Below are 66,086 nucleotides of genomic sequence, written 5' to 3'. Positions count from 1 at the left end.
CTGTTTTCCAGTTCACTGATGTGTTCCTCTATATCATTTAGTGCATGGTTGATTCCTTCCAGTGTATTTTTCATTTCAGTTATTGTATTCTTCATCTCTGTTTTGTTGTTCTTTATATTTTCTAGTTCTTTGTTAAATACTTCTAATTTCCTGCTCTGTGCATCCATTCTTCTCCTGAGTTCCAGGGTCATCTTTATAATCACTACTCTGAACTCTTTCTTGGGTAGGTAGCCTATCTCCACTTCACTTAGCTCTTCTGGGGTTTTATTTTGTTCCTTCGTCTGGAACACGTTCCTCTGTTGCCTCATTTCACTTAAGTTGCTGTTTGTAATTTTATGTATCTGGTAGGTTGGTTATGTTTCACAACATAAGAAAAGTGGCCTTCTGTAGGAGACGTCCTATGCAGCAGTGCACTCCCCTCTTGTCTCCCAAGCTGTATGCTCTAGGTGTTCCCCCTGTGAGGACTGCGTGGGTCCTTCTGTTTTGGCAAGCTGACTATGTGGGCAGTCTGGTAGGCTTGGTTGGCACCTGGTTTGGTTGGTTGCCAAGCTCTGCCTTGTGTGGAGGCTGCTAGCTCCTGGTTGGTGGGGCCTGGTCAGCAGGCAGCTGACTGCAGAATCCCCAGGGGCTCCGGGCTAGTGCTGGCTCACTGGTGGGCGGAGTCACGGTCCAGAAGAGTTTGGGGTTGTTGCCTGCCCACCGGTGGGTGAACCCAGGTCTTGGGGTTAGTGCCAGCCTACTGGTGGGCAGAGCCAGGTCCTGGGGTCTGGTTGCAGGCCCAGGGGTCCCAGAGCTGGTGTTGGATCTCTGGTTGGTGGGGCTAGTTCTGACACAGTTGGGTACAGGGTCCAGGGTGTCCTGAAGTTTGTGTTGGCCTTCTAGTGGCCAGGGCTGGGGCCCAGCTGGTCCCAGGGTAGGGTCTGGCTGGCTGTGGGCAGGCTGGGTTTGCAGGCTGTGGAGCTGTGGTTTTCTTGCGTCTGGTGTTTGCCCCCTGGTGGATGAGGCTGGTCTGGATGCTAGAGCCGGCTTCCTGAAGGGCAGGGTTGAGGCCCAGGGGATTCTGGGGCTGGTGCCTGCCGATTGGTGGGTGAGCTGGTTCCTGGGCCCTCTGGTGGGTAGGGCCTTGTCCAGGGGTGGCTGTGGGCTCGGGGGTCTCAAGGCAGCCTGTCTGCTGATGGGTGGGCCTGTGTCCCCGCTTAGTTGCTTGAGGCGTCTCAGCAGTGGTGCCTACAAGCTATTGGGCCAGGGCAGGGCTGTGTCCTGGGGCTAATAAGCTAGAGGGAGGGTTCCACAGTGGCCCTTCTCAGCACCAGTGTCCATGTGGTAGAAGGAGCGAGCTTCCAAGAATGGCTGCCGCCAGTGCCTGTGTCCCCAGGATGAGCTGCAGTAGCTTCTTGCCTCTCCAAGATCAGCAGGCCAATCTAACCCCAGCTCCTGTCAATTACTTCCCCTACCCTGGGTCCTGGAGTGTGTAAGATTCTGTGTGTGCTCTTTAAGCATGAAGTCTATTTCCCTCAACCCTCTGGCTCCCCCAAAAGTAAGTCCTTGTGGCCTTCCAAGCCAAATGCTCTGGGGGCTTGTCTTCCCAGTTCAGGACCCCTGGGCTGTGGAGCCTGACATGGGGCTCAAACCCCTCTCTCCTTTGAGAGAACCTCTGCAATGTAATTATTCTCAAGTTTTTGGGTCCTGGGGGTATGGGACTTGACTATATCGCAAGTCCGTCCCTCCTACCTATCTCGTGGTTCCTTCTTTGTCTTCAATTGTGGAAGATCTTTTCTGGAAGGTTCCAGTCCTTTTCACTGATGGTTGTTCTGCCAGTAGTTGTGATTTGGTGTGCTTGTAAGAGGAGGTGAGCTCAGGTGCTTTCTACTCTGCCATCTTGGCCAATCCAGGAATTTTGTAATGCTGAGCCAGCATCTTTCCAGAGCCATTTCCCAGGCAGTTAAATACAGCCACGCACAGTCCTCTGGGCCAGAGCCTGAGCTAATTAGGGAGTCTTAGTTTTAGAGCTGCTTTTCTCCTGTAATATATCATTTTTAATATGTCACAGCTTAGATAACTGTCTTGTCCAAGCATCTGGATCAGTTGTGGCAGAACTGATTGAAATGATGTAGCACATTTGTTGGGGGCAAGAAAGAAAATTTCTCATAGTTTCACACATTGGCAGGTGATTTATTCCATGAAAGACATGTTAAAATTGTCTTTAAAAAGTTTATACAGGGCTTCCCTGGTGGCGCAGTGGTTAAGAATCTGCCTGCCAACACAAGGAACATGGGTTTGATCCCTGGTCCGGGAAGATCCCACGTGCCGTGGAGCAGCTAAGCTCATGCGCCACAACTACTGAGCCTGCGCTCTAGAGCTCGCGAGCCACCACTACTGAGCCCATGAGCCACAACTACTGAAGCCTGCATGCCTAGAGCCCATACTCTGCAACAAGAGAAGCCATCGCAATGAGAAGCCCGTGCACCGCAACAAAGAGTAGCCCCCGCTCACGACAACTAGAGAAAGCTAGCGCAGCAGCAAAGACCCAATGCAGCCAAAAATAAATAAATTAATTTATAATAAAACAGAACAACTCTTAGTCATTCTAATAAAGAGATGGGATTAGGTCCTTCATTTGTTCAAATCTTTTCTTTCAAGCTCTTATCCTGATATTAGACACATTATCCTATTTTTTCATAGAAAAATGTTTTATTCCAAGACGTTTATTTACAGCATCATTAACAAATAAGGTATTGTATAGAAATGAATTTTCCAAGCACCTAATATTCTCCCTTAAACACTAAAACTTTTTATCTTAACCTAAAATGTATCTTATATATTTCTACCTTTTTGAGGGTTAGAAATATAATAGCTAAGGCAGAAAAATATAGATAATTTATAAGGTAGAAGAATAATAGCTCTCATTTCTTGAGGTCCCCATGTGCTAATAACTCCCGTAAGTCTTTGGAGTAAGACCTTGTACAGATGAGGAATCTGAGCACAACTAGCGAAGCATCCAAGGCAGCATACAGGCCCCATTTCCCGTCTCAGCCCCTCACGCTACACATGAGCTGCGTGCAGTGATGCACTTAGAGCCCCTGAGTTGCCTACTGCTATTTAGACTCAAATAGTGTGTTCCTGAGTTTTCATTCTTCTTTTTAAATGGCTTCTCTATCTCTCCTCTGTCAGGCAAATGGCTTTTCTGTCTCTTCTCTGTCAAGCATCACATGTGCCTATTTTTATGCTTCCCCTCTCTTTAGCTGGGCTAGAAAATCAAATGATGGAACTTAAAATAATCACTTTTAAAAAAATAAAAATGAAGGTATTAATACTCTTGCACACTTATTTTACCCACCAGACAATAACATTGCTTCATTTAGCTTTTTCATGGATCACGTGGTGTGATTTTTTTAATGTTCTGGAAAAGTGAACGCCTGATAATTAACCCATGACCTTGTTGACAGTGCTTTAAGACATAAAAGAACAAGAGCTTCAAGACATTTGACTACGCTGTTTTTCACATCAACAACAGTTTAATATCAATGTTTAGTCTTCAGAAAGTGTCAAAAAAAAGGGGGGGGGTAATGTGTAATTGTACTGCCAAGTATTTTTCTGACACGACTCTAGTATCTCATAATAATGCCTAGTTTCCTAAAAAGTCAGCCTTCTTGCCACCTTTAAAGTGACTGTGCTGTCATCTTTAAAGAAAAATAGAGTGTAACGGTCACCAGTTGCTTTAAGTCATGGTCATCCATCAATTAGACCCGTGCTCTGGAGCAAAATGTAACCCTTCCTATGACCAGGACCACGCTCATGGGTGGAGTGTTCAGTAAGGGTTAGGTTCACTGACATTTGGAGATTAGTTAATACTGCTTTGTTTTGGATGTAATTCTATGTGTATTTTAAACAAAACATGCTGGGTAATGTGTAGGAAGATAGATATTCTTTGTGCTGTAGTTTTCTTTCATATAAAATCATAAGCGATTTTACAAGTGTATGTCATTCACTGTCTTGAAATTTGTATTATAAAATTGTATTTAAAGAATAATTCCATCCAACGTGAATTCTAAAGTTCTGCCATTTCTCACCATCAGCCCCTTCTCCCCCTACCTCCCACCCTCGGGATATAATAAACCATCTTCTCCGACAACCACATTTTCCTTTTCTTTGTCACAATAAGAGCTTTTGATCAGCAGAACTAGGCTTTCAATACCGAGTTGACTGGAGACAGAAAAGGAAACTGTGGATCTAGTGTGTGCAACTTCATCATACTTTGTTCCTATAGGATTCCTTTAGACTTTATTTGAAATAATGAAAACTGCTCCTGGCCTCCTTTCTGGGGTTTTAGAGAACTCAGTTTTGGAATTGCTTTTTTGAGTCTTTCAGCCCATTTAAAATAACACATTTCAATTGTGTTCATAGGTAGTGAGTGGTTCAGGGATAAAGGACTGGATTGGGTTAAACCTGGATTTACTCCGAGTGGCTGCCAGCGATTCCCTTAATCTCTTAATTAATGCATCGATTACTCTATTCTCCAGTTTCTATGTTTGTTGGTACTTAAAGTTCTGGGAAGAAAGGTGCTACGAATGAAAAACATAGCCAACACGAATAAGTTGAAAATATGAAAAAACGTGGCATTTAAAAATTAACCTCTATATGAATTATTCTAACCAAAAGTGTTTCTGCCTGAATGTTTGTAAAAGAAAAACATGGCTGCTGTCCCATTGAGCGCCTCAAAAATTTGAGCGAAAATTATATTGGAAAACATTAAGGCCCTGTTTTGAGTGCCGTGAGTCTGAGCTACTCCATTTCTTGACACCTGAATCCTAAGGACCGTCGAAGTGAGCCTTCTTTCTCTGCGGCCAATTTCTTCTCTCAACTCTGGGGCATTTATTCTACTCCGTAGAGGAAAGCCATGTACTGATTTGTGCTGTTTTGTCAATCGCTTGCGTCTTCTTGAATGTAATTGCTACTCTCTGATGAAACGTTCAGATTTCCTTGGAAAAGGATAAATAGCTGTAAACATTTTATTAAGCACGTGTATGTCATTCTTTGGGATGTTTAGCCAAACGGCCAGCTCTTCTCGGTGGGAAAGAGATCCAGTCCTGCACAGCCCAATTCAAGGCTCCCGCTTGAGCCAAGTCCTCAGGTCCCGAACTTCCCGCTGACCCGCTCCTGGGCGAGGCCGCCAAGCCCCCGTCCACCCCCAGACCCTTCTAAGTCGGGCTGCACGGAGACCGGGGCATCGACCCCGAGCTGACCGCCGCTCTCGCGGCCGCCCCCGCAGGGCCAGGGCCCGCCCTCGGCAGCCCAGCTCCAGCTCCAGGTCCTGGCCCCGCACACGCCCCCCCCTCCGCCCCCAAGTCCAGGAGCCGAACGTCCCTCCCCACGCGCGTCCCCGGGCCCCGGACGGGCGCGGCAACGGAGTCGGGGGACGGGAAGGGGATGCGGACGTGCAGTCAGGGACGGGGGAGGGGGCGTGCGGCCTCTGAACAGTGGGGACTGGGCGGGGCGGCCCAGTCCTCGCGAGATTTCGGCCCTGACGAGAGACTGCGGCGGCTCAGCGGCGGGTGTGGGATGCGCTCGGAGAAGGAGGGAGAGGGGGGCCCAGGGGTGGCCGTTACTACGCGGGGTCCGAGCGGGAAGGAGAAGCCGTCGCCCACAGAAAGCCACTTCCGCCAGGAGTCTCAGCGGCGGGAGCCTGAAGCGCCGGTAGCCTCCTCCTCCGGCTGTGGGGGCGGTGCAGTCAAACCTCGCGAGGAAAAGAGGACGGTCCTCAGCAAGGTGGGGGCGGGGCGGTGTGAGGGGCGGGGCCGAAGGAGCCGTAACCCTGCGCTCCGGGGCGGAGCCGCGGGTGCTTCAGCACCGCGGGCAGCGGCCGGGCTGCGCTGCCCCAGCGGCGTCTGGGCTGCTAGGGCGCCCTTGACGCGATCTTTTCTGGCTTTGGAGGAAGAAAAGTCACTTCAGCCTGTGGGTGTTTCCCGTCGAGGCTGGGACGCTGGGCTTACCAGTGCCGGGCAGTAGCCTTCCACGTTGCCGAGGGTCCGGTCCGGTCCAGGGGAGACGGCGCAGCCGGGAGAGCAGAGCCCGTGGCGCTGGAGTGGACGCGGGTGGACCCTGCGGGCGGGAGGCGGGAGGTGTCTACCCCGTGCTTTGCTGCTGTGGCTGTTGCCCTGCATATACCTTACCTGCTGGTAGGGAGCGCGGAGGCGGGCACATACCAACAGTTATCTGGTTTTAATGAAAAGATTTCATGGAAAACGGCTGCTACGCCCAGCCTTTTCTGACCTCACCGATCCCTTTTACTTTATTCAGCCCTCGTTATTCTTTTGACAGCCATGTTCTCCATGCATATGTTCCTTAATCTTTACTAAAATGCGTGTTTCTGCTGGACTCCTGGGTTAGATTTTACTCTGAGCATAAACACAGGTGACCAAGCTTTCAGGCAAGCTTAATACAGTGCTAGTGAAAGGAAACCCAGCCAGCGTTTCTCCCCAGGTGGTCATCCGGCGGCTTCCTCCCAGCCTCACCGAGGACCAGCTGGAAGAGCAGCTTCACCCGCTGCCCGCACATGACTACTTCGGGCTCTTTACTGCTGATCTCAGGTGAGAAGATTTTACCAACGTTCCGAGGCTGAGAGGGAGTTCCCTGGTGGCCTAATGGTTAGGACTCGGAGCCCGGGTTCAACCGCTGGTCGGGGAACTGAGATCCCACCAGCTGTGCGGCATGGCCAAAAAGAAAAAGGCGAGAGGTTTTGTCAGTTGATGGTAAAGTAATATAGATAATAGAAGCCATCTCTGTTTCCATCTTCTTTCCCACATATACGCGAAATCAGTGCAGGCCTTTATTTCTGCAAGTTATTTCTAAGTAGGCAGATAATTAAATTTCCCTAAAACAGATTTGAAGATCTCCATAGCACCACCATAGCCTAAAATGAAAAGCAGTCTAACAACGTATTACTTAATTTTTTTATTTTGGATATCAGTAAACCTTATTTCATATAACCTTTTAAAGTAAATTGTATTAAGATATAAGAAAGAAAAGTGAATAAATAATAGATGTATAACCCTAATGAATTTTTACAAGTGAACACACCCATGTAACTAAGACCAGATAAAGAAGCAGAATATTCCAGACCCCAGAAGCCCCTAGTGTTCCCTTCTATCACTGACATCCCCACCCTCATCCCACCCCCGCTAAGTTATATCTTTTTCAGTTCCCTTTTACAGCTTGGTAGGAAGATGTTTCTGACAATAATTTAGCACTTCAAAATATTCTTTTTATTAAAAAAGAGAGCAGACCTCAAGTTAGCCCAATAGATGACAGTTCAGCTAGAATTTGGTGATTTTCACTGTGTGATTTCTTATTATCTTTATTATTCTTTTTCTCTTTCATATCATGAGTTCTCATTTATGGTAGCCATTATAAACTTTCCTTTTGAATAAATACATTTAAGTAAAAAATGTCAGTTCAGTCAAAGAAAACTATCACAGGTAAATGTAGATTTGGTTAAAAAAAACCCAACATAAACATGATTTTTTGAAATGACTAAAGTTTATGAAAACTAGTACAGTTACAGGATGTCAGGCACTGGACTCAGAGTGACTCAGATTGGAATCCCAGTCCCACCATTTTACTAACTCCTCCCTCTGTGAGCACCTAATTTCTCTGAGCCGCAGTGTTCTCATCTGTGAAACGGGGTTGAAAGTTCCCACCTATGAAGGATATGGGTAGCTGTGAGCTAGAGGGGAAAGGCTTAGTTCTTCTGTAGATCCTATGCCATGTGCTACAATAAATACCCTTTTAAGATACCTAAATGTGTTCTCTAAATCAGTAAAGGAGCTCTTTTACAATACAACATTTCCTTCTCTGAATGAATTGTGATTAGGTTGTATTGCAGTCATGATACATGATTAGGAATGATCTTTGAATAACCTTGCCTTTGATTTTCTACCTCTGAGGACCAGTATTTTAACCCTGGCTCTGTGCAGTAGAAAAACCAATCTAAATTGTCTCTCCCAAATCATTAAAAAGATCTCGGTTAATATTTTGTTTGTTTTTGGTTTATTTGCTAAAGAATATCCAGATTGTTGTAATTAACTGAGAAATGGTTCTTTGGCATAAAGGTTTTATCTGAAGTAGTTTGTTGTATCCAGGAAAAAAAAAAAAAAGACAATATTAAAAGAAGTCTTAAGTTTTTTTACTATTTTCATTGTTATCTCTTCTTTCAGTCTTCATCCTCATCTCTATTCAAGAGCATACATTAATTTTAGAAATCCTGATGACATCCTGCTTTTTAGAGATCGTTTTGATGGATATATCTTCATTGACAGTAAAGGTTGGGTCATTGGCTTTTTAAACTCTTTATTATAATTTCTAAGTACATTAATTAAGTTTTGCTGGATGTTTGTGAATTTTAATTAAGAGTCTTTAGATGCTAATGTAAAATAAATTCATAAATTTTGAGTATGTTATTGTGATTATGGGCTTATGTTAAAAATTAAAATTACTTATAAACCAAAGAATTATAGCAATTTTGTGTAGTAGTGACAACCTATTTAGGTATTATCATCAGAGAGCGAAGTTTTTCACATAAATGAGTTTTCTGGATAAGTGAACTTTACTCTTTTACGTTCCCAAACTAAATTATTTTATTCTGGTACTATGTACTAGGCATCATGGATGCAGCATTGAAAATGAAGCAGACATTGTCCCTGTCTGTCTGAAGCCCTGCTCTCCTCCTGGTTCTTGACTTTATTCTGAGTAGTTGAGAATAAAATAAATACTCAAAAGTGTCTTCCAGATACATGAGAGTTAAAGTATCATAGTCCTCTGGCAAATGTGAAAGCGATCACTCAGCGGGTTTGGTAGCAGGGTAGAAGTGTTCCGTCTCTTGGTGAGGCAGATGCTCTCCGTGAGCGTTTCTGTGTGTCTGTTCCCCGCCACCCCTACATAACAACAGAGCCAGCTTCTAGTGACTTTCATTCTAGATTTTTCTATTTGAAGCAAATCTTACCTGGATATCATGAACACCCTTTGAAACCCTCTCTTTTAGCTGACTGTCTCTTGTAAACAGTCATTTCCTTGAACTCATATACCAGATTGATAATTGAATTAACCTTTTAAAATGAAAAAATGTAAGATGTGACTAGGACACCTACTGAAAGGTATTCCAAAATAAACTCTTTGGTGGGAGAGCGATAAGGTTTATTGAGGTAGAAATTACATATGGTAAAAAAAACCACTTTAAGGTATACAGTTTAATGAATTTTGAATGTATTCAGTCATGTAACCACAACTACAATATGAGGAATTGTGTTATTTAGTAAATAAGTGCTCATCCTTTGTTTAAATCTGGAGTTTGATGTGCTAAGATTACTGTTACTTGAAAGTATAATTAAATTATATTTTAAACAGTAATATTGTCAATGCTATGCTCAGTGCTTAAGTAAGCTAGACTATTGTTTTAAAATGAATACAGTAGAATTTCAGAATGGCTTTTGTAATTTGTTTCCTGTTAAAGGCCTAGAATATCCTGCAGTGGTAGAATTTGCTCCATTCCAGAAGACAGCCAAAAAGAAGCTAAAGAAAAAAGACGCCCAAGCCGGAAGCATTGAAGATGGTGAGTCCTTTTTCAAATGCTGGATTGTGAAACTGCATTAAACACATTGGTCAAATTAAACACATTGGTCAAATATAATTTCTCTCCCTATATGGGGAAGAATATATTTATTTTCTTTCTATCTTAATTTATAGATCCAGAATATAAGAAGTTTTTAGAAACTTACTGTGTGGAGGAGGAGAAAACTAGTGCCAATCCTGAAACTCTTCTGGGAGACATAGAGGCAAAGACAAGAGAACTTATTGGTCTGTTTTGCTCATTTTTTTCCTCTTTACTTTATTGAGATATGTATTTATAGAGTATATATTTGGTTTTCCTTTTTCATGATTATTATAGAAAATTGACACATGTGACAGGCTTGGCAGAAATACAGAGTATTTCCCAGTTTTGACAAAAGGAAAAGGGTGGCAGGATGGTAACTTGGGAAAATATTTCTGAGCATCTGTTGATGGAGGGAGAGCACCTGAGTTTTCAGTTACAGTCATTTTGTTTCAAAGTTATGACGCTTCTGAATGAGCTGTAGAGAAGACATTTGAGTGCTGTGTGCCGGGCTGCATCAGGTAAGCTTATGTCTCAAAGTTGAAGTCAGTCATCTTTGCAAAGAGCAGGAGATGCTTTGCTTAAGTATGAGGTCATCTTGCTGTTGTTCAAAAAACTATCAAGGCCCCTGAGTGAGTGAGGCAGATGAGTGGGTAAGCCCAGCCAGAGCACAGAATCTGGTTTGAATCAGGCCTTCAACCCTCTACCCCTGAGTGGAATATTTTGGAAATGGCTCTCTCCTAGTAGCATTCCCCCAGAACTCAAGAGTAGACTTGAAACTCCTTTCTCTATCAGGCAACCTGCTTGTCTCTCCCAAACATGCTTGGAGTGTCTCCCTTCCTGCCTCTGCTGGGGTGGGGCCTCACCTTGCAGCCCAGCGCTCCTCCCACCTGTTCTGCCCTCCCTTCCCCATGCCTACCTCCTGCTCACCCACTAAGACTTACAGGACAGAATGGTTACACTGTTTATAATGTATCTTCTTATTTGTCTGTCTCCCTCTGCATTAACTCTCCTCTCACTTTGTCTCTCCACCCCCCCAGGAGAAATGTATTTTTGTCTTTGTAGTCTTAGCATGTAACACATTGCTTGAACAAGTTTAGATATTTGGTAAATATGTGTTGAGTAAATTAATAAAAAAGGTTAACATTATTGAAGCATTCTTCATTAGTCTAATAATGAAGTTTTATATTTTATAAGAGGTGATTTAATGTGTGGCTCAAAGGATCTTTATTCACTAAAGAATTTATGGAAATGTGCTTAGCACATGTTGACTGGGTACCGACTCTGAGCCTGGGCACGGGGACAGCACCGGAACAGGATACACAGGCTTCTGCCCTCATGCAGCTGCCCTCCTACTGGGGTGACTGTAGCAAACACATGCAGAAATGCTCAAGCCAGAGCATTTCCACCTGTGATAAGTGCCACAGACGTAATGGAATAGAAGAATGGGATAGAGAGAGAGGCCCCTCTGAGACCGTATTTGAGCCGAGACCAGCTGGGCCAAGAGACGGAAGAAGAGGGAACTCCAAACACAAGGGCTGGAGGCTGGAGGTCTGGGCCTGCAGGAGCGGGGCGCACGCCTGTGTGGTTGGCACATGGTGGGCAAGGAGCAGAGTAGCTGGAGAGGTGGGACCACAGCATGATGGGCTGGATTTTATTTGAGGGACAGCTGGGGACCGAGGGAGTGATGTGGTCTGATTGATTTTTTTCCCCGTCACTCTGGTTGCTCCATAAGATGGAGAAGCTGGGCTCTGGTTAGGAGGCTCTTGCTGTCAGCAGGGAAGGCTGCTTGGACGAGGGCGGCAGAGTCAGCATGTGTTCTGGAGGTTGAACTGACCAGACTGGCTGAGGATTGGGTGGGAGGGTAAGAAAGCAGAAAGGATCAAGGCCTCCAGAAGCCTGACTTGAGCAGGTCAGTGGGTTATGGCACCCGGACTGACATGGGGAAGAAACAGTATTGAGGGCAAATCGCGATTTCACTGTAGAACATGGTAAATTTAAGAAGAGTTACACGAAGCAGCAAATTAGAAATTATTTACAGAACTCACCCTCCTCAACCTGTTTCTTTCCTGCTTCTTCTTAAATGCCCTTGTACAGGGCCGCTGCAGGGAAGTAGCAAGATCTTTCACTTCTGGGCAGTTGTTAGATATCCACTTGCTGATCACACACACATCCCCCCGCCAGAGTCCAGCCACCCTCCTGCAGAGGAGGGACGTGCCTGTGCTCTCCTGTTCCCAGCGCCTCGCCCAGCGCTCGGTGCACAGTCGGTGCTCCGTAATTATTTACTGAATGAACAAATGTGACTTAGAATCCACTAGCCCAGGACGAGGCTATAGAACTTTGTGATTCCTCTTTCTGCCTATTTAAATCTAGTCTTAATCCGGCAATTCATGGCAAACGCCTTTTTCTTTTCTTAGATTTTGACCTTTAGTGGATTCTTGTGGTCAGGGCTGAGCGGTGTGGGTTGAATGCAGATGTTCGTTCACTGTGAAGTTGCAGGTTAGTGCGGGCACATCAGGGTCTTTAGAGCAGACAGGCCTGGGCTCAGGTCCCAGCTCCGAGACTCAGCAACCGTGGGACCGGCTTCCTCGTAGGTGGTTGTCGCCAAGCCTAGGAAGCGAGAACGGTTCTGCTGTTGGTTAAATCAGTGTGGTACTGCGTGGTTGCGCATCTTCTGTTTAGTAAATGATACACTTTTATGGTTTGTAAAGCACTTTCTTATACAGGGTCCCATTTACCCACCACATCAGTCCTTTGGGGGAGCAAGGCAGGTGTTTGTAAGAAAGGAGGGAAGGCAGGTGGGGCCTCAGCATCAGCTCCCCAGCCCCACCCAGGTGGGTCTCAGCTCTGCCCTAGTTGACAAGCCCAGAACCACCACAGTGCAGGGCAGAGTCCTCACTCCTCTCCAGCCCCGCCCTGGCCCCATGGGTACCAACATCTGTGGGTGCTTATGTCCCCTCTATAAAATGGCATTATATTTGCATGCAGCTTACCCACATCCTGCTGTATACTGTAAGTCATGTCCAGATTAGTTGTAATACCTGGTACACTGTGAATGCTATGGAAATAGTTGCCACTGAGTTGCAAAGTCAAAGTTTTGCTTTTTAGAACTTTCTGGAATTTATTTTCCCATATATTTTTGATCCACAGTTGGTTGAATCTGCGGATGTGGAACCAGTGGGTACGGAGGGCCGTCTGTATATAAATATGTTATAAAGTTTGGGAAGTTTAATGTATTGTTTTCATTTTGCTTTTTTGCTTTATACCATTTTTGTGAGTAATGTATGAGACTCGCTTAAGAATCAGGAATTAAATGCCTAGTGTGTATAAGACTGTCAGTACCTCCAAATTACTTGACTTTATAGTGATAGAGTAGGAGCTCCCCCAAATACAGTGTAGGCTCATGTAAGTTTTAAAATGATATAATCTTCCCTTAATTATTTTAAAGATTAAATTGAAAGCAAGTATTTAAAGAAATCTTATTTTAGAGTTAAATACTACATTGCAATTTTTGTATTTTAGCTAGAAGAACCACACCTCTTTTGGAATATATTAAAAATAGAAAATTAGAAAAACAGGTAGGTCTGGCCTTTTACCCAATGAATAGCCTTTTTGTTCCCATCATGTCCGTGCAGACAATTTATACACATACTTTCCACATCTTTAGAGAATTCGAGAAGAAAAGCGAGAAGAACGGAGGAGGAGGGAGTTGGAAAGGAAACACTTACGGGAAGAAGAGATAAGAAGGAGAAGGGAAGAAGAGATAAGAAGGAGATGGGAAGAGGAGAAATGTAAGAGGAAAGCAGCAGAAAAACAGAAGAAAACTGCTGAGAAAGAAGTAAGGATGAAGGTAATTTTGAGGAGATGTTTTATTTCTTTTTTCCAAAAATAGTTCAACCTTTTAGGTATTTTAGCTCTTCAGAACTTTCAGAACATTTTCATTAGTGTAGTCTTTCACTATTATTGTTCTTTTTCTCTGTTCTATGGCAGTAGTTCTCAGATGGTGTTCCCTGAGCCCCAGGGGTTTCTTGAGCATGCTGTGTTTGGGCTACCACATGGGTGGAAGAGTGGGCGAGGACCAGGTTCCTGGGTGTGACAGAAGCACTTCACCCAGAGGAGCCCACATTTAAATGTCATAGGCTGGGCTTCTGCTTATATTTGCCTTTCAAGAAAGATTTCCTGACTAAAAAACTACACATTTGAAACCCACTGGCTTTGGGTCTACTGGCCTTTCTTTATGCCGACTGACTCATAGAACTGGGTTGTATCATTTCTTTTGTGGTAGCAGCAATGGTTTCTACATCTCTTGCACAATTTTTCCTTTGACTGATGCATTCATTTAGGAGGGTGGTTTAATTCCCATAGAGGAAATTATTCTCTATGTAAAATTTATTGCCCAAATTGGGGTCAGCCCCTACCTTCTTAGTATTCTGCTCAGATGACTTTAAGCCTAGATTTCAACCTCATGTGAATCTTAGCTCTTCCACAAAGGGTTTAAGGTGCCTTTTAGGGATTCACTAAAATTGTATAATATAAAGGAAAAAAATGAAAGGTCAGGACTTGCGGGAACAGAGGTAGAAAGGAAAGGATAGGGAAGAGATCACAGTTGCCATAGTTGAGCCATAGATTAGTTTCTGATATGCTCGGCAGTCAAAAACAGAAAAGTTGATCAGAAACGTAGTTTTCTTTATCCATGAGGAGAAAACATGCCATTTCTTCAAGGATAGCAAAGCTTTTTCTAGGCCTTTGCTTCTAAAACAATGTCTCCCATAGGTGGTCATATGGGGTTCACTAGCAATGGAGGGAATTTCTTAACCATATCCCTATGAAACACACAGCCGTTTATATCGATCAGGACTGACTAGGTTATGCTGCAGTAAAAATAGTCTCAAGATCTCATTGGTTTCATGCAGCTCAAGTTCTCCTCTTGTTCACGTTACGTGTCCATTGTGCATTGCTCATCATAGCCGTTCAGTGAGCCAAGCTGATGAGGCTCCATCTTGCACTTGCTTCCACAATCGTTATGAAGGGGAAGGGGGTGTGTAACACAGCAGATTGCACACTGGTTCTTAAACCTTCGACACGGAAGTGACAGGTCCCATCTGCCCACATTTCACTGGCCAAAACACGGTGCACGTCTCCACCTAATCTCAAGCTGAGGGACATTGCAAGTGCTAGGAGGAAAACCTGAACTATCTGATGAACAGCACTAATGAATAACATAATCTCTGAAGACTGTTTCTTGAAATGTCTCTTTTTAAGTTTAAGGATTTGCTGAAAAACTCAACCTGATGGAAGGTGTGGGCCAGGTCACGTTGCTGCAGCACATTTACTGCAAAGATAAAACCTCAATGGGCAAGATGAGTAGGTAGCCGTTTGACCCACAAGAAATCAGCCAGAGTGGTTTCTTTCATTTTGGCTTTGATGACAATTGTTACAGATCTATGTAGTTTTAAAATCTCATAATCTGATAATAACATTGATGAAATTGAGGAGCCCAGCCAAGATTATTAAATGAAGATCGTCCATCCCACCTCTGCCAGGACATGGACCTAATAATGGGCATAGCCAGGGTGTCCCTCTGGAAATAACTCTGAGAGTGTCTTCTGTTTGTCCATGTGGTTTAAGTATGAACACAATTCTTCATAACAAAAGTGTAGCAGATATACTTCCTATAACAATCATATGTAGTCTCAACAGTATAAATTAACAGCCCTTGAAGGATAATAAAATGAAACCTTAATATTACGGGAAGGCCTTTGTCATCTTAGAAAGTCAGCTCTGTCATGACCAGGGGCGAAGTAGGTATACATCTACAGGCATGCAAATATTGTCTAACCTTTTCCTTTACCTTTCTCAGCAAAGAATAATAGCACCTAATGCTTTATATTCTGAAAAGCATTTTTGTCAACAGCTTTGAGAGTTTTTCAGGAAGAATCATTAAAACGTGTAGCCTACAATTTTGACTATAATTTCAAGTAAGACTTACAGTATTTGGAATATAGCATTTTATTTTTACATGTTTGAATATGGAATTAGAATCTGAAATAAACCAAAGAAATAAAAACAAATTATGTCAGTAAAAGTAACTGTAGGACTCTTCATATAGTAAAAAAGAAACCAAAACATAGGCACAGCAAGAGAAAGGCTTAGTCTTATTGAATCTGGTAAAACAGAATCCTGGTGGCAGATTAGACCCCAGTGACATGAGACGCCTACAGCTCTGTCCTTCGAGTGTCTGGTGTTCTGACCTGACAGTACATATTTGACTCCAAGCGTAGCCTTTAATGAGCGTCTGTGCTCAATTTGGGGATCTCTGACCTAAGATTCATCTAGAGAATTCAAATTAAAAAAAAAAAAAAAAGAAAACCTAAAAAATAAAATCTGTAAAGAAAGCCCGAAAGAATTTGTATTAATACCCTAAAAGTAAAGAGGCAGAGAGAGGTCCTCATGGCTGTTTTAAACAGTAAAGAAGAATATGATTCAAGGAGAGCCACCCAGTGGTTTATTTTCCTCTGAGACTTGAAAACTAAGCAGTGAGCTCAAGTTGAAGTAGGAAGCCAGGTTACCAAAGTCACAAGTAAAATTCCCGAATACTGTATATAAATTGTGGGCTATAAATACTGTTATCTGAAAGAGTTGTGCGAACTTTTCCACGAAGCTCTTTAAAAACAGATGTGTGATTTCTGTGCATTAATTTTGTATCCTGCTACTTTACCAAATTCATTGATTAGCTCTAGTAGTTTTCTGGTGGCATCTTTAGGATTCTCTATGTATAGTATGGATTCCTTTTATTTCTTTTTCTTCTCTGATCGCTGTGGCTAAAACTTCCAAAACTATGTTGAATAATAGTGGTGAGAGTGGGCAACCTTGTCTTGTTCCTGATCTTAGTGGAAATGGTTTCAGTTTTTCACCATTGAGGACCATGTTGGCTGTGGGTTTGTCATATATGGCCTTTATTATGTTGAGGAAAGTTCCCTCTATGCCTACTTGCTGCAGGGCTTTTATCATAAATGGGTGTTGAATTTTGTCAAAAGCTTTCTCTGCATCTATTGAGATGATCATATGGTTTTTCTCCTTCAATTTGTTAATATGGTGTATCACATTGATTGATTTGCGTATTTTGAAGAATCCTTGCATCCCTGGAATAAACCCCACCTGATCATGGTGTATGATCCTTTTAATGTGCTGTTGGATTCTGTTTGCTAGTATTTTGTTGAGGATTTTTGCATCTATGTTCGTCAGTGATATTCGCCTGTAGTTTTCTTTCTTTGTGATATCTTTGTCTGGTTTTGGTATCAGGGTGATGGTGGCCTCGTAGAATGAGTTTGGGAGTGTTCCTCCCTCTGCTATATTTTGGAAGAGTTTGAGAAGGATAGGTGTTAGCTCTTCTCTAAATGTTTGATAGAATTTGCCTGTGAAGCCATCTGGTCCTGGGCTTTTGTTTGTTGGAAGATTTTTAATCACAGTTTCAATTTCAGTGCTTGTGATTGGTCTGTTCATATTTTCTATTTCTTCCTGGTTCAGTCTCGGCAGCTTGTGCATTTCTAAGAATTTGTCCATTTCTTCCAGGTTGTCCATTTTATTGGCATAGAGTTGCTTGTAGTAATCTCTCATGATCGTTTGTATTTCTGCAGTGTCAGTTGTTACTTCTCCTTTTTCTTTTCTAATTCTATTGATTTGAGTCTTCTCCTTTTTTTTCTTGATGAGTCTGGCTAATGGTTTATCAATTTTGTTTATCTTCTCAAAGAACCAGCTTTTAGTTTTATTGATCTTTGCTATCGTTTCCTTCATTTCTTTTTCATTTATTTCTGATCTGATCTTTATGATTTCTTTCCTTCTGCTAACATTCATATACACTAATGATGAAAAATCTGAAAGTGAAATAAAGAAAACACTCCCCTTTACCATTGCAACAAAAAGAATAAAATATCTAGGAATAAACCTACCTAAGGAGACAAAAGACCTGTATGCAGAAAATTATAAGACACTGATGAAAGAAATTAAAGATGATACAAATAGATGGAGAGATATACCATGTTCTTGGATTGGAAGAATCAACATTGTGAAAATGACTCTACTACCCAAAGCAATCTACAGATTTAATGCAATCCCTATCAAACTACCGCTGGCATTTTTCACAGAACTAGAACAAAAAATTTCACAATTTGTATGGAAATGCAAAAGACCCCGAATAGCCAAAGCAATCTTGAGAACGAAAAATGGAGCTGGAGGAATCAGGCTCCCTGGCTTCGGACTATACTACAAAGCTACAGTAATCAAGACAGTATGGTACTGGCACAAAAACAGAAATATAGATCAATGGAACAGGATAGAAAGCCCAGAGATAAACCCACGCACATATGGTCACCTTATCTTTGATACAGTAGGCAAGAATATACTGTGGAGAAAAGACAACCTCTTCAATAAGTGGTGCTGGGAAAACTGGACAGGTACATGAAAAAGTATCAAATTAGAACACTCCCTAACACCATACACAAATATAAACTCAAAATGGATTAAAGACCTAAATGTAAGGCCAGACACTATCAAACTCTTAGAGGAATACATAGGCAGAACACTCTATGACATAAATCACAGAAAGATCCTTTTTGACTCACCTCCTAGAGAAATGGAAATAAAAACAAAAATAAACAAATGGGACCTAATGAAACTTAAAAGCTTTTGCACAGCAAAGGAAACCACAAACAAGACCAAAAGACAACCCTCAGAATGGGAGAAAATATTTGCAAATGAAGCAACTGGCAAAGGATTAATCTCCAAAATTTACAAGCAGCTCATGGAGCTCAATATCAAAAAAACAAACAACCCAATCCAAAAATGGGCAGAAGACCTAAATAGACATTTCTCCAAAGAAGACATACAGATTGTCAGCAAACACATGAAAGAATGCTCAACATCATTAATCATTAGAGAAATGCAAATCAAAACTACAATGAGATACCATCTCACACCGGTCAGAATGGCCATCATCAAAAAATCTAGAAACAATAAATGCTGGAGAGGGTGTGGAGAAAAGGGAACCCTCTTGCACTGTTGGTGGGAATGTAAATTGATACAGCTACTATGGAGAACAGTATGGAGGTTCCTTAAAAAACTAAAAATAGAACTACCATACGACCCAGCAATCCCACTACTGGGCATATACCCTGAGAAAACCATAATTCAAAAAGAGTCATGTACCAAAATGTTCATTGCAGCTCTATTTACAATAACCAGGACATGGAAGCAACCTAAGTGTCCATCACCAGATGAATGGATAAAGAAGATGTGGCACATATATACAATGGAATGTTACTCAGCCATAAAAAGAAACGAAATTGAGTTATTTGTAGTGAGGTGGATGGACCTAGAGTCTGTCATACAGAGTGAAGTAAGTCAGAAAGAGAAAAACAAATACCGTATGCTAACACATATATATGGAATCTAAGAAAAAAAAAAAAAAAAGGTCATGAAGAACCTAGGAGCAAGACGGGAATAAAGACACAGACCTACTAGAGAATGGACTTGAGGATATGGGGAGGGGGAAGGGTAAGCTGTGACAAAGTGAGAGAGTGGCATGGACATATATACACTACCAAACGTAAAATAGATAGCTAGTGGGAAGCAGCCACATAGCACAGGGAGATCAGCTCAGTGCTTTGTGACCACCTAGAGGGGTGGGATAGGGAGGGTGGGAGGGAGGGAGATGCAAGAGGGAAGAGATATGGGAACATATGTATATGTATAACTGATTCACTTTGTTATAAAGCAGAAACTAACACACCATAAAAAAAAAAAAACAGATGTGTGTGTGAGATCAGGTTACACGCATGTAGAACAAGCACAGATGTGGGCTGCCCAGGGACACTTGGCCTGACCCCTGCTGCCTTCCCCGCTCCCTCCCGCCCCCACCTCTCCCCTCGCAGGGAGCTTCCCCCCACCAGACTCACGGCCTCTCATGAGTGGCCCACCTCACTGTCTGGTCCCTGCCTTCCCTGACCCCCTTGAGAAACCATTCCTCCTCCTCCCCTGCCCCACACCTCATTGTCCTTTTAGTCTGTTTATCATGTGTTTGTAGCGTTTCATACCACCTGAGATTATCTGGTTCACAGTTTTCTATTTTTGTCACTGTGTATACCGTTCTCCCACCCCCATGGCCACCACTGCCTTGGCAAGACTATCAAGTGTGAGTCCTTAATTGTGGGCACTTGTCTCTTACCCACAACTGCATTCCTAGCACTGAGCCCAGGGTCTTTACCCCAGTTCATGGCACACAGCTGCTAAAACCCTTGTAATCTCTGGAGTGACAGGAGTGTCCTCTGTATGCTAATGAGCTGACAGGTGGCTGGGACCCTGGATAGCTTCAGGATGGGAGCTGCTCATCAGAAAGACCAGGTGTGATTAGAGCATTGGAACCTCCAGCCCCATCCCCACCTCTAAAGAGGGAAAGCGTTGGAGATTGAGTTCAGTCACAAACGGTCAGAGGTTTAATCAATGATGCCTGTGTAACGGCGTCGCCATAAAAGTCCCCGAAGCGTGGGGTTTGAAGAGCATCCAAGCTGGTGAACACACATATCCCGCTGCCAAGGGGGTGGAGCCCGAGGGAGCCCTGTGATTCTCTCCCATCTGGCTGTGCCTGAGTTGTATCCTTTATAATAAACCAGTAATAGTAAGTAAAGCACTTCCCTGAGTTCCGTGAGTCAGTCTCATTCAAGAACCCCCTGAATTTATAGCCGGCCAGTCAGAAGTACTGGTGACAACCTGGGACTTGGAACAGGCCTCTGAAGTGGGGACAGTCCTGTGGGATCTGACATTGATTCCAGGTGGATAGTGTCAGAACTGGGTTGAGTCATAGGACACCCAGCCTGTGCTGGACAGCTGGGGAGGTGGTGTTGGAAAAAGCTTTGGTTTTAGAAATATTGTAAAAACAGTTCATAGGTGCACAAAATTATTTGTTGGATGGATGGAGACTTAAACTGTTGCACTCCCCTGTGGTTTGCATATATTACTTTTTTAATTAAAAAAAAGATACACTGTTGTCTGAAAGGATCCCCCATAGGCAGGTAACATAGTCCACACCTCTGATGAGAAGCAGCTTGCAGCATTTGCCTGACAGTCTATGTTTCATCCTTAAATGAACTCATTTAGTCTAAGTGTATCTGTGTATAGTTTTTCTCTACTGCAACTTACATAAGTTCACTTTTATAAGTGAGAACAAAATTCTCACAAGTAGACTTCGGTTCATGTTCTACAAACTGACTCTACCTGTGGTACTTAAAGTTCGAAGAGCAAGAACAGGGAGGAAGGCCCAATTTCATACCAAAATGAATGTATCATAGGAACCTTCTAAATCTGTTTCAAGAAAGAGAGTAATAGGTGTTTTTAAAACGATTCTCAAAGTCATTAATATAAAGCCATCCTTTAAAAAAATTTTTTTCCTTATTACCAAAGTAATACTTGTTCATTTTAGAAAAACTGGAACCTGTAGATGAAAGGAAAGAAAATAATTTCATTTCTGCCAACTAAAAATAATAACTCTTAACACAGTGTTGCAAGCCTTTTAGACGTTTTTCTATGTGTGTGAATCAACATGCAAATAGAAATTGGATCATTCCACTTTGTAACATTCTTTTCTTCGTTAATATAATATCTTTTTATCACATTATCCTAAATTGTTTTTCACAACTAGAAAGTATTTCATTGAAAGAATGTTCCCCTGTGTATTTAACCAAAAACCTGTTCATTGGACCTTTAGCTTATGTTTTTTTGCTATTCAAACATTTGGGCTCAATATTGGTGTATATTTTAAATTATTTATTAAATACCTTCTTTTATAATATATTCCTAAAGTGATATTTTACTAGCATTATAATTTCTCAGCTTCTCAAGAAATCAGAAAAGGGAGAGGAGTCAAGCACTGAGAAACCAAAAGAAAGAGGAGAGGAAATTGACACCAGAGATGGGAAACAGGAACCCGGTGCCAGCTGTGTAGTCATGAAGCCCAAGCCCTTGGAGAGCTCGCTGGAGGAACTCAGGGAAAAGTGAGCCGTGCTTTTGTTTCTCTGACCATGTTAAGCACCCAAGATTGTCATCGAGTTGTGGTTGTATATCCTTTGTCAGTATGAGTGCTTATATTTCATAATCTACTTGGAATTCAAGAGTTTGCTGGGATGCGCTTGCGCACATCTTTGTCTCCTTGGCCAGCAGTCACGCTGATGTGAACTGTTCAGTCTGCCTCCTCAAGGCTGTCTTCAAACAGGGAAGTGTCCTGGTATTGTTTCCTCCACTCTCTCCTCTCCTGGTTATTCTCTTGGGTTCCTGTCTTTGCACTTCCCATCTTCAAGATCTTCTTCCCACTCTCTTTACTGGGTGATTTTTATCAGTTTGTAATTTTCCTCTGTGTTTTGAGATATCTTGCCCATTTGATCTTCCAGACCACATTCAGTGTATCTGCAGAATTGTAAATTGGAGAGCCCAGACTTTTAGGCGCTGGAGATCTTCTGTGATACAGAAATGGAGTCTCAAGTGCTGTCCTTCCTCTGTTGGAGTGGTCAGCCCTCCGGTCCCGCCAGGATCTGCCCGGCGGCTCTGGATGCTGGTGTTCACCGGCCCTGCCTCTGTGCGGCGGGGGTGTCCTCCGCCTGCTCACGCACAAGCGGCCCGTGAGAGGAGTTTGAGCAGTGCTCTGGGGACAGGACGCACGGCAGCCTCTGAGCAGGGAGCCCCTCCCTCCTGGGTCCACAGTCCGGGGGCCACGTGCAGCTGGGATTCTTGTTCCCCTGGCCCAGGGCTCCTCCCCATGTCCTGCATGTGGACGCCTGCAGAGCTTCCTGGAGCCCAGGACCACTCTGCTGAGAGGGGTGGCTGGAAGTAGATTTGAGTTTGGAGGGGAGATGGCAAGGTCATGGGATTAGGCTGCTTTTTGCCCAGAATCACAGTACTCGGAATGACTTCTTACCACCTTTCTTGCACAGAGTTGTGATAAAGGTTTTCTTTCTTCTTTATAGGAGTTCTGGTTAATTGGTTTGTTTATAAGATTAATTTGTACATGACTATCAAATGTATGATCACTCTGGTTTATGTTACAGGCATATCTCTTATTATTGCTTATGATACAGCAGTGCCTTTGTCATGTTTCTGGCACAGATTTGTGCTTGTAGCTCTTTTTGTTCCCATCAGCCCTGGGGCCACTGCGTGCGGGGAGCCACAGACGGTACGTGAGGCTCGTGGAGAGAAAGACTTTAAGAACCAGATGAGCTAAGCAGCCGCTTATTTACTTACTGTTCATTTAACAGTTTGATATATGCGTGCATTAATTTTTTTAGTTAATTTTAGCTCTGCTTGGAACAGAAACTCAGCTGTAAATACCAGCTCTGTGTCACGATGGATGTGCATCTGGGCTACTAAGAAAGTCCCTTGAGTACTTTTAGTCTCATTTACTTTATCTGTAAAAAAAGGGAGGATTATATTTACTAAGAACCGTAAAAATATGTGCATATGGTACCTTAGCATAGTGCCTGCTACATATGTGTCACTCAAGTGTAACAGTAAGTATTGTTATTATTATTGTTTATTCATGTTTTCAAAAGTTTCTTGTTGAATGCCTGTCGTGTGCCCATCGTGTGCAAACTTGGCACTGCAGTGGTGAGCAGACTTATATATCCCCTGCCTGTTTTTGAACTTGTTGTCTGGAAGGGAAGACAGGTAACTGACAAGCAGTTTATGTAAGATTATTGATAATTTGTGTTGAATCACAGGTCACAAAATGACAGTGATAAAGAGCAAAGGGACATGGAGAGAAGATTCCGAGAAAAAGAACTTGAAGCACAAAGATACCACTTGGATGACAGCAGAAAACATAGAGCTCACTATGAGTTGGATAAGTTTTCAGGAAGAAGCACAGAAGAGCTGAAAAGGGGGAAAGGATTCACCCCAGACCGAGGGAAGAAGGGGAGCCAGGGTGGGGGCGGCCCTGTGGGGGCAGCAGAGACACCAGGAAAGGAGAAGAGTGAAGGTGGGCTGGCAGCCGAGAAGGAGCGCACGGGAGGCAAGGTTCTTTTATTCACTGGGGTTAGTCTTTCACTTCATTTTCGTCTGCTCAGAGTCAGCTGTAATCCTGCAGGCTTACAACTGCGTTTCCAAGCAGAAATGTTTTATCTAACCAAGAGTCTTGAGGTGTCTTGAGGTGCAGGATCGTAGGTTCTGACAGCGTCCTAGGGAGCTCACTGCCCTGAGAGTCTGTATTTGCAGAGCAGTTATTCTTGTCCAGTGAGAGGGCACCAAGTCCTGAAATGAAACCAGCATCATCTTTTCTCAGAGAATCAATTTTTTTTTTAACCAGGAAAGAAAAAGAACCTTTTATTTAGTATAAAACTGGCACATTCACACTATTTGCTTGAGAATAAGTAATGGAAAGATTATACATTTTACCCCTAAGACAGTAAGGAAAATATTAATGACATGTCATGGTGCTTTCTTTTACATCATTAACAGAGTTATGATTTTTTTAAATTGAAGTTTAGTTGATTTACAATATTGTGTTAGTTTCAGGTGTACAGCAAACTGATTCAGACATTTTTTCCAGATTATATCCCAATATAGGTTATTACAAGATATTGAATATAATTCCCTGTGCTATACAGTAAATCCTTGTTGCTTATCTATTTTTATGTAGAGTAGTTTGTATCTGTTAATCCCATACTGCTAATTTGTCCCTCCCTCCTTCCCTCTCTCCTTTGATAATCATAAGTTTGTTTTATATGTCTGTGAGCCTGTTTCTGTTTTGTATATAGATTCATTTGTATTATTTTTAGATTCTGTATATAAGTGATATCATATAGTATTTGTTTTTCTCTGTCCAACTTAACTTCACCTAGTATGACAATCTCTAGGTTGATCCATGTTGCTGCAAATGGCAGAATTTCCTTCTTTTTTATGACTGAGTAATATTCCATTGTATATATACCACATCTTCTTTATCCATTCATCTGTTGATGAGCATTTAGGTTGCTTCCATATCTTGACTACAGCAAGTCCGCTACATATGAATGAGTTCCATTCTTAGAGCATGTTCATAAGTCCAATTTGTTTGTAAGTCCAACAAAGTTAGCCTAGGTACCCAACTAACACAATCGGCTATATAGTACTGTACTGTAATAGGTGTATAATACTTTTCACACAAATAATATATAAAAAAACAAAAAATAAAGAAAACATTTTTAATCTTACAATACAGTACCTTGAGAAGTACAGTAGTCCAGTACAACAGCTGGCATACAGGGGCTGGCATCAAGTGAACAGGCAAGAAGAGTTACTGACTGGAGGAGGAAGAGGAGGTGGGAGATGGTAGAGTTGAAGGGTCGTCAGCAATAGGAGATGGAGGGCAAGCTGCAATTTCACTCACACCTGACGTTGATGGAACACACGTTTGCATCTTTGAAAGTTCGCAACTTGAAGGTTCATATGTAGGGGACTTATGTATTGTAAATAGTGCTGCTGTGTACATTGGGTGCATGTATCTTTTCGAATTAGAGTTTTTGTGTTTTCCAGATATATACCCAGGAGTGGTATTGCTGAATAATATGTTATCTCTATTTTTAGTTTTTTAGGGAACTTCCATACTGTTTTCCATAGTGGCTGCACCAATTTACATTCCCACCAACAGTGAACGAAGGTTCCCTTTTCTCCACACCCTCTCCAGCATTTACTGTTTGTATACTTTATAATGATGGCCATTTTGCCCAGTGTGAGGTGATACCTCATTGTGGTTTTGATTTGCATTTCTCTAATAATTCGTGACGTTGAGCATCTTTTCGTGTGCCTGTTGGCCATCTGTATGTCTTCTTTGGAAAAGTGTCTATTTAGGTCTTCTGGCCATTTTTTTGGATTGGGTTGTTTGTTTTTTTGATATTGAGTTTTATGAGTTGTTTATGTATTTTGGATATTAACCCCTTGTTTGTCGCATCATTTACAAATATTTTCTCCCCTTCTGTAGGTTGTCTTTTCGTTTTGTTGATAGTTTCCTTTGCTGTGCAAAAGCTTTTAAGTTTAATTAGGTCTCATTTGTTTATTTTTGCTTTTATTTCTTTTGCCTTGGGAGACTGACCTAAGAAAATATTGCTACGATTTCTGTCAGAGAATGTTTTGCCTGTGTCCTCTTCTAGGAGTTTTATGGTGTCATGTCTTATATTTAGGTCTTTAAACAATTTTGAGTTTATTTTTGTATATGGTGTGAGGGAGAGTTCTAATTTCATTGATTTACATGTAGCTGTCCAGCTCTCCCAACACCCCTTGCTGAAGAGACTGTCTTTTCTCCATTGTATATCCTTGCCTCCTTTGTCATAGATTAATTAACCATAGGTGTGTGGGTTTATTTCTGGGCTCTCTATTCTGTTCCATTGATACATATGTCAGTTTTTGGTACCATGATGTTTTGATTACTGTGGCTTTGTAGTATAATCTGACATCTGAAAGGGTTATGCCTTCAGCTTTGTTCTTTTACCTCAGGATTGCTTTGGAACTTCTGGGCCTTTTGTGGGTCTATATATATTTTAGGATTATTTGTTCTAGTTCTGTGAAAAATGTCATGGGTATTTTGATAGGGATTGCATAAAATCTGTAGATTGCTTTGGGTAGTATGGCCACTTTAACAGTATGAATTATTCTGATCCAAGAACATGGGAAATCTTTCTATTTCTTTGTATCATCTTCAATTTCCTTTATCAATGTTTTATAGTTTTCAGCATATAGATCTTTCACCTCCTTGGTTAAATTTATTCCTGGGTATTTTATTTCTTGACATGATTTTAAATGCGATTGTTTCTTTAATTTCTCTTTCTGATATTTCATTATTGGTGTAAAGAGACGCAACAGATTTCTGTATATTAATTTTGTATCCTGCTACCTTGCTGAATTCATTTATTAGTTCTAATAGTTATGTGTGGAGACTTTAGGTTTCTCTATAGAAAGTATCATGCCATCTGCAAATAATGACAGGGTACCTCTTCCCTTCCAATTTGGATACATTTTATTTCTTTTTCCTGTCTGATTGCTGTGGCTAGGACTTCCAATACTATGTTGAATAGAAGTGGTGAGAGTGGGCATCCTTGTCTTGTTCCTGAATTTAGCAAGAAGGCTTTTAGGTTTTCATCATTGAGTATTATGTTGGCTGTGGGTTTGCCATAAATTGCTTTTATTATGTTGAGATATGTTCCCTCTATACCCACTTTGGTGAGAGTTTTTATCATGAATGGATGTTGAATTTTGTCAGATGCTTTTTGTGCATCTACTGAGATAATCATGTGGTTTTTCTCTTTCTTTTTGTTAATGTGGTGTATCACATTGATGGATTTGTATATGTTGGACCATCCCTGCAAGCCTGGAATGAATCCAACTTGATCATGGTGTAATGATCCTTTTTATGTGTTATTAGATTTGATTTGCTAATATTTTGTTGAGGATTTTAACATCTATTATATTCATCAAAGATATTGGCCTATAATTTTCTTTTTTTGTAGAGTCTCTGTATGGTTTTGGTATCAAGGTGAAGGTGGCTGCATAGAATGAATTTGGGAGTGTTCCCTCCTCTTCAATTTTTTGGAATAGTTTGAAAAGGATAGGCATAAGTTCTTGTATGTGAGGTAGAATTCCCCACTGAAGCTGTCTGGTCCTGGACTTCTGTTTGTCGGGAGTTATTTTTTATTACAGATTCTTTTTCACATCCAGTGATTCGTCTGTTCAAATTATATGTTTCTTCTTGACTCAGTTTTGTTAGGCTGTATATTTCTGGAAATTTGTCCATTTCTTCTAGGTTGTCCAATTTGTTGGCATATAACTGTTCATAGTGTTCTCTTATGACTTGTTGTATTTCTGTGGTATTATTATTATTATGTGGTTGTTATTTTCATGTCTTTCATTTCTTATTTTATTTATTTGGGTCCTCTCTCTTTTCTTGGTGAGCCTGGCTAGAGGCTTGTCAATTTTATTGATCTTTTAAAAAAACCAGTTCTTGGTTTTATTGATCTTTTCTGTTGTTTTTTTAATCTCTATTTCATTTATTTCCTCTCTGATCTTTATTATTTCCTTCCTTCTGCTAGCTTTGGGTTTTGTTTGTTCTTGTTTTTCTAATTCTTTTAGGTGGTAGCTTAGGTTGTTTATTTGAAATTTTTCTTGTTTCTTGAAGAAGGCCTGTATCGCTATGAACTTGCCTCTTAGAACTGCTTTTGCTGCATCCCATAGATTTTTGTAAGGTTGTGTCTTCATTTTTTTTTTGTCTCAAGGTATTTTCTGATATCTTCTTTGATTTTATCGTTGACCCATTGGTTTTTTAGTAGCATGTTGTTTAGTCTCCATGGGTTCATTCTTTTCCCATTTTCCTTTCTGTGGTTGACTTCTAGTTTCATACCATTGTGGTCACAAAAGATGCTTGAAGTAATTTCCGTCCTCTTAAATTTGTTGAGGCTTGTTTTGTCACCTAATACATGGTTTGTCCTAGAGAACGTAACATGTGCACTTGAAAAGATGTGTATTCTGGGTTTTTTTGGATGCAGTGTCCTGTAGATATCAGTTAAGTCCAACTAGTCTATTGTGTCATTTAGGATTTCTGTTGCCTTCTTGATTTTCTGTCTGGATGATTGGTCCAGGGATCTGATGTCAGTGGGGTGTTAAAGTCTCCTGCTATTATTATATTATTGTCAATTTCACACTTTATGTCTGTTAGTATTTGTTTTACATATTGAGGTGCTCCTATATTGGGTACATATATGTTAACAAGTATAATATCCTCCTCTTGTATTGATCCCTTTATCATTATATAATACCCTTCATTGTCTTTCTTTATGGCCTTTGTTTTAAAGTCTAATTTGTCTGATCTGAGTATTGCTACTCCCACTTTCTTGTCATTTCCATTTGCATGAAATATCTTTTCCCACCCCCTCACTTTGTCTGTGTGTGTCTTTCACCCTGAAGTGAGTCTCTTGTAGGCAGCATATTGTAGGTTCTTGTTTTTTTATCCAATCTACCACTCTTTTTTTTTTTTTTTTTTTTTAATTTATTGTATTTTTAGCTGTGTTGGGTCTTCGTTTCTGTGCGAGGGCTTTCTCTAGTTGCGGCGAGCAGGGACCACTCTTCATTGCAGTGCGCGGGCCTCTCACTATCGCGGCCTCTCTTGTTGCGGAGCACAGGCTCCAGACGCGCAGGCTCAGTAGTTGTGGCTCACGGACCCAGTTGCTCCGCGGCATGTGGGATCTTCCCAGACCAGGGCTCGAACCCGTGTTCCCTGCATTGCCAGGCAGATTCTCAACCACTGCGCCACCAGGGAAGCCCTACCACTCTTTTGATTGGAGCATTTAGACCATTGACATTTAAAGTAATTATCAATAAATATGTACTTACTGACATTTTAATCCTTGTTTTCCAGTTGTTTTTTGTAGTTCTTTGTTCATTTCTTCTTTTTTTTTTCTTTTTGTGGCTTGATGATTTTCTTTCGTGGTATGCTTGAGTTTCTTTCTTTTTGGTTTTTGTGAATCTACTGTATATTTTTTATTTGTGGTTACCATGGAATTTGAGTATGTTAACCCATCACTATATCTACTTTCTTTACACTGATAGTAATTCAAGTTCAAAAACATTCCAAAATACTTACATTTTAAAACTCCCCTCCCCAACATGTTGTGACTTGTAATGTCCTGTTTTACATGTTCATGCTTATCCTTTTACTGTTAATTGTAGTTATAATTGCTTTTACAATTTTTTTAATTGTTTTTTGACCTATGTACTGGCTTATTTAAGTGATCTTCAATCATTTTATATACTTGCCTTTCCTATAGATCCTTGCTTCCTTTCTATTTAGAGAAGACCCTTCAATATTTCTTTTAGGGTAGGTTTAGTATTGCTGAATTCTTTTAGTTTTTGCTTGTCTGAGAAATTCTTTATCTCTTCTTCTATTCTAAATGATAATCTTGCTGTGTATCCTAGTTGCAGGTTTTTCCCTTTCAGGACTTTGAGTATATCATGCCACTCCCTTCTGGCCTGAAAGTTGCTGCAGAGAAATCAGCTAATAGCCTTCTGGGGGTTCCCTTGTAACTAACTCTTTGTTTTTCTCTTGCTACCTTTAGAATCCTCTCTTTATCTTTCACTTTTGTCATCTTAATTATGTGTCTTGGTGTGGGTCTGTTTGGATTCATCTTGTTTGGGACCCTCTGTGCTTTCTATACCTGGATATCTGTGTCCTTCTTTAGGTTTGGGAAGTATTCAGCCATAATTTCTTCAAATACATTTTCAATCCCCTTCTTTCTCTCTTCTCCTTCTGGAATCCCTATTATGTGTAGGTTGGCACATTTTATATTATCCTATGGATCTCGTATGTTGTTTTCATTTTTTTTTAAATTTGTCTTTCTGTCTGCTTCTCTGATTGGGTGATTTCCATTATTCCATCTTCCAGATCACTTATACATTCTTCTGCGTCACTTAGTCTGCTGTTCATTGCTTGATTGTTTCTTCTCTCAGCAATTGTCTATTTCTGGTTGGTTCATCTTTATAGTTTCTAGTTCCTTATTACAGTGATCTACATTTCTATCAATAATCTTTCTTAATTCAGGTAGCACTTTTACTACCTCCTTTTTGAACTTGGGGTCTAGTAGACTGATGAGCTGTTTCATTATTTGTTCTTTCAGGGGATTTCTCTTGTTCTTTTAATTGGGAGTTCCTCTGCCTTTTCATTCTACTTAATTTTCTCTGTCTCTAAGAATTTAGGAGAAACAGTTATCTACTGTGGTCTTGAAAGTGTGTTTTTATGTGGGAATGTCCCTGTGCAGACTGTGTGTATTCAGTGTTTTCGGTGCAAGGGCTGGTTTTGGTATGCCCACCAGCCACGTCATTCCTCAGGGTGTGCTGTCCGTAAGCCCCTTGATAGGGGTGTGGTCAGTGTTGTACTGTCCAGAGCCTGGACTGGGTGTGAGGTGGGGCCTCCTCTCTGCTCCGTGGCTGTCACTGCCCTGTCGGGGGCGGGGGCTCTGCTCCCCAGTTGTTGGAGTAGAAGCTCTGAGGGTTGAGTTCGATCAGGCTCTGTTGCTCTTGAGCGTCTGCCCCAAAGGAGGTGAGTGCTGAAGCAGGTGAGGCCACAGGGGACCTAGGCGTAGGTGTCCACAGTTCTGCTCGGAAGCAGCCCGGGGTCGCATCCCTTTCTCTGGTGTGTTCATCCCAGATCTCACGTGAGGCTGTGGTGTGGAGTAGGCTGGGGCTGGGGGTTGGGACGTTGCGGGTACAGGAATTGAGGTGGCTGCGCTGCTGTGGGAGACCTCTCTGCCCCACATCCGGCACTAAGCTGCCGTGAGGGCTGGGCGGAGCCAGAGGCTCCCACTGACAATGGCTGTTGCCGCCCCACCTGGACCCCACCCCAGACACAGGTCTGTCTCTGCACTGCTAGACCGAGTCTCTGCCCAGATCTCACGCCAGGCTGTGGTGTGCAGTGAGCCCTGCCAGGGTGTTCACCCCTTCAGATCTGGAGTGCAGAGAGGTGGCAGCTGCGACTGCAAAGCTCTCTCCACCCTGATTGTCAGCACGCTGCACACAGGCACTCCTTGTGAGTAGAGTCACAGCTTCTCCAGTGCCTCTGTCTGTCTCAGCGGATTTCCCAGCAGGCAGGGGGGCCGTCTCCTCCGTGCGGGACCCCAGGACTGGGATGTCCAGGTTGTTGCTCAGCCTGCCTGCTCCCCAGGGCGAGGGTCCACCCACGAGGACTTTCTCCTCCTTACAGATCTCCCCGGGGCACAGGTCCTGACCCGATGCCTTTTCTTCTGTCCAGCCCGGTTACATGGAGCTCTTTCTTGCAGCTTTGGCTGTGTAGGGGGTCTTCTGCCAGTTTCTGTGAGAACCATTCCACAGGTAGATGTATTTTTGATGTGTTTGTGGGGGCGAGGTGAGCTCCATGTCCTCCTCCATCTTGATCCCCCCCAAGACTGTTCTGATTATTAGTGGATAATGAGGTGGCCATAAACGCCCAGGTCAGCTGTGCACAACCGGCATGGGATTGGGATCACATCGTTGCAGAGAAGCACTGTAATGGGGTCATCTCCCTGCCAGGCCCGGCCCCATGGTGCTGGTCAGCCCTCACAGCCTGGCGTCCAGGTGAGCCGAGGGGACGGAGGCCTGGGCTGCAGGCCGTATACACCTCCCCCACCATCCCTGACCCTGGCAGCCTCCCTCTGTCCTGTGTCTGATTCTATCATTTCAGGAAGCTGTAGAAATGGGAACACAGCATGTAACCTTTTGAGGCTGGCTTTTTCACTCAGCATAACCCCCACAGATCCATCCAGGGGATGGTGGGTATCAGCAATGTTGATTTTTATTTATTTATTTATTTATATTTTTTATAAATCTATTTATTTATTTTTGGCTGCGTTGGGTCTTCGTTGCTGTGCGCGGGCTTTCTGTAGTTGCGGTGAGCGGGGGCTACTCTGTTGCGGTGCGCGGGCTTCTCCTTGCTGTGGCTTCTCGTTGCGGAATGTGGGCTCTAGGCGTGCGGGCTCAGTAGTTGTGGCTCACGGGCTCTAGAGCGCAGGCTCAGTAGTTGTGGCGCACAGGCTTATTTGCTGCACGGCATGTGGGATCTTCCCGGACCAGGGCTCGAACCCGTGTCCCCTGCATTGGCAGGCGGATTCTTAACCACTGCACCACCAGGGAAGTCCCGCTATGTTGATTTTTAAAGTGTATGCAGTGAAGGCAAGACCAGCCCCAGCCAGAGGGAGTCTACTCATCTTCACCCTTGACCGGCCCCGTCCATACACTCAGAGGTTTCTGCAGTTACTGTAACCTCAGGGCTTTCTGCTGGGTTCATTCACATGAGCACTGGTTTTTCACCTGCCTCTGCATTTAGCAGCAGCGAGTGACTTGGCTATTGGCACAGCTTGGGGAGTGGGAACCTGAGGTGACTCTTCGGCTCAGTTAAAGCTGTGGTGCTGTAGTGGTAATAAGGTGCTATGTGTCATAGCTCCTTTCTCACGAGGTGAGTTGTGATGTCCTTCTAGAATCCGTCTGTACACACAGACGTTACCCTGCGAAAGCAGAGCCATGCTTTTGGCCCCAGGCAGAGGTGGTGTGTGAAGCCTGCCTCTCTGTCTACACGGGATTCGGGTCTGTACGGCCTGCCAAGCCCTTTCCCACCCTTCTCATTGGCCAGGCTGATATTAAGGAAAAGAACATTCTGGTAAACCCCATGGTGGTGACTGTGGGGCCTCCACACACAGCCCAGGAGTGGGCAAAGGTGAGTGGTGAGCCCTGGAGAAACAGCATAGGACGTGCCCACCTGAGTCACACTGCCCTGTCTCCCAGGTGGCCGTGGAAGGCTAAGGCCGCTGCGCCGCCCACGTAAGCAGACGGCCCCCTCAGGGGTGGGTCCACGGCAGAGAGCTGGCTGGCTTCCCCAAGGCTGGTCCTGGCCTGTGGAATCGCTTTGTCCTTCCCTGGCTTTGCTTTCCTCATGCCCTGAAGCAGTTTCATTTCATTTCATGTACTTTATCCAGGAATGTTTTTATCCCACCACCTCTAAGAGATTAGTATGATGGCTGGTTAGCATTTTCCATAAAGGGGACAGTTGAGGAATAAGCTACACAGAAATTGCTAATTACAAATGTGTGTGACTGTTCAGTTCATAGCTCTAAAAAGCCATCTCTCTAGAGACCATGCCTCATGTCATGTTGTTCCAGACTTTGCATCCACCCTGTGTGGCAAGTTTGAGGGGCTGAGATGAGGGCATTTGAGTTTTCAGCTCTCAGAATAGGAGGGAATTGCCGTGATTGTATTAATTCCACAGAGTTCTGGCTTTGAGCGGTAACACTTACCCAGACGCTAACTTTACTCCCAAGTTATTATTAACTGTCTTTCTTTTTCATGGCTCTTTTTTTTTTTTTAATCTCAAAACGCCTGATTTCTGAGCTAGTGCTGTGAAAAAGGCTGATTTTTAGCTGCAAGACTGATTTTCTTTAGATAATTAGGATTATCAGGCCCTAGAAATAGGTAGAGCTGTTGCCTCCTCCTGTATTTCTGGCCCTTGGAAGAGTAACACGCCCTTTGTCCTGGCAGGACCGACCAGGCTTGCAGCTGTACCAGCCCAGAGGTGGCATCCGATCCGTGAATGTGATGGAAGACCCCCTGAGGAGGGCCGTGACAGGAGGAGGGGTGAGGTGGAAGATTCAACAGGGGCTGGAGCTGAGAAGAGCAAAGAGGCAGAGTGAGTCAATGTGCATGTTGGTGACGTGGGTGGTCTCCCACCCACACTCTGTGGATTAGAGAGGGCATTCCTTCCGGAAGCGCGTAAATTAGCCTGGAATAAAACCGACAAGGTGAATTTACTCCTTATAGAGAAACTAGAACTATAAAGGTGGCGTAGAAATACCTAGAAACCATTCTCAAGCGATCTTTTAAAACTTTGAACAGAGTTATAGATTTTGCCATTTCTGATATAAACTAGTATATATAATTTAGCCAAAGCAGAAGAAAAATAATCTCCTTCAGAAAGCAGAAAAGTATGACCAAAACCAGAAGAAAGCTAGTATTGTATCAGTGTGAATTCTGAAGCACTTTAAACATGTTGTAGGAATAACTTGGACTTTCAGTTTTACACATTTTTAAGTCAGTTATCTGTATATCATTGTGCTTTTTGTTGGTTTTCTGTGAGCTGTAGTTTCTGGAAAGTGAGCAGCTCTCATGTCTTATAACCATTGTAATTCAGTCATTCATGCACCTTCTGTCATAAGGATTAGCTGAAGTCTGTTGTGCTGTATTCCCTCTGATAGGAACTTTAACACTGTATAAAGCCCAACAGCTTTAATTGTTGCCCTTTTAACAATATGGCCACTGAATTAACAAAAATAGTTCCAGTCTTTTGATGGCGTGCTCGTGGTTTATAACATAAATTGCATTATTTTAGAGAGGAATAATTAGGTATTGCATCTGGAGTTTTTCTTTTTGCAGTCTGAGGCAGTTTTATGATAACTTAATGTAGCTTTCTGCAGCTGTGCATTCTACAGTATTTTTTCCTTTTAGTGAAATTTTTAAATGTTAATGCTTTTGGCACTGTGCTTTGAACCATTTATTAAATAAAAATTTTGGTTGCTATGAATTTGAACTCCAGTTATGGTACTTTTCCTATATAGAATTATATGTAACAAAATACTGCTTTTTAAAATGTAGCTTTAATCATCTGAATATTTTGCTTATTATATCTATTCTTTATAAAATATAAAATGTTTTAAAAAAACTGAGACTTATTTATTATTAAAAAAAACCTCTGACTGTTAGACATACAGTCAGTTTCAAGCATTGCTGTGCTCTTGTTCTTGACTTATGAGCTCCAGAAGGTGGGGGAGGGGAGAGAAGAACTTGCTGTGGATTCAGTGAGTTCCAGGTGATCCAGCAGCATCAACTCTGGCTGAAAAGGGCTAGATAGTAACCACTTTAGACTTTATAGGCTATACGGTCTCTGTCACAACGATTAAACTCTGCCATCATAGTGAGCCTTAAAATACATTTACAATAGAAAATGAATGGGCAGGGCTGTGTTCCTATAAAACTTAATATATAAAAACAGGCAGCACACCGTATTTGGCCTGTGGGCCACAGTTGGTTAGTGTTCAAGATTCATGGTTTAAAACAATGGTTGTTATACTTTTTGGTCTCAGGAACACTTTACGTTCTTAAGAATTATTAACAACCCCAAAGGACTTTTGTTTATTAGCTAGATTATATCTATTGATGTTTACTGTATTCAAAATTAAAGCAAAAATGTTTAAGCACAAGAATACATAAACACATGTTCCTTTTATAGCTGTCAGAGTAATAACATCAACACACATCATTCTAGCCTCTGGAAAACTCCACTATACACCCGTGAGAAGATCACAGTAAAAAGGCGAGTAATGTCTTTTAGTCTCAATGCGTAATTATACCCAAGGGAGGGACCAAGATGGTGACATCAGAGGCTCCTGAACGTCCCTCCTCCCACAGACACACCAAATGTACAGCTACACACAGAGAAGTTCCCTCAGAGAAAAATCCAGAAACTAGCCAAGCGACTCCTACACACCAGACAAATGAGACAATACCCACATCGAAACAGGTGGGAAAGTCTGAGACAACCTCTCACCATAAGCCCAAACCCCAGCACAGCACCATACAATCGGAAGGGAACCCCCAGTTCCCAACTTCTTCCTGAAGAAAAGCTAGGGCTGCCACATCTAGCACCCCAACTTTTAAGGCTCCCCATCTGAGGGATGGACCTTTAAATCACCTAGTTCTGAAAGCCAATGGGGCTTCTGTCCATGAGACCCACAAGACAGGTGTGCACGAGAGCCCTCTCTGCAGCTATCCCCCCAGGTCTCCGCACAGAAGGAGCAGGCAAAAACACTCATCTACCAGATTCTCCCTGGAAGGGTTTGACTGTGTACTCTCCTGGTTGCTACTTGAGGGCCCAGATTCTAATCAGCCTGCACGTGCATGGAAGTGGACTGAGACATCGATGGGTCTTGGCACACCTTCCACTACTGGAAGCCACTAAGGACAAAAAGACAGGAGCATGGACAATCATAAAGGTTTGAGAGGCAACCACATACTCAGGCCAAGCTGATTGACAAGGTTTATCTCCTACATGAGACTAGTCTGTCAAGACTGGGAGAGGTGGCTGTTTTATCTAATGCACAGAAACCAACACAGAGACTCAAGGAAAATAAGAAATAGGGGAATATGTTTGAAACAAAAGAACAAGGTAAATATCTCAAAACTGATCTTAATGGAGGTATGTGATTTACCCAATAGAGTTCAAAATAATGGTCACAGAGGTACTCACTGAGGTCAGGAGAGCAATGCATGAACACTGTATGAATTTCAACAAAGATATAGAAAATATTAAAAAGTACCAAACAGAAATCATAGAGCTGAATCTTACAATAATTAAACTGAAAATTTCAATAGAGGGGTTCAACAGCAGACTAAATTGAGTGGAGGGAAGGATCAGTAAACTCAAAGGTAGGGCAGTAGAATTCATCCAGTCAGAGGGGCAAAAAGAAAAAAATAATAAAAAAGAGTAAAGATAGCTTAAGGGACTTATAGGATACCACAAGAAGACCAATATGTGCATTATAGGGGGTCCCAGAAGGAGAATAGGGAGGGAAAGGGGTAGAAACGTTATTTAAAAAATAATAATAATGGCTGAAAACGTCCATAACCTGTGGAAAGAAACACCCAGATACAGGAAGCCGAAAGAATACCAAATAAGATGGATCCAAAGTGACCCACACTGAGACATATTATTATATTGTCAAAAGTTAAGACAGAATCTTAAAAACAGCAAGAGAAAAGCAACTTGTTATGCACAAGGGAACCCTCACAAGACTGTCAGTGGATTTTTCAGCAGACACTTTGAAAGTCAGAAGGGTGTGGGATGTTATATTCAACATACTGGAGGGGAGGGTGGGGAAACACCAACCAAGAATACCCGGCAAAGTTGTCCTTCAGAATTGAAGGAGAATAAGTTTTCCAGACAAAGCTGAAGGAGTTCATCACCACTAGACTAGCCTTACAAGAAATGTTAATAGGAGTTCTTCAAGCTGAAACAAAAGGCCACTGATTACCAACAGGAAAACATATGAAAGTATACAACTCACTGGTGCAAAGGTAAATATATAGTTAAATTCAAAATGTTCTAATATTGTCACGGTAGTGGGTAAATCACTTATAACTAGTATAAAGGTTAAAAGGCAAAAGTTTTAAAATAACTATAACTACAATAATTTGGTAATGGCTACACAATATAAATAGATGCAAATTGTGACATCAAGAAAAAAATGTGGGGTGGGAAAGTAAAAATGTAGAGCTTTTGTATGCATTCGAAGTTAAGTTGTTATCAGCTAAAAGTGAACTGTTTTAATATGTTTTATGTAAGCCTCCTGGTAACCACTAAGCAAAAACCTGTTGTAGATACACAAGGCATAAAGAGAAAGGAATCAAAACATACCTTTAAAGAAAATCATCAAATCAGAAAGCATGAGAGCAAAAGAGGAAGAAAGGAACTTCAAAACAGCCAGAAAACAATTAACAAAATGGCAGTTGTAAGTTCATATCAATAATTATTTTAAATGTAAATGAACTAAATTCTCCAATCTAAAGACAGAGTGGTTCTTTTAGTCAATGTAGTATTGGAGGTCCTAGCCACAGCAATCAGACAAGAAAAAGAAATAAAAGGAACCCAAATTGGAAAGGAAGAAGTAAAACTGTCACTGTTTGCAGATGACATGATACTATATATAGAAAACCCTAAAGATGACACTAGAAAACTACTAGAGTTCATCAATGAATTCAGTAAAGTTGCAGGATACAAATTAATACACAGAAATCTGTGCATTTCTAAACAGTAACAACAAGTTATCAGAAAGAGAAATTAAGGAAACAATCCCACTTAACCATGACATCAAAAAGAATAAAATACCTAGGAATAAACCTATATAAGGAGGTAAAAGACTTGTACTTGGAAAACTATAAGACACATAAAAGAAATTGAAGATGACACAAACAGATGGAAAGATATACTGTGTTCATGGATTGGAAGAATTAATATTAAAATGATTATATAACCCAAGGCAATCTACAGGTTCAGTACAATCCCTATCAAAATACCAACAGCATTTTTCACAGAACTAAAACAATTTTAAAATTTGTGTGGAAACACAGAAGACCCCAAATAACCAAAACAATCTTAAGAACGGAGCTGGATGTATCATGCTTCCTGACTTCAGACTATACTACAAAGCTACAGTAATTAAAACAGTATGGTACCAGCACAAAAACCAGACACACAGATCCATGGACCAGAATAGACAGCCCAGAAATAAACCCATGCACTTATGGTCAATTAATCTACGAAAAAGGAGGCAAGATTATACAATGGCAAAAAGACAGTCTCTGCAATAAGTGGTGCTGGCAAAATCAGATACATGTAAAGCAGTAAAATTAGGACATTCTCTAACACCATATACAAAAATAAACTCAAAATGGATTAAAGACCTAAATGTAAGCCCAGAAACCATAAAACTCCTAGAAGAAAACATAGGCAGAACACTCTTTGACATAAATTGTAGCAATCTTTTTGTGGCTCTGTCTCCTAAAGCAAGGAGCAATAAAAGCAAAAATAAACAAATAGGACCTAATTACACTTAAAAGCTTTTGCACAGCAAAGGAAACCATCAACAAAATGAAAAGACAATCTACTGAATGGGAGAAAATATTTGCAAATGATATGACCAATGAGGGGTTAATATCCAACATATATAAACATCTCATACAACTCAACATCAAGAAAACAACCCAATTAAAAAATGGGCAGAAGAACTGAATAGACATCTTTCCAAAGAGGAAATGCAGATGGCCAACAGGAACATGAAAAAAACCCTTCCCCAGGGTTTGCCGTGTTTATTATTTATGTACTTATTTGTTTTACTGTTGTAGGCTGTCTCTGTGCCAAAGATCAGCCTGAAGTGCAAATAATGTCTTTTTTTATGTCTCTTCTGAGCCTTCCCTTGGTCAGGCACAGTCACTTTCTAATTTTCCCTGTATATGCAGTAGTGTTTAACGTCTGGCTCCCAAAAGGAGAAAAGCAAAAAATGAAGTGTGTCAGGGGCAGGAGGTGGGGGTGGGGGTGGGAGAGGGTGCTGGCCCTTTAAATCACCTGTAAGTCACTTCAGCTAGAGGTGGAGGTATTTACAAAAGGAATGGCTGCCTGCCTCTTTGTCTGCACCTCTGTGATCAAAAGCAGCAACTAGAAATCAAAGCACAGATGCTTGGTATTTGCAAGACAGGGCCCTTTTTACCCACACTAGCACCTGCAAGTTGTGTGCAAGATGCTTGCATGGCTGTGGGTAGGGAACAAGTAGCTGCTACTCTGTGAAAAGTAGAAAAAGCCAAAATTGACCAAAATTAACCACAATTTTCTGTCCAGTTCTTCCCCTGGAAGTTGGAAGCCTTCAACAGACTCCGGAGTTCCAAAATAGTTATATCAGATGAATTCTGCCAGTGCAGTTCTTGTCTAGGTGGGGAGACAGATTCCTGGGGCTTCCTACTCCACCATCTTCCCAGAATCCTCTCTGCCCGATTGCTTTGGATTTACATGTTTCCTAGGTTGAGGCAATTTTAGAGGCTTCCTACTGGCCTTTCCCACAATAATAGCCCTCACCTCACAGGTCAGGGAACCAACGTGGGGATACTGCTAGTTCCTGAGTATGTCTACTGTAATTATGCATCCTAGAACTGGAGAAGTGACCACAGGATGGTTTGGGGATACTGGACCCACTGTGAGATGAACCTGAGCTGAAACTCCATTGATTATCTGACCTCCATAAGCCCCTACTCTGACTGGAGGGCCACAGTTATGCTTGGTGTCTCCTGGAATCAGTGTCAGTTCAGAACCAGTGTCCAGGCATTCCTGAAGGGTCTGATTAGTTCCTTTTCCCCAGTGCAGCCACTCTGGTAAATGGCCATCTGTACCTTTGGGGAAGGCTGGGAAAAAGGTTAACAGTATAAATTTTTGGCAGTGTACTGGGATTCTTGCTCAAGGGGACCCAGCCTCCCCTTCATTCAAGGTCTGTAAACTGGCTCAAGTCTGGGAAATGACTGAGGGGCCATGACTGTTTTTATGATTCAAGTTAGAATTTTGTTCACTTGACCTAGAACTCTTCCATTTATACAAATCTAGTAAAAATTTAGTAGGCTTCCCATCGACTTCATCTAATCCTCCTTGTGGCCCATGGCAAACATTTACAAGAGATCGGTGGGTGTTTGTTAGAAGCAAAGTTAATTGAAAGTATGCTCAATCCAACTAAACTGGTAGTTGATCAGGATCAAAGGGGTTGAAATGTCATATTTTATTCCAACAGCATTTTCAGTTTTAGGGTTGAATGTAGCATCCAGTGTGGGGTATTTGTAACAACAAATAGCATTCCCGTGTTGCATTAACGCTAAATTAGGTCCAAATCAGTCCTATAGGTTTTCCTCAATTCATAAAATGAAAAAAGTAGTCTTGCAATAGTAGACTTGGAAGGTGGAGAGAACCGTGCCAGGCTTAGTAAGGGTAGGACTTTAATAGGAAAGACTGACCAAGTATTATGAGGTGGGGTGAGAAGGTTATTGAGTAAGGTGTGGTTTGCCAATGGAAGGCCTTAAGTAACTGTACCTTAAGGGGTAATTTTGTATAAAGAATGCAACACACAATCAGTATTGTGGAGACCTTATTTTGGTGTGTAAAGGGTGGGCTGGGGTTGATACTGGAGGCCCCAGACTATGGAGCAGTCTACTGCACCAACGATGAGGGCCTAGACCTGTGAGGCAGTAGCAACAGACATGTTGCCAAAGAAACCCAACCTGGCTTGCTATAGGCTAAGCAGAGGAATCAAAACCCCAATTTTCAAGCTCAGGTGTGGAAGGCAGAATGGCCCCCAAAGTACAAGATTGCCAGAATCTGTGAGTGTGGTAGTTTTTATGTCAGAGATTTAAGGTTGCTAATTAGCTGACTTTAAAATACAGATCATCCTAGATTATCTAGGGGCCCAATGTAATCACAAGGGTCCTTAAGTGTATGAGGGAAAGAGTCAGAGAAACATGTGATAACAGAAGCAGGGTCAGAGATGCTATGTGCTAGCTCACAGATGCAGGAAGGGAACCATGAGGAGAGTGCAGCTGGCCTCTAGAAGCTGGAAAAGGGAAGGGAATGAATTTCCTTTTAGAGCCCCCAGGAAAGAACGCAGCCCTGCTCTCACCTTGACTTCCGCCCAGTGAACTTCGTTAACTGTAAGAAAACAGATCTGCATTGTTTCAAGCCACAAAATTTCATGCAATGTATAGCAGCAATAAGAAATGAATGATCAAAATTACATGTGAACAGAAATAGCTAGATTGAGAAAGGAGACAATTTCCGGGTGTTTTTTTTTTTTTAATCTAAGGGTGTAATTCATCTTAAAGAGGCACCCTTCTTCATTTTGTGATGCTTGCAGATCAGATTTGATTAAGCATCAGTCTGTCTTCATGCAAGACAAAGCTATGGAATCTACACCAATATTAAAAACAAAAGCAGCATCTGCTACAGACACATTACAATTCATGTACTCAGAGTCAAATTAATGAAAACTAAATTGGCTACCTAAAATATAATGGCATCAAGACCATGAATGCTGTGTAAAAATGGTACAGTAACTTTTATTCCCTTTCATGTTACGTAAAATCACTGGAGGGTTCATTAGAAAGTTGTAATTTCATAGGTAAATAAGAAAATGAAAAGATACAGAGTGGGTCATATTGATTAGTGAGGGTTGCTATTGTATAGAAGGCAAAGTTACCAACGATTAAAAAGAACGTAAACAGGTTCTAAAGTAAGGGCACAGCTAACCCTTGACCTTGGAGGTAAAAGGAGAAAAAAGTGGGAAACCACAACTGGGGTGAGCCAAGAACATCGTGGTTTGGTCAACTAAAATTAAGGTCTTTTAATGCCAAAACTACACAGGCATCACCACTGCTTACCCTAGTGTAATATCCTCTTACAAAAATATTATTAAAAAACCAACATGAGACGGCAAGTCGTAGGATCTAGTTAGCTCCCCCTTGAGCAAAGATATAGGAAGGACTCTGAGAAGTCTGCACCAAAAAGTGTGAAGTCCTAAGAATCTGTTGCATGTTGTTACATGCTCAAACATGGCTGATTTGATCGCAGGCTTCAAAAGGGTTTCTGGGCACTGGAGGCCCGTTTTTCTACCCATAATTTTAATCAAGTCAGTATACAAGACAGATATAGCCAAGATATCTTACCTCTCCTACTTGTTGGCATCATGCCTAGAAGCAAACTCCAGAACTGGAAGCTTCTTGTCAAGGTGCCCAGTATAAGCCAACAATCCCATCAACCAGTACCTTCCCTGCCAGACTGTGCTCTCCAAAGAAGTGACAGGTCTGAAGCTTGTAAGATCTTCCCAGTATTATCTAAACATTGTATTCCCAACTGGCACATTCATTTGGATGCCATGAATAAAGCGCTCCTTGTTCAAGTGTCTGGGAACACCTTGATAAAAGCCAGTATCTCAACCCTGGCTATGTATCAGAGTCCTTATGGCACTAAATGCTTCCCATTGTTTAAATGAAGCACTCAGGATTGACCACCACTGAGATTAAATGACCTTTAATAGGCTAATGTGGATTAATGAGAATTTTCATACAGAGAGCCTAATGTAGCCAGGCCTCTGTATCCTTGGTTTCCACATTCGTGGATTCAACCAATCACAGATCAGAAATATTAGAAAAAAATTTCCAGAAAGTTCCAAAAAGCAAAACTTGAACTTGCCACTTGTTGGCAACTATTTACATAGCATTTACATTGTATTAGGCACTATGAGTAATCTGGAGATGATTTAAAGCATATGGGAGGACATGTGTAGGTTGTATGCAAATACTACATGCTTTTATGTAAGGGACTTGGGCATCCCTGGATTTTGGTATCTGCAGGGGGTCCTGGAACTGATTCCCTGTGGACACCAAGGGATGACTGTACAGTGTTTCCCTAAACCTACCTGACCACAGAACTCTGAGAAAACCGAGCTTAGAAAATGCTGCTCCAGGTATGAAAATTAGTATGCTAAAAACAAGTGGAAATAGGAAAGAATAATGGAATTTGGTATCATACAATGAAAGTTACACAAAAGAAAACACACATGAATATGTTGCTAACATGAAAGCCTTTGTTTTTAATTTGATTGATACACAGTTGACAAAATATTTTAGAATAAAATAATCCATTAACAGGCACAAGGTATTTACAGTAACAACTGTGAAAAACATAAAACTGATGTACTCTTAAACAGTAATGTCTATTTATAAAATTTTTTGTTGTGAATCCGGAAGACTTTCAGTTCTGCTCATTACCCTGGTCTGAAGCCCCGACAGATGGTGCATAAGGCCCAGGAGTAGGAGGTGCAACTCTAAAACATTTGGCAAATAAGGATCATCTGTTGGTTAGAGCTCACAGGGAAGTGAAGGGCCAGATCTTGGGGTAAGGTCCAGAATGGAAGACTCCAAAGGAAACAACTAAAGACAAGACCTAAAATCACACTCATGTTTCTCAGTTTCCTACAGGAGGAGGCTGCAAACTATTTTTTAAGTGGACTCAATTTCCCCACTTTTAGCAGAAAATCAGCAACCCTGAGACTCCAATCTTCCATAATATAAAAGTTAATAAACACCTAGAAGTGGTTCAAGATTTATAAATAAATTAATTTTATATGACCAAATAGAAACTTTAAAATAATTTTTATGATGTGAAAATACTTGAGAACAACATTTCTCAAAAATTTCATGCCTAGTTCTTAAACATTCTAACGAATAATTTCCAATGTCTGAAATTAGTTGCACAAAAAAAGATACACTTTAACTAGATGTTTTAAATTGAGTACAACTTGCTCTTGTTAAATGGAATGCCTACCTCTTCATATTGTTCAAATATATTGAAATTAATTTTACCCATCTGGAATATACAATATGAATTTATTGACTTACACGACAACCACATAAACAGAGATTGAGAAAAAAATAACCAAACGCTTATGCTTTGTAACACTACTGAGACACAGTACACCATACACGTCAACATCTACTGATCCAACTAGGCTATTTAACTATACTTTCAACAAATGGGTTCAATAAACAACTCTGTAGAGCATATAGCCACACTGTATTTAAAAATCAAATTTGCTGCTCCTCCAGTGGAGGTTCCAGAGCTTCCATTAGCTTTTTATTTGCCTCTTCATTATGCCGGCTTTGACAATGAGTTAAATGTTTCTTAAAGCCTCTTGGAAAATTTGACTCAAAATTACAACGTGGACATTTAAGTAAACTTTGCCCATGAGCTGCTACATGATTTTTAAGGAGAGATTCCAAAAGAAAAGCCTTTCCACAAATTGTACACTTGTAAGGACTGTGGACATTATGCTTGTTAACCAAATGATGCAAAACAGCACCTTTTTTCATAGCACGACAGCAACAAATTTTGCAATAATACTTTCCTTTTCCACGCTTCATGTATTTTGCAATCTCTTCTTCAGAGATAAAAGCCTCTTTTTCTTCAGTAAACTGCAGCACATTTTTGGACTGCTCTGGACTAGTCATGTCTATTTTGTTCTCTTTACTAAAATCAATAGATTCCACATCAACCTGCTCTTGATCACTGCTCGATTCTTGGCCCTTACTATCTATCGCATCCAAATCTGTTTTTATATACTCACTGCTACTAAGCTCAGCATCCGAGTTCTCTTGGTTGTCTTTCTTGAGCTTCTTTGAGGAAGGAAATAAAGTGTCTTCTAAGAGTTTCTTAGGTGTAGCTAGTAGTTCTTCCTGAACCAAAACATCACACTTTTGATCATCTATGGCATCTGCCTGTAGTTCATCACCAAGCTCAACTGCCTTCTGAGATTCTGAGAAGACAGCAGCTTTGGGAAGTTCGGGGAAAAGGGCATGTTTCCGGGGCTCTGGAAAAAGAGCACGTTTTCGTGGTTCAGGAGAAGCAGGAGGGGCCGTTTTGGTAGGCTCAGAAAACAGGGCAGGTTTTCTAGGCTCAGTATCAATAGAGAGAACAGGCTTCCAGATATCAGAGGAAGCTTTAGGGGACTCAGATGGCCCAGAAGGACCTGGTTTCCGGGTCTCAGGGAAGACAGGTTTCTGAGGTTCAATAAAAAAGGAAGACTTCCAGAGATCAGGGGAACCACCACGGGAACTTTTCTGGGACTCAGAAAAATCAAGTGAAGCAGGAGACGTTTTCCGCTGATCAGGGGAAAGCTTCCAAAGCTCTGGAGACCCTGAGGGTTTTCTGAGCTCTGGAGATCCCGCTGGACTACGGATCTCTGGGGACAGTGGTGGGCCTGGTTTGCGAAGCTCAGGCGACACTGGAGGAACTGTCTTCCAATGTTCAGGTGACAAGGTGGGAGCTGTCTTTCGGAGTTCTGGTGGGCCAGACTTCCACGACTCAGGAGATGCGGGGGGAGACTTCCAGGAACCAGGTGACACTGATGAAGACTTCCAGGACGCAGGTGACATGGATGGAGTTGGTTTCCAAGATCCAGGTGATATAGAAGGAATTGGTTTCCAAGGTCCAGGAGACACAGATGGAGCAGGTTTAGCTGGCTTCCAAGGTCCTGATGATGCTGACGGACTGGATTTCCAAGACCTGGGGGACCCAGGTGGCCCTGGCTTCCAAGAACCTGGTGACACAGCTGGGGCTGGTCTCCGAGGCTCTGGGGACACAGCAGGGAATGGCTTCCAAGGTTCAGGAGACTCCGATGGGGACAGCTTCCTTGGCTCAGGGGAGACAGTCCGGACTGGCTTCCGAGACTCTGGAGACGCAGTTGGGGATGGTCCCCAAGGTTCAGGGGAGGCAGCTAGAACTGGTGACTCTGGAGATGAGGCTGAAGGTGGCCCCAATGTTTCTGGGAAATGGGAGTGTTTCTGGGGTTTGGGATTAGTAAGAGTTGCCTTTACTGGCTCAGGAGATACAGGAGCAAGTTTCTGTGGTTCTGGAGAAGGAACAGGGACTGGTTTCTGAGATTCAGAAACAAGAGGGACTGGTTTTGGAAGTTCAGGAGAAGAAACAGGGGCAGGTTTTGGAGGCTCGGGAGAAGGAAGAGAAGGTGTCTGTGGCTCAGGAGAAACAACAGGGCCAGGTTTCTGAGAGTCCAGGGAAGTAAGAGGAGTAGGTTTTGGTGATTCTGGAGACATAATTGGGCCAAATTTCTGTGTTTCTATGGAAAGGGCAGGTATAGGTTTCAGGAGTTCTGCTGAATTAGAGGCCATTTTCTGGTGTTCAGGAACAGAAGGGCTGTTCACAGGATCTGCTTCTTTGTTTAACTGATTTTTTGGTTTCTCATTCCATTTCTCTGGGGCTGAATGTTTGGATGTGATGTGATAGTATACATTAGAGTACATCTTGCTGGTGAAAAAGCATTTATGGCAGTGAAATAGCTTTGCACTTTTCTGGTAAAATATCATTTTACCTAACCCACCGGCATCCATTTCATCACAAAATTCTGGATGGATGGTACCCATGTGGATTTGTACATTTTCATAATCCGTGCCTCTGAAATTGCAGTGGTCACACTCCAAACGTGCCGATGGCTTACGAAGTTCCTGGAATACTTCCATTTTTCTAACATACACGATTATATTCTTTAAAAACAGTGCTGCAATAAAGTGGAGATAAATGATTTTCAGAGAACATAATTTTGAATAAAATGCTGTTTCTAGTCCATTCTATACTTGCATAGTAAGTCTAGAATGGCACATGCACTTATTAGATAATATCTCTATAAAGATTTTGAAGAGATGGGAAAAACATAATTAATTTTAAAGTGAGTCCCAAGAACTCTGCTATTTTTACATACATCATCTCATTTAACACTCCTAACAATATGACTCAAATATCACTTTCATTTACAGATGAAGAAAATAATGTTCAAAGAAATGACTTACCCAGGTTATAGGACTATCAGGGACCCAAGCTTCACTCCAGAATTATGTATTGCATGTGCCTTACACTTTGACTCTAAAACCGCGAATCAACAAGCTGTCAGTACGCAAAGCTGAGTAAATATCAAAGCTAAAGCTAGGCTATTAAGGCAGAGCAAGAAACTTTAGGTCCATTTCAGAAAGCACTTGTTAAACTAAATCTAACATGAAAAGACAGCTTTAAAAAAAAGTCAACATATCTTGTAATGTTTTATCCATCCTAATATACTTTTACCCATTCATTTAATAAATTAATTATTTTGTGCCCCATGCTTTTCTAGGTGCTTGGGTTTAAAGGGGTATCTTGCAATATGGTGCTCATATCAGTTGGGAAGATAAGAATGTGGAGGGCAACACAGAGAAGGCACTCAAGCAGAGATCTTGAATGATGTGATGGAGTTTGCCAAAAACGGCAATTCAGATGGAGGACACCCTTGAGGCAACTTGCTTGCCAGAAAACAAGACTTTTAAACTTTTAAGCTAGCCTTGTTAAGGTGGTAAAAGTAACAGAAGCTCACAGTTAAAAACATACTCATTCACGCAGTACAAGGTACTCACACAGTATCACTCCCCAGGGGTAGCCACTGTACTTATGTGTCACCGAAGAGAAGGTCTATGTTTACACATTCTACACAAATGAGATATTAAGCATATTTTTCTGCAACGAGCTTTCATTTAAGGAAGAGAAGGTGTCTGTGGCTCAGGAGAAACAACAGGGCCAGACTCCAGGGAAGTGAGAAGTACATGTTTTGGTGATTCTGGAAACAACTGGGCCAGGTTTCTGTGTTTCTATAGTAAGGGCAGATACAGGTTTCAGGAGTTCTGTTGAATTAGAAGGCATTTTCTAGGATATTTTTACATACAGAGTAAGCACTGAATTTCCTTTGAATGGGAGAGTATTTCTGAAAGGGAAATTCCTAGAAATGGATTACCTGGTTCAAAGGCTATCTGCAATTGAAACTGACATTTTACCAAACTCTCAAAAAGTTGTGGTACTATTTCACACCAACCAAGAGTGTCGACGTGAAAACTAACTCCCCAGCTCCCTCGGCATCACAGTATCGTTAAACTTCTAATCCTTTCTACTTCTTAGGTGAAAACTGATATCTCACTAGTGTTTTAATGTAGTTTAATGACAAAGACTGAATATTTCCCCTTGTTTATTAGCCATGTGTATTTCTTTTTCTAGGCTGTGCTTTGCCCATTTTTCTTAATTATTTGTAAACAGTCTTTGTATGTGAAAGAAGTCAGTCCTTTTATGGAAACTATCTTCTCACTTTATTATTTGTCTCGACTTTATGATTTTTTTTCTTTACTACATACAATTGGTTTACATAAAAATTAAAAACTTAAAAGTGCTTCCCTTATGACTGTGTTTTAAGTTATGCCTTCCATTCCATTATTTTTTTAATCACTCAATATTTTCCCTATGATAATGATAACTTCTTTCTTTTCTTACATTTGTATCTTTAATCCTCTGGGATCCAGCCTATTTTTGACCCCAAATGGATAGTTCAGTCGTCTCAACATTGATTACACATGTAACCAATGACACGTAATGTTCTATTTAGCAATTACTAAGTTTTGTGTACGATGCTACTCTGGGCTCTATTCTACTCCCCACCAGCTCCATCTGGTATGCTCTTCTTAGCATGGGTATCCAACAACTGCTGAAACAGACTCTGTAACTAACATATTCATGCATCATCATATATATGGGTGTGTATGCTTTTACAGTTTTCCCTCAAGAACTCCAAGCACTTTTTAAAAACGTACTCATCATAAAATATTCTCTTAAACGTTAGAAAGAAATGTTAAAAGCACACAAAAATACATGCAGAGCAATGCTGGTACAATACCGTTATTAAATATTGTATATTTAATTTACAATATAAATCCAGGACAAGTACTTTTAGAATGGGGAAGAAATATAGACCAACATGCTTTTTCCCTAGTAGACTTACCAGCTGTCTTACTAGAAGTCTTAAAAGCGGTCTTCAAAGGGCAGGCAAGTCTACATGGCTTTTCGACTAAACCACAGAAGACAGTGTGTAGTACGTGAAGAAGGACAAAGATGAGCAGTTGAACCTGAAAAAAACAAAGGAAAGGTAATCAAAATGACTTCTCTGTGAAAAGTTGTGTCCTCTGTAATAGAATTCTGCCAATTTCCCTCACTATCCTGCCCCTTCCAACAACAAGAGGGGTCCAATCCAAAGCCTGGACACTAACTTTAATGAAACGACACCAAAGACTACAGCAGATACTATCCACGACACCATCCTTGTTGAATTTTATTTTAATGATCCACTATGGAATTAATGCGTGACCCTAACCCAGCCAAACCCTTCTCAAACCCACCATCTAACTTCAGCTAACGTGACAAGCACGCAGAAGACTCCTGCCGTTGACTACAGGCTATTTTGTCAATTAAAACTTCTTACAGTTGAGGAAACTCAAACCTAGACATTAATAACTTGCTCAAGGTTAGGCAGTCCGCGTCTGATGAAGGACCATACTAACGTTCCGCTATCTATCCAGGTTCTTTGCCATATATCTTGACCAAGCTAATACAGTGGAATTTAGTAAGATCCTGTAAAGCCAGTAAATGGGCCCAAATCAGACAGATGAAATTTATCAAACATTTAGAATCCAAATATCAATTACAAAACATAGGAGTATAGTGAACTGCACTGGGCAGAGTATCCCAGTGGATCACTGTCTCCAGCTCTGAGCAGGAAGGACACTTTAAGATCTTGAGTCCAAACACTGGGAATACACAAAAGAAAGCAAAGAGAATGGTAGGAAGTCCTTAAAAACACGTCATTTGTGAGCACAGACACTTAACTTCAAAAGAGGAAGAATTAAGGATAATATGCAAGCTGTCCAAAAACAAGTGGAAGCCAGCAGGAAAAGAGATTTCAGCTCAACATAAAGTTTTACAAAGTACTCAATCACGGACTAGAATGAGCTGCTCTGTCAGGCAGGAGCCCTCCGTAACCGGGGGCCAATGATTAGTACAGGACCAGAAGGATCCTCAGCGGACTTAAGTCCAACCGTATCATTTTATAATTGAGAAAAGTGATGCTGAGGGAGAGAAGTGACTTGTCAAAGATCACAACAATTAGGTCAAAGAAAACAACAGAAGACCCTGATTTCCTGACTCTGGATCTCTGCTGTAACAATAATGATGTCTTCCCCATGGGGATGTTGCAGAATTGAGTTCAGAATTCAGCTGCTGGGTAGAGGCTAGAAACTGAGATTACTTCCAGCTTCCAGATTATAGCAATTTTCCCCCTAAGTTTCAGAGTTCCTTAGCCTAACTATGAAAGTAACTCTACATTGTGCAGGTTAATAAAAATTTCTCATCCTACATTTCACCTCTACAGACCACATATTGTGTCTAAAAAACATAAGTTTTAATCACGAGTGTTTTGCCAGTCCATCATCCTGTATTTTTCAGTGAAGTTCTACCACATGGTATCACACCTATTTCCCTTTTCCATCCAATTTCTTTCTTAACATCTAGCACCATTGGTCTTTTAAAACATTTTGATGCACAGCTCTCCCATGTAAACTCAATATGTAGAGCATGTCTAAAGCTAATTTGCTCTATTAATATATACACAGTAGCATGGCTCTTCACCCTTGCTGATTTTTAAAAAGTTATTAAACTTTAGAGATGTTTTAGGTTTAAAGAAAAACTGAACAGAAAGTTCTCTGTTCTCATATACCTCCTTTCCTCCCCTGCACATCCTTTCTCCTATTATTAACACCCTGTATAGTGCGGTAGATTTGTTACAACCGATAAACAAATAACATGTTACTGTTAAAGCAGAAACTCTATACCCGTTCAACAATACCCTCTGAGTCGAATCATACAACACTTGCTCTTTTGTGTCTGACGTATTTCACTTAGCACGTCTAAACTGAAGCATGTATCATAATTTTATTCTTTTTTAAGGATAAACAGCATTCCAACTTTTTTCCCGTTCACCTGCTGATGATCATTTAGTGTCACCGCCTTTTGGCTGCTTCGAAGAAGGCTGCTCTGAACACTGGTGTCCAAGTACCTGGGTCCCTGCTTTCAATTCTCTGGAGTTCACACCTAGGAGGGGAAGTGCTGGATCATGTGACAACTGCATGTTGACACTTTTGAGGAACCACTGAACCACTTTCCACAGCTGATAGCCGCTCCACTTTAAGTCCCAGCCACCAGTGCAGGAGTGTTCTAGTTTCTCCACGTCCGAACACACACTCTGGCTGTGAAGCGGCACCTCGTTCTGGATCCCCTCCGGAACTCTGCCGGCTAAGAGCACCCTCTGACGTGCTGCCTGGCGATCTGCGCATCTTCCCGGGAGAGACCCCCACTCAAGCCCTCTGCCCACTTTTACACAGCTTTTCGTTGCTGGGTTATCAGATGCACACCACATTTCTCCCCCTCCGTGGGTTGCCCCGCCGACTTCTGAACAGCACTGATGACAAAGCCCTTGCAGCCGAGGGCGGCAGAGAAAACTGCCTCCAGGACCGGACCCGCGGGGCCGGGTCCCGCCTTCCCAGCGCGGTTTTAAACAAAACGTTTCGTGCCTCCACGGGATGACGCAGGGCCTCCCGCCCCTAGTGCCGGCGGCCCCACCCCGCCCGCGGCTCTGGGGGGAGGGGTCCTTCCGCCGGCGCCAGCGACCGGGCCCCTCCTCGGCGGCCGCCCCAGGCTTCCTCGGGACTGCGGCCCGGACGACGCCCCTCCCTGCCCGTCCCGCTTCTCACCGGTGGGCCGCGGGCGGCGTCCAGGCGGGGAAGGACTGCGGGAGGCCGGGCTCGCGGTCCCAGACGGCTCCGCGAGGCCCTGCGGCGCAGCGGCCTCCCGAATGGCGACGAGGCGCAGGCGCGAGCTCCGGGCGCGCGAACGTGCGCGCGGCCACAGAACGGGCCGGAGGGGGCTGACGGGAAGCGAGTTTGGCGCCGCGCGCCCTCCCGCGAAGACCAATCAGATCGCTGGTCGCGGAGCGCCGCTGTGTGGAGAGAGCGCTGGTCTGTCGAGCGGCCCGACCCGCCCCCGGAAGTGATGCGTATTCCCACTCCGCCCCCGGACGCGCCCGCCCCGGCTCCGCCCCAGAAGTTCCAGCGAGCCGGCGGGCCTCAGGGAGTGGCTCTGCCTCTGGACGGTGAGCGGTGGGAGGGCGGCCGCACTTGTCCCTCCCGCCGGGTCGCGGGTCCGATCCGCGGCCTGGGACCACCCGGCCGCTATGAGTTTTGGATTTGTTTCTGTCTTTGGCCGGGTTCTTTAAAGTTAACAGCTCCGTAGCGCTTAAGTGCCTCGCCGAGACGGTGCTGCGTAGGGAGGGAAACGGCTGGCCGCCAGGTTCCCTGCGGGAGCCAAGGGCATCCACTACCTGAGTTGCAGGCATCTCTGGTCTATGCCTGTGTTTTTTGTTTTATGCTCACTTTCACGCCAAATTTAAAACCTTGCATTCTTTTAACTTCTGAAAATAGTCTAACTTTAAATAGTAACTGGGGTGCTTTCTAGGAAATTTTCAGATTTTTGTTTTTGTAGCAAAATGATCCATACTTTTGACCGGTTTTAATAGCTTTATTTAGTTATTTATTTTTGGCTGCGTTGGGTCTTTGTTGCTGCGCGCGGGCTTTCTCTAGTTGCGGCGAGCGGGCTTCTCATTGCGGTGGCTTCTCTTGTTGTGGAGCATGGGCTCTAAGGTGCAGGCTCAGTAGTTGTGGACACGGGCTCAGTAGTTGTGGCTCGCGGGCTCTAGAGTGCAGGCTCAGTCGTTGCGGCGCACGGGCTTAGTTGCTCCGCGGCATGTGGGATCTTCCACGATCAGGGCTCGAACCCGTGTCCCCTGCACTGGCAGGCGGATTCTTAACCACTGCACCGCCAGAGAAGCCCTAGATGTAATAGCTTTAAAGGAAGACCTTCCACGTAATTAAAGGCTTTACAATTCTCAGTTATCTTTTACCTGAGCTGCGTGGACTCCTGGATGGAGGCACCGCCTGGGCTGAAGAGTACCTGCCCAGGTGCGCTGTAAACTCACTGGTGGGAGGGGAGAGGGAGGGGGAATGGGTGACGGGACCACAAGTAAATGAACACCATTCGTCTTTACCTAGACAAACGCTTCCCATCCTCCAACGCCCAACCCTGGAATGAACTTTTGTCTCCTAACTTATGAAAAAGTTGTGTCAAAAAATAATAGTTGAAACCCCACTAGAAATACAGGCAAAGGACACAGATTATTTAGAAAAGAAGAACATAAATGTCCAATAAACAGAAAAAATCTTCAGCTTTAATAATAAAAATGCAAATAAAAACACATTTAAAGCTGTAAATTTTAAATGTAGAAATGAGATCTTTTCTTTGAAGATCAAGTTTTATATTTTAAGAACTTTTGAGATTGTTATCTTGAATATGAAGCTATGTTGTGAAATTCAGCTTGGGAATAGATAGAGTGCTGTTTTTCTTATTTTAAGTCTGTATTTTAAAAGTCTTTGATAATTTTATTGTAAGTGTTGCTGTTATGTCAGCGTTACCAGAATAACTTGCAACCCTGTATTGTTGTTGCAGCCTTTTATTGTTGTTACTTGTGAGGCCACCTCCTGAAAGGTAGTTTAATTTGTCATCCATATCACACAATTTCCAGTTAAAGAACTGGTTAGAGCCCAGAGACTGTTAGCAAGATATCAGTTTATTATTTCTGCCATTGGTGAAGATCAGTTGGAGTGACGTGTCAGTGAAATATCAATGTGTAGATGTGTACCTGTTCCTTTAGTTCATCTGCAGAAAGAAGTCCCTTCCATCTAGAGGCAGCTGTGGGGTGTGGGGATACTGCTGGAGTGCCGGAGTTCTTTATTCCTTTCCTTTAAGAAGCCTCTGGGGCCTTTTTACCTTCTGTTATGAAATTCACCTTTAGAAACAAGGCTGCAGGCTGTAGTTTGAACAAGTTCTTTACTTTGTTTTCTTCTCCTGTGTTAGAATGAGTTGATTATTCCAACTGAACTCTGAACAAGCCTCTAGCATAGGGCAACTTCTGGAAACCAATATCTAGATTGTGATGGGGCAGTAACTCTGGGTCTTTTTCATTGATGTTTTCTTTATGAATAGACAACAACAACAAAAAATAACAAAACACCAAAAAACTTTCTGCCATTTTTTTGAATTGAAATTATGTAAACAAAGCTATTGTAGCTCTAGAATGTGTAAATACTTCAAGATGAATAACACAAACGAACTCCCAATTATTGAAATTTTGGTATTTTAAAGCTTCTTAGAATAGTGCCCTAAACTTGAAAGTATGCAAAGAAAGCAGAAGTAACTCTTACACAACCCACTAAAATGAGGACTTACAGGCTTTCAAACAAAATCTAGTTTAAGCCTCCTACTTAACACACACTTTTTAGTAACTAATCTGGGTGTTTTCTCAACTTACACTAGATTCCAGGTGCCAAACTTGAAGAAGGGAATGAATGGGTGGAGGCAGGTGAACTAAAATTGCAGCAAGAAGTGACAACCTTAACAGCCTCTGGGCATGAGGACCCCAAAACACAACCAAAATGGCATTGAGCTTTGTCATTTGTCATATGTGCATAAAGGATAATGACATTGAGCCTCTGCACATACTCAAAACCTACACAGAATCACGATTGCAAACCCAGTGCACATTGTCAAATGAAGTGGTCAAAATCAGACTGACTTTTCTGTCAGAAAAAAAGACAAATTTTCAATTCAAACTAGTGCATTAATATACATCTGACGAATTATAAAAATGACTGAGACATAAATTAAGGAATGCTTCCTGTAAGAGAAATAATAAAAGCAGCCCAGATTATAATATAGATCTAATACAATTAACTTATCCACTTTAAGAGTAATAAAAACAAGACAGATAACCCTCTCTACTTAATTTATAATAATGCAAAATAATGTTAACTAAAATGATGTTAGTATTTTAATGAGGAGTACAACTTTGGTGAATGTCAGTATACTTTCAAAGGTTAAAAACATGACTCTCACACAAATATAAAGTGAACACATATCAGAGATTTATTAACTCAAGGGAATAAGAGAAGAATAAAGCTCATTCAAAGAGAATTCATAAGACTGAGAATATATAGCCATAGAAGAAAGAATGCTAGTTAGATACAAAAGTGGTTAATGTCCCACAGGGCAATAAACCTATAACCTTTGAGTTTGTCTTTCCTGTCGGACAGAAATCATTCACATCTCTACTGTACAAAAATCTACGTTAGCGTACAACTTCATGTGTGTGGGTCCAAATCAAAAAGAGATACTAGATCAAACACTCAGTAATCCTTACCCAGTCAGAGATGACATAGAAAGCTGTGAAATCACTCTTTTGCCTTAGTTCCAAGTTTTGGACAATTTTTTAAACAGCACAAATTAAATAAGAATCAATATAAACATGAGAATCAAGTTCTTTCATAGTTTTGATATGGTTATCCGGCTTTTCCCAATATAAAGATTGGAAATAAGGATGTAGGATGCCTGTTCTTGGAAGGCTTTCATGTGCCCTGTGTGCCTATTTGTAAGAAGACTTTAACCAATGCTATTAACACTCTTCATGAAAATAACCCTCAGATATTATCTCAGGGTTGAAGGTGAGAAAAATGTTCAAGGAAACACAAATACTTAGTGCTGGAGTCATGAGCAGAACCCAAGATCTTTGTTTCCTAATTCCACCTACTGACCTGTACTCATAGAATTCAGAGGTTAAATTTACATGCTTTTTTCCTCGGTATAGCTATTTGACTGCTCCCATTAGAAGCTTAACACAACAAAATATGATTAGCATCCTCCAAATTCGTTTTGAGGACAAAGGAACCTCTTGCCTATTTACCACTTTCCTAGACTCAGCAAACAAAATGGAGAAAGCCTATTTACATGTGAAAAATCTACTCTCTGCTGATGTGCTCTTGGTTGATGGGTGCCCCTGGAACTCTGAGGTTGCTTGCTCCCAGTGTGAGTGAGCTTGGCCTTGGAAGGCTGGGGCCTGCGTGGCTAATGCCACAGGTGGAAGCCAGCAGTGGCTCGAAGCAAATGGAAGGACATCGACTCGCATCCCCGAGGTGGTGGCCAAATCTGAGTTGCACCCCATAGGTTGGTCTGAGACAACTTGGGCCTCCAGGGACTGATGCTGTAGTAGGGTGTGAATTCTGGCGATGGGGGTCCTTCAGGAGGGGGCTGTTAAGGTAGGGCTCAGGCTGTACTTGGGCACAGAGCAGGGTCCAGCCCCCTCTGGGTTCAGTCTGGGAGGGATTTAGTCTGGGACATTACATGTGAATAAAAGTTCTAACACAGGCTTAATAAAAGGTTTAACATAACAGTTATACACGTTTATGTCCCTAATGACATTGTCAAAATATATGAAGTGAAAACTGACTGAATGAAGGGAGAAATAGTTTTACAATAATAGTTGGAAATTTCAATACCCCAGGCACAATGATCGGTCAAACAACCAGACAGAAGAAGAGCAAGGGAATAGAGGACTTAATAAACCAACTAGCGCCCACAGACAGACACAGAGCCCTCGCCCCAAAACAGCAGGACATACACTCTCCTCAAGTGCAGAGGGGACATTTTCCAGGATCATATGTGAGCCCACAAATTATGTTTCAGTAGATTGAAAAAGTGTCTTCTCTGACCACAAAGGGATGAAGTTTATAGTTATAAATGTAGTTAAAAAAAAACCAAGAAAGATCTCAAATCAACAGCCTAACTTTACAATTTATGGAACTGGAAAAGGAAAACAAGCTAAACACAAAGCCAGCAGAAGGAAGGAAATAATAAAGATTAAAGCAGAGATAAATGAAATAGAGAATAGAAAAACAATAGGAAAAAAACAATGAAACCAAAAGTTGGTTTTTCAAAAAGATCAACAAAATTGACAAAGCTATAGCTGGATGGGACCAAGAAATAAAAGAGAACACCACGTTACTAAAATCAGAAATGAAAGTGGAGACATTACTATTGGTTCTACAGAAATAAAGATTGTAAGAGAACACTATGAACAATTGTACACCAATAGATTGGATAACCTAGAAGAAATGAACAAGTTCCTAGAAACACAAAACCTGCCAAGACTAAATCACAAAGAAATAGAAAATCTGAATAGACCCATAAGTAGTAAGGAGATTGAACTAGTAATAAAAAAATCTCTACACACAAAAAAAGCCACGGCTTCACTGATGAATTCTACCAAACATTTAAAGAAAAACTAATACTAATTCTTGTCATGTTTTTCCTAAAAATTGAAGAGGGAACACTTTCTAACTCATTCTTTTAGACCAGCATAACCTTGTTACCAAAGCCAGAAAAAGATACTACGAAAAAAAGAAAACTACTAACTAATATCCCTCATGGGTATTGATGCAAAAATACTCAAAATAGTTTTCACAGTGGTTGGTCCTGCATAGAGGGGACAATAAAAATTTAATGAATTTGAACCTGCCCATACATTTGATGAAGGAATAGGTAGCATCTTATAGAGAGCTAAAAGAAGTTTTAAGGTTACCTTTACTGGATGAACACTGAACAGTGTTTTGTATGGTGGAGTGAAATTTTGGTATTTGACCCAGTGTTCTCCCGTCTCCTCACTTGCCTGCCTCATGAATAAACCCTTTCTCTGCTATAAACCTCAGCGTCTCGGGGTTTGGCTTGCTACCACTGGGCAGCAGCCTTAATCAGTAAAGGCAAGTTACATGCAGAGGAGCTTCTAACAAGCTGTTCCCTTATCTGCTGCTCTGTGAGACACACTCAAGGATTTCTGTTACAGTGCCAGCTTCTGTTAATGCTACTGGGCATGGTTTCACTAACTCAAAGATGAACATGCAGGATATTTACCAGGCAGAGGTCTTGTATCAACACCTGTGGAAGGGAAGGGATAAGAGGAGGCAAGGTTGGGCAGAGGGAGAAATTGCGCTGTGATACGGGACCCACAGAGGCCTCAGCCGACCTCATGGGGGCCCCTGAAGCTGGAGTGACTCCTAGGATGTATTTAGCTGAAAGGTTTTAATATGAAATAAACCTTGCTGCTCTAAACAAGTTTGAATTTTTGTTTTTTAAATTTATTTGTATGTGTCGGGTCTCAGTTGCAGCACATGGGATGTTTTGTTGCAGCGCATGGCCTCTTTGTTGTGGTTCATAGGCTTCTCTCTAGTTATGGTGTGCGGGCTCTAGAGCACGTGGGCTTAGGTGCCCCGCGGCATGTGGGATCTTAGTTCCCCAACCAGGGATTGAACCTGCATCCCCTGCATTGGAAGGCGGATTCTTAACCACTGGACCATCAGGGAAGTCCCCTGAAATCTTCTTTATAGTGCTGACAAGACAACTTAAAATCAGGTCTTGATTACAGCTTGGGCATTCTATTCTACATAGCCTGAACATGCCTGTAATATTTGAATTCATCCAAGTCAGAGATAATTTCTCTTGAAAAGTATCAGAAATATTAAGGCTTGCATCAGTCCCCTTGAAGCATCAAGATGACGTGAATGCGGACAAACCCAGGAGACCTAGCACCTGATTGTCCAGGGGCAACCCATTCCCACCTGCCTCTCCCTACTTCACTTATGTGTCTGTTTTGAAGTCCTCAATCAACACATATATTCTCATTATAAAAATTCAAACAGTGCAAACATGTACAGAGCAAAATGTGGAATCCCTCTTTCACTATGGATGATTTTAAAAATCTATGCTTTAGGTTTGGGTGGATCAAATAGAGACAGCACTGCACAAGAGAAATAAAGAAAAGCAATCTTTGGCAATAGTAATATGCTGACATAGTTGGAGAGATGGCATTTTGTCATGGTGAGCAGAAGACAGCAGGAGGACTGGGACCTGGTTGCCTCAACACACTCGGCTTTAATGGAGAAAATAAAAGTGGAGAAAACTTTAATGTGTCTGCCATCCCTCCCAGGATCACCATGCGGATTCTTTAAGAGGATGAAGGAGATTTGTGGTCTCCATCCCCAAGGAGGTTTGGCTGGAGGGAGAAACACTGAAGGCACTGATTTGGGAAGGTTTTGATGGGCTTCTACTCCAAAGTGCTACAACTTATAGTAGCCTAATTTATACAATTGAATGTAAAATGATCAGCCACTTTTTTGGGTCAACTCTTCCTTGCTTTTCTGGCAGAAACTGGTAGGTGATAGCTACTGAATGGCATGTTCCCATCTTTGGCAAAAGTGGAAGGATTTGCATACAGGAAGTGACAGGAGGGACCCTGGGAACCCCTGGGCTCCCCTCCTCCTGCTGTGACCCAGGCCCTGGCACCTCTGCTTCCCCCTCTCTCTCCATCTCCCCTTCCTGTGCCCGAGGCCCAGCCCTGAGCCGTCTCCTCCTCCACATCCTGCATTTCCACTTCATCCAGTCTCAGCTCAGGCATGACACATGGATCCCACTCCTCAAGTGGTGATTAAGTTGGTCACTACTGAGGGGGCTTGTCGTGACATGGCTTCCAAGTTTTAAAAAATTAATATTGGTACAAATTGGAAAAGAAGAAGTAAAACTGTCACTGTTTGCAGATGACATGATACTATACATAGAGAATCCTAAAAATGCCACCAGAAAACTAGAGCTAATCAATGAATTTGGTAAAATTGCAGGATACAAAATTAATGCACAGAAATCTCTTGCATTCCTATACACTAATGATGAAAAATCTGAAAGAGAAATTATGGAAACACTCCCATTTACCATTGCAACAAAAAGAATAAAATACCTAGGAATAAACCTACCTAGGGAGACAAAAGACCTGTATGCAGAAAACTATAAGACACTGATGAAAGAAATTAAAGATGATACCAACAGATGGAGAGATATACCATGTTCTTGGATTGGAAGAATCAACATTGTGAAAATGACTATACTACCCAAAGCAATCTACAGATTCAATGCAATCCCTATCAAATTACCAATGGCATTTTTTACGGAACTAGAACAAATCATCTCAGAATTTGTATGGAGACACAAAAGACCCCGAATAGCCAAAGCAGTCTTGAGGGAAAAAAACGGAGCTGGAGGAATCAGACTCCCTGACTTCAGACTATACTACAAAGCTACAGTAATCAAGACAATATGGTACTGGCACAAAAACAGAAACATAGATCAATGGAACAAGATAGAAAGCCCAGAGATAAACCCACGCACCTATGGTCAACTAATCTATGAGAAAAGAGGCAAAGATATATGATGGAGAAAAGACAGTCTCTTCAATAAGTGGTGCTGGGAAAACTGGACAGCTACATGTAAAAGAATGAAATTAGAATACTCCCTAACACCATACACAAAAATAAACTCAAAATGGATTAGAGACCTAAATGTAAGACCGGACACTATAAAGCTCTTAGAGGAAAACATAGGAAGAACACTCTTTGACATAACTCACAGCAAGATCTTTTTTGATCCACCTCCTAGAGTAATGGAAGTAAAAACAAAAATAAACAAATGGGACCTAATGAAACTTCAAAGCTTTTGCACAGCAAAGGAAACCATAAACAAGACGAAAAGACAACCCTCAGAATGGGAGAAAATATTTGCAAACGAATCAATGGACAAAGAATTAATCTCCATAATATATAAACAGCTCATTCAGCTCAATATTAAAGCAACAAACAACGCAATCCAAAAATGGGCAGAAGACCTAAATAGACATTTCTCCAAAGAAGATGGCCAAGAAGCACATGAAAAGATGCTCAACATCACTAATTATTAGAGAAATGCAAATCAAAACTACAGTGAGGTATCACCTCACACCAGTTAGAATGGGCATCATCAGAAAATCTACAAACAACAAATGCTGGAGAGGGTGTGGAGAAAAGGGAACCCTCTTGCACTGTTGGTGGGAATGTAAATTGATACAGCCACTATGGAGAACAATATGGAGGTTCCTTAAAAAACTAAAAATAGAATTACCATATGATCCAGCAATCCCACTACTGGGCATATACCCAGAGAAAACCGTAATTCAAAAAGACACATGCACCCCAATGTTCATTGCAGCACTATTTACAATAGCCAGGTCATGGAAGCAACCTAAATGCCCATCGACAGACGAATGGATAAAGAAGGTGTGGTACATATATACAATGGAATATTATTCAGCCATAAAAAGGAATGAAATTGAGTCATTTGTTGAGACGTGGATGGATCTAGAGACTGTCATACAAAGTGAAGTAAGTCAGAAAGAGAAAAACAAATATCGTATATTAACGCATGTATGTGGAACCTAGAAAAATGGTACAGATGAACCGGTTTGCAGGGCAGAAGTTGAGACACAGATGTAGAGAACAAACGTATGGACACCAAGGGGGGAAAACCACGGTGGGGTGAGGATGGTGGTGTGCTGAATTGGGCGATTGGGATTGACATGTATACACTGATGTGTATAAAATTGATGACTGATTAAAAAAAAATTAATATTGGAAAAAGAAAATCCAGACAGTTAATGGTCTAAATGAGCACGAGGGTGAGAGCAGTTCCCTCTGGTTCCTGTTGATGATGGAGCCCTAGTCCTGGAGGGACGGAGAAGGTGAACTTGGTGGACACATGGCATGTGTTTAGTCCTTTCATCTATTTGGTGTTTTATCCTCATCACATTTTTCTGAGTCCCTTCCTGTATCAGGCCCAGTCCCCTTACAGAGCTCACAGGCTGGAGAGGTAATCAGAGTGTGATCATAGCCCTGGGGGTCCCAGGTGAGGGCAGAGGGGGCTGTAGGAGGGGGTGAGGATCATGAAGGGCTTCATGGAGGAGGTGACCTCTGAGCTGGGTCTCCAAGGACAAGTCATCATCTAGCCAGGAATTTTCAAAATGGAGAGCGTTCCATAGGATGTTTGTCTTAGGGTGAGAATCTTAAAAAAAATCCTTGCAAATGTTGTCTCATTATGTATTTGGCCAGGACAACCAGTAAATTCTCCTGGCAGTATTGAACTTTTATTTCCTTCCAGGAGGTCTCCAAAGGTATACCTATTCCATATGTGGCTCAAAACCAGTAAGCCGGGCTTCCCTGGTGGCGCAGTGGTTGAGAGTCTGCCTGCCAATGCGCAGGACACGGGTTCGTGCCCTGGTCTGGGAAGATCCCACGGAGCAACTAGGCCCGTGAGCCACAATTGCTGAGCCTGCGCGTCTGGAGCCTGTGCTCCGCGGCAAGAGAGGCCGCGATAGTGACAGGCCCGTGCACCGCGATGAAGAGTGGCCCCCACTTGCCGCAACTAGGGAAGGCCCTCACACAGAAACGAAGACCCAACACAGCCATAAATAAATAAATAAATAAAAATTAAAAAAAAAAAAACAAAAAAAACCCAGTAAGCCTTTTTATAGCTTAACCATGGACAAAGAGATGTCAGTAAAGAAGGTGAAAAGAGAGCAGCCGCCATGATCCAGAGTCACTCCCAAAGAAGAAAGAAAGAGTAGATGAACAGAGGAAAGGGTTATTTCTAGGCACACAGGAACCAATCAAAAAAGTAACTAACATGTTAATGATGAAAGTTAAAGGATTATAAACCTCACTTAATAGGGGAAAGGGTGAGGGGAGAATTGGCTTCTATGGGAAGAACAGATGGGTTTCTTCAGGAAAGACGACAGGTTCTTTGGAAAACAATGGGATATGAGAAAGTTTGTGATCATGTTTGTCTGTAAAGGGATGAGTGATCTTTGCATCTTCTTCAGGGTCATAAAACACCCCACAGAAGGGATAGTAGGATTACTCTTGGTCTCTCTCCTGGGAATAGAAGCCACCCTGGAGAGGAAATTTATGGCCGTGGTCATTTCTCAGAAGCTTCTGCTTTTATTCACATGAGGGGAGCTCGAAGAAGGCATTTTTTCTGCATCTGTTGAATCTCATCTCCAGCTTAAGTTGTATAGGAATTCAGTGGAGTTTACACTGTGTGGAGACCAGAATCCTCAGGAAAATTAGAAAGAACAAATCAAAACCTCAAAAGAAACTTAGCCAAACTATGTCAAGAGACTCATCAACCCTGGATCTCCCTTCTCCCTCTAGTACTTCTGAGAATGTGAATAGCCCCTAAAGGAAAGCTCAGGTTGAGTTCATAAGAGCTCATGTACGGGGGACCCATTCCTGAAGGACCTGGCTACAAGGCCAAGCTTAGGGATATGGACCGACTGAAGTATACCTTACAGAGAGGCAAAATAATCAAAGCTTTACATGCCTACAGGAATCTGGAACTGCCTTCTTCTGACATCACTTTACATCCTTTCTCCCCTGGGGATTGGGTTTATTTGACAACCGGAAAGGCTGGAAATCCACAAGACCAGTTAGACCCCAAGTGGACAGGACCCTACCTAGTAATTTTGACCACCCATTCTGCCTGACAGTTATAGGGAATAGCTCCGTGGGCCCACCACAGCAGAGTGAGGACAGCAGATACGCCTGAGAAAGAAGTTACTGAGCTACCCACTCCATACACCTGTGAACCTGTCACAGACCTTAAGTTACTTTGCAAAAGGACGAACTTACTGATAGATCAGTAATGTGGTGGACGGGCTTAGTGCTTGGCCTTGTCATTGCTCTTGGCTTACTTGGCTGCTGCTGTTCTGCCAAACCCCCTCCCTGTGGAAAACATTTCATCTGACTATGCTGGATATCAGGAATATTAATATTGGAAGCGGGATGAGTGGCCATTATTGTCTATTGTTTCTTCTCTGTTCTCTTATAACTGTCCACGCAAATGGGAATTCAGTGCAGTGGTAAATTTCTCGAGGATTATAGCCCATGGACAAAATCTACCCCAGTGCTTGTCTGTCATCTCCACCCACAAAGGGATGCCTATGGATTAAAGGTGTTACATTTTACTCCTAAGAATGACAACCTCACTCTCAACGTAGCTAACAGTTCTGCTAAAACTATCCCGGTTGAAGTTTATATCTTGTCCCTAAGGCAGATTCCCTGCTTGGACCGGGCCCCTCTCATTAACATCTCTAATGAATACAGAGCACTCAGTCTAACGTGCTGTCACTCTAACCAGTCTTGCTGCCACAGCCCCTGAACTTGCAATAACACCCTGGACTGCTCTGGACTCTGATGGATGCTTCTTCCTTTGCCCCAAGATTTTAGCGCCCCGGGATTGACTCCTAAAGAAATCTCACCTGTTGGTGCCCTGTGCACTGACTCAATGAATACACACAAGGACCAGATGGGAGATGTACTTATTGGAGAGGGAAGATGCTGGTTGTCTGGTGTTTAGTATGTAGCCCCCCTGAGGATTGGGGAAAAGCCACTAGTCAAGAACCCCCCAGTGACCCCTGCTATGCAGGTGGGCCTCTCTCCCCGCACTGCAAAGGCACCCCCTCTTGGGCTAGCCACTTAGGGAGGTGGTTCAATTCCTCAGAAATGCGCTAGGTGTGCGCTCCCCCTGGGTACCTGTTCCTTTGTGGCCCAGGGATAAACTCATTGTCTCATCAGGACAACCCCAACTCCTCCTTCCCTTCCGTTGCTTAGATAATGCCCAATCTGTGCACAATGCACACTAGGCCAGCTAAGTTCTAGGAACCTGGGTATAAGCATTCATAATATCACCCAGCCCTGAGATCAAAGGGCAATGGGACTCATTCCGGCAGGAGTAGCGATCGGTCTCGGACTAGAGGCCCCCTGGGGAGATGTTGCATACCATGAAATCGCTCTACGGAATCTCACACCAGCCCTTGAGGAGTTATCTAAAAACATGGGGGGTGCCTTACAAGGACCCCATACTTCTCTGGACTCATTAGCAAATGTTGTTCTCGACAACAGGCTAGCCCTTGACTAAGTTTTGGCTGAGCAAGGGGGAGTCTGCACAGTTATTAAAAAGACTTGCTGCACGTATGTCAGTAACTGGCCAGATTGAGGGCAACATAAAAGAGATATATGAACAAGCTCAATGGTTACATAGATGTAACACACAAGGTCCGGATCCAAGCTCCATCTAGGATATGGTCAAACAGAGCCTTCCCAGCTTCACCTGGTTCCTTCCATTTCTTGGCCCACTAATATCCTCCTGCTCATCTTCAGGCCTTGCCTCCTTAACTGCCTTGTCAACTTCGTTAGTAAACGGCTTGAAGCCATCAAACTTCAGATGGTGCTAACACAAGGGTACAAGCAACTGGGACTGCATCCTGGTGACAGATGCAGACTTATTTAAGGCTAGTCAGGGAACAGTTCTGCTCCTCTAATCCAGGGAAAAATCTATGCCCGTGTTCAGCATGAAGCAGCTTCATTAGGTAGACCTTTGCCCTTCAGCTCCCCTCAAGAATGAGGAGCAGTAACAAGGGAAGAGGAGAGTTTGTTACCAGAGCTGTGACAGGTCCTTGCTCAAAGCCTGCCACCCCACCCCCTTACAGAGGAATTAACATATATCTTTAAGTCCCCGGGTCCAGAGGCAGAAAGGTAATACAAAGAGACAAAAAAAAAAAAAAAAAAAAAAAAAGATAGAACCAGCTGGAACCAAGGTGGCTATGAATCTGACCTCCAACAGATCCTCAGTCTCATTATACCCTGATTTTACTACGTTAGCTACTGGATCATACACCTACTGATGGCTGTGACCAGAAGACGCAGACCATAAAAGGATAAAAAGGAGGTGGGTTAGGGTTAGGTTTAGGGTTAGGGGTTTAGGGTTTAGGGTTAGGGTTAGGCCAGGGATCAAACCCAGGCCCCCTGTATTGGAAGCATGGAGCCTTACCCACTGGACCACCAGGGAAGTCCCCCATAAGCCTTTTCATAGCTTAACCATGGACAAGATGTCACTAAAGAGGGTGAGAAAAGAGCAGCCCCCATGATCCAGAGTCACTGCCAGAAGAAAGAAAGAAGGAGTAGATGAACAGAGGAAAGGTTTATTTCTACAGCCAAGAGCCAACCA

General features: G+C 42.3%; 2 protein-coding genes across 5 annotated transcripts; one reads left to right on the top strand and one right to left on the bottom strand.

Annotated features, from left to right (window-relative positions):
* Positions 1-5,339: 5,339 nt before the first annotated feature.
* On the top strand, positions 5,340-36,188 carry UPF3A (UPF3A regulator of nonsense mediated mRNA decay). Its single transcript, XM_082409361.1, is given in 11 exon segments — positions 5,340-5,766; positions 6,481-6,587; positions 8,214-8,320; positions 9,506-9,604; positions 9,739-9,849; positions 13,166-13,221; positions 13,311-13,493; positions 21,527-21,687; positions 23,404-23,698; positions 33,725-33,767; positions 33,770-36,188. Coding segments are annotated over 11 exon segments (1,608 nt in total). The 5' UTR covers positions 5,340-5,427; the 3' UTR covers positions 33,877-36,188.
* Positions 36,189-43,390: 7,202 nt separating this feature from the next.
* On the bottom strand, positions 43,391-52,285 carry CHAMP1 (chromosome alignment maintaining phosphoprotein 1). Of its 4 annotated transcripts, none has more exons than XM_082409359.1 (4): positions 51,980-52,285; positions 51,210-51,320; positions 49,180-49,303; positions 43,391-46,890 (listed from the first exon to the last, which is right to left on the bottom strand). In XM_082409359.1, exon 4 carries the CDS (start codon positions 46,850-46,852, stop codon positions 44,405-44,407), a length of 2,448 nt encoding a protein of 815 aa, XP_082265485.1. In that variant the 5' UTR covers positions 46,853-46,890; positions 49,180-49,303; positions 51,210-51,320; positions 51,980-52,285; the 3' UTR covers positions 43,391-44,404. The 4 variants fall into 4 exon arrangements, with proteins under 4 accessions (XP_082265485.1, XP_082265486.1, XP_082265484.1 ...); XM_082409360.1 differs by lacking the exon at positions 51,210-51,320 and adding an exon at positions 47,180-47,252; XM_082409358.1 differs by lacking the exon at positions 51,210-51,320.
* Positions 52,286-66,086: the final 13,801 nt, after the last annotated feature.

The sequence above is a fragment of the Balaenoptera borealis genome, assembly GCF_965194805.1.
Source record: "Balaenoptera borealis genome assembly, contig: HAP1_SCAFFOLD_1854, whole genome shotgun sequence".
NCBI classification, from domain to species: domain Eukaryota; kingdom Metazoa; phylum Chordata; class Mammalia; order Artiodactyla; family Balaenopteridae; genus Balaenoptera; species Balaenoptera borealis.
This window is presented reverse-complemented; position numbering and strand designations above follow the sequence as displayed.

What these genes read in the sequence shown, in the direction of transcription:
- CHAMP1 (XM_082409357.1), bottom strand. Translation starts at nt 51,645, where the DNA reads ATGTGGTGTGCATCTGATAACCCAGCAACGAAAAGCTGTGTAAAAGTG. An exon ending in AATTGAAAGCAGGGACCCAG is followed by an intron (nt 49,304 to 51,285) that starts GTACTTGGACAC and finishes TGTTTTTTTCAG; the next exon opens with GTTCAACTGCTCATCTTTGT. An exon ending in GACTTCTAGTAAGACAGCTG is followed by an intron (nt 46,891 to 49,179) that starts GTAAGTCTACTA and finishes ACTTTATTGCAG; the next exon opens with CACTGTTTTTAAAGAATATA.